Source organism: Aegilops tauschii, chromosome 7 (assembly GCF_002575655.3).
Source record: "Aegilops tauschii subsp. strangulata cultivar AL8/78 chromosome 7, Aet v6.0, whole genome shotgun sequence".
NCBI lineage: Eukaryota > Viridiplantae > Streptophyta > Magnoliopsida > Poales > Poaceae > Aegilops > Aegilops tauschii.
The window spans coordinates 318,820,602-318,892,690 of record NC_053041.3 but is presented as its reverse complement, the minus strand read 5'-3'; the positions used below and the strand labels follow the sequence as shown (position 1 = coordinate 318,892,690).

Sequence of the window (72,089 nt, the reverse complement as noted above, 5' to 3'; positions counted from 1 at the left end):
AAGTCTCTAACATAGTAACTCGTCATCCTAATAGATAGATGAGAAGGCCTAGTTCTTAATCCCCGTAGAAAAGAAGAGGTTGACTCCGAACAGAAGGTCATAAAGTAAAGGAGTAAAAAGAGCCTTACGTTCCCTTCCACAGTCAATTCCCTTATATAACTAAAGCATTTCTAGACACAACTTCGACCAGTTTGGCTTGGTAATCCTACAGGCAGTCATGCTCTGATACCAAAGCTGTCAGGACCCTAATCCTATGCCACATTGATCTAGCATGTAACACATCATATCACTTTGCGGCCTCACGCACGGTATTCCCAGGGGTGTCGCCGTACCTAGCCCGGGACCGTTTGCGCCTTTTGGCTCACGTATATGATAGTGTCGCTAGCATCCATATGACAGAGAACCTGGGCCGACATGACTAGTCGTGAACCCAAAGTGGCACTAACTTACGGGGACAGGCATACATGAATCAACATCGAGCATGTCGGTCAGCAGCGTGCGAATCCGGGCTGTAGCACTGGGCTAAAAGGACTCCGATGAACCGGGCTATAGCAGGCTAGGTAGGACTCTGGATTTCACCGCGTGACATTTCCCTGAAGAGACAGACACAGGAACAAAGTGAATCACATGCCGGCCAGTCAAGTGTTCCGGAGTAGTAGTGCTGGGCTAGCAGGACTCCGGTGAACCTGGCTGTAGCGGACTACTATGGCTCATGGAAGCACAAGACTACATTTCCCCATAAGAGAGGCTACCAAGGATAAACAACTAGGTTGTCGGATCCCACACATACCAAGCATTTCAATCATACACACAATATGCTCGATATGTGTAAATACAACATGGCATCACAACAAAACTCTACGACTCAAAGTATTTATTCAATAGGCTCCGAGGACCGAGATATTAGAAACATGGGTCTCATGTCCCAACATTCGGAGCATACAAGTCAAAGCACATGCGGAAGCTTAACATTTCTGAGTATAGACATCTACAAATGAAAAAGGCTGAGAAGCCTGCCTATCTACCAGATCCTGCCGAGGGGACAAGATCGTAGCTGAGGTATCAAGCTAAACGTCGAAGTCCACACGGAACTACTAGCGAGACTAATGTCTCTCTGCAAAACATAAAATAGGCAAACGTGAGTAAAAATGTACCCAACAAGACTTACATCAGAACTAGCTACATATGCATCAGTATCAACAAACGGGGCGGTGGATTTTGACTGCAGCAAGCCAGCTTTGACTCAGTGGCTAGCCTAAACTATGACTGCAAGTAACTCTTTTGAGGTGGCGCACATGAGTCCACATATTCACCATATCAATACACCACTATGGATCCGCTCCCGTCTCCCTACGAGAACGCCATCCATAGCACTCACGCTTATCTTGCGCATTTTAGAGTATCCACTTTCACTTGTCTATGAACTGTACAGGCAACCCATAAGTCCTTTACCGCGGACACGACTATTCGAATAGATCATTTATAACCCTGCAGGGGTGTACTTCTTCACACCCGCTCTCGCCACTTACCACCATGTACACGTCGTGTATCTTGGCAACCTTCAACCGGAAGCCTGGCAAGGGAGTCGGCCATGACCTGACTAACCACACAAGTCTCTAGTCCAGGTTTATCGCCTATTCGGGTTCCATCCGCGAGGAGATCCGGCCGGGGTTTCGGTCACAGCCCCAAACGATGTGTGCAGGGTTCCCGAGACGCCAAACGGGCGCCCGGTACACCATGCCACGGTGTATCTACCGCATCATAGCCCACCCCTAGGGTCAGCGCTACGCACGGCCTCCAACACATATCCTACAAACGCAAGAAACTAGTTGCAACTCCTGGACAGAGATCAAGGCAGTTAATAAGTCGAGAGGGTCCATTGGTTTGGGGCCCAACGCGTGGTAGTAGCTGTTCATGGATCACAAACACAGAACTCAGTTCCTAAGGACGGTTTCATTGAGACAACCCACCATGTACTCCTACATGGCCTCTCACCGCTACCTTTACCAAATCGTGGTCACACACTTAGCTCACACACAGTAGGACATGTTCATCACCATTCCAATTCATTCCCGATGAATCAGACCAGACTCAACTCTAAGCAGTAGCAGGCATGACAAACAAGCATGAATGAGTAGGCACATCAGGGCTCAAATAACTCCTACTCATGCTAGTGGGTTTCATCTATTTACTGTGGCAATGACAGGTCATGCAGAGGAAAAGGGGTTCAGCTACAGCAGCATGTAACAATTGAATCGATGTTGTCCTAATGCAGTAAAAGAGAGTAGGAGCGAGAGAGTGGGATTGTATCGGAATGAACAAGGGGGTTTTTCTTGCCTGACAGAGTGGTAGAGGGGTACTGCCCTTCAGCTGGATACTCGTGAATATCCTCGGAGGCAGAACCTACCACGAAGATCACACCGGTAACACAATCATTACGTGGCAATATGGAACAATATGATGCATGCAATGACATGTAAAAATGAGGGCTAATGCAGCTTTGAATAGGATGGTTTGAGTTCATTTGGATCAAGGATTCAAATGCAAACCCAAAATATGAACTCATATAAGTGCATTATCTTGTTTCATCTAAACAACAAGGTTAGGTTGTTCTAACATGCATGAAACCAGTACAAATGGATAGATTGGATTTTTCTGATCAATTTTCATGTATAAATCTTTGTATTTGGAGTTACAGATTAATTTCTATGATTTTTAGAAGTTTTGTGCATTTTCTAGAATTTATAAATCATTTATGATTTATCTGAAATCCCAGAAACATTTACTGCGTAAGCATGATGTCGGTGTGACGTCGGCAAGTCAACAGAGGAGGCCCAGGTCAAACCTGACCAGTGGGAACCGCACGTTAGTGTAACAGGGCAGGGACAGATGCTGACAAGTGGGTCCGGGTCAACGTTGACATGGCATGGTCAAAATGACATGTGGGGCCGGCTATATTAACCTAAACTAAACAGGGAATAAATCCCAGGGTTAATTAAGGCATGGGGCCCATAGTCAGCTGGTTAGTTAGTTGGGTCATTAGTAGCTAATGACAGTGCCACGTCGGCTTCGCCGGAGTTCCGTCGGCCGCGACCAAAACGCGGCGGAGGCACACCGGAGCGGCTCGGGTTTCTCCTACAGGCTGTGGTTTGGCACGCTGAGGGCACCAGGGCATAGCCCTTTCTCGCCCGCATCGTGCGATGGTCAAGCTGGACGCGAGGGTCGCCGGAATCGACGCCGACGATGACGTTTGCGGTGGCGTGGTTCGCGCGTGGTCGGGAACGGCGATGTGGTGCGCCGTAGATCGAGCAGGTGGGGGTTTTCGGCTCCTGGGAGGGTGTGGAGTACGGTGCCTCACTCGGTTTTGAGCCCCGGTGGCTATAGCGACGGCGGTGACATCGCCGGCGGCGTGGAGTTTGCGGGTACGGTGGGGTCGGAGCTAGAGCAAGTGCGTGAGTGTGGAGATAGGGGAAGGAGCAAGAGGGTCTCACGGCGGTTTGTATGAAGGAGACGGCGAGCTCGGGGAGGGGTTGGTGACGATGGAAGGCTGCCAGCGATCTCGGGCGGCCGAGGTTGAAGACGGCGATGCCGACGGCGATGCAGGTCATACGGGGATGCTTTGCTTGGCGGAGAGCTTCAGCGCGAGGAGGCGGAGCCCGGGGACTCGTCAGTTAGGAGTCTAGTGGCCGGTGGCCGCAGCTATGGCGTGCGGCGGCGACGGACCCATTCAGGTGGGTGAGAGGTAGAGGTCCAGGGGAGGGGAGAGGCCACGGGTGAGGGAGAGAGAGGTCGGGGGGTGCGTGGCGTCGTCCAGACGCGTCGGGGCAGCGGCGGGAAGCAGGAGGTGGCCGGGGCGCGTGGGCGAGCATGGCGGCCACACGCCTCTCGTCCTACTGGCGAGAGGTGGGAGATGACTGGCAGCGGCGCCGGGCTGGGCCTACCAGGGGGGCTGCCTACTGGGCCGTCCAGGTAAGCCAGGTAAGTCTCTTTCTCTCTTTTATTTCCTGTTTTCTATTTTTCTACAACTTTGTGGCTTTTCTAAAAATACTTAGGCATTTCCAAAAATCACCAAACTGCACATGCCCACTGTTTAGAACATATCCAACATGGAACATTTCAGTTTGGGATTATTTGGACATTTAAAATATATAGTAGCATTTAAATGTCCAAATGCAAATGGCATATGATTTAATCTAGTGACCATAAGATGACCTAGAAAATTGTGAACCAATTTTGCCAGAGGTTCTAACCCAGGACAAAAATGATGGACATTTTAGAAGGGCATTTCAGGTTCACTGAAAAAGATTTTAGTAAACCCTAGTTGTTTTCAGGGGGGGTGCTGGGGGTTCTGTCATCCCCATTTCAACTTTTTGTGAAAAATAAATATGATGCAACACCAGATGCTAGCACTAGGCATAACTAGAACTAGGGATGTGACAGATTTACTAATAAAATACGAATGCATGTCGCCAAAGATTATATAGTTGGATTCATAATTGATCATAGTTTCCAATTATATAATTTTTTTAACATGCATTAACATTTTGTTGGTTAAATTTAAGGGCAAAGTATGGCACAGAATATAAAGGGGACTATAGTCCAAGACGGAGGTAGTAGCAGCGACGCAACTGTCGGCCGGCTTGTAGGCGACCATTTCCTGCGTGCTCAACTGCTCTATGCGTGTGGTTGCTTGCGGTTGAGGCGGTCGCGGTGCGCTCTGCTCGTGTCCCGCCGCGCGCGCTCTGCTCTCGCGTCCCTCCGGGTGCTCTGCCCTCGTCCCAACACGCGCGCTGCCAGTGTTTGGGGCCGGCGCACGATCACGCATGTGTGTGTGCATGCGTTTGCATCGGGTGCGGTGCGACGATGCAGTTACCCGCTGCAAAAACATCCATGCAGACGCGCCGAGAATCCTGGCCGCCCAGCCCCCTTTTATTTCTGCAGCAATTTACCTTCATCACTCGCGTCACATGACACAATAAGCACACGCACGACGACACATATAGAGAGGACATCTAGCGGTTCCAATGGCGCTCCCCGTGGCTCCAATGGCGCTCCCAGCGGCCGACTACGACAACGGTGGGCAGTTCACCACTTATCACGTCGTGGAGACCAATGTGAGGGGGAAGGCCCTCTCAGTAGTGTACACGAATGATCTGGTCTCAGTGGAGAGCTCCATCCAAACAATGGAGCAGTTCCTTGCCGAGGACAAGTACCAAGTGGTCGGCTTCGACCTCGAGTACACCATCGGTCGTGCTGGGCACGATCAGAAGGTTGTCGTCACCCAGTTGTGCGTGTGACATGACATCCTCGTCTACCACTACCACCTGGCCTCAAGGCCTTGCGAGCGTTTCTCCAGGTTTATCAACAGCCCCAACTACAGTTTCGCTATGGTGGACACCACCAACGATCTAAAAGTGCTCAAGGTTTCAGGCTTGAAATGCCCGAATCTTGTCAACATCCAGCACCACTACAAGGTCTGGGGCAGCGACAACAACGAACTGAACTCCCTGGTTGACCTCGCCTCAGCCATCATCGACCCTACTACATGAAGATGAATGATGAGAGCAAGAAGGACAAGAACACCTGACACAATGTGTGGCATGAGAGACTAGATGTACAACACGTCAAGTACGCGGCCAAGGACGTGTACACAAGCTATGAGATGTACAGGCGGATCGTTGACATGAGGAAGTGTCTTCTTCCTGCCCCAGACGAGGGATCGAGCCATAGAGCAGTGGCGGGAGTGTCACAAGAAGTAGATGACTAGACGACTGTTTCTCCTACTTTAGGATGCATGCAATTGTTTATTGAGGTGTGTGCGAATGATCTGTATATCCACTTATGTAATTGGATGTTTATTTCAGTTATATATATACATGTTATTCTTCTGTAGGTAGAGCAAATCACATGGGTTATTAGCAGCAATCGTCTATGTTATTATTGGTCTTCGCACACATTTCTGATTACGGACTTGTTTGCCGCGTATCACACACATCTTGTTCAGTTGAACCGTTTCCATTGTGTTGCCTAATCACACACAGTTCGTCCTAGTGAACTGTATGCTGTATATCGCACACACCCTCATCTGGCTGCCTACTTCTGTTGTTCTGCATCATCACAAACAGTTCTTCTGGATTAACCGTTTGCCACTCATCGCACACACAAATCTAAAATGAACCGTGTTTAATGTCACCGCCATCGCAAAAATTTTGCACCTTTTTATATGGTCTTTTACACCCCCGTTTGCGATTATTGCATCGCACACAGTTTCGTTGAAGGGTCTCTGATTCGACTGTCGCGTTTGGACCATCCTGCAGTAGTGACATACCCTGCAAAAACAAGTTAGACGTCCTCTACTTTGTTGTTGCAAGTTTTACGTGGCTGCTACGGGCTTCTAGCAAGAACCGTTCTTACCTACGCATAAAACCACAACGGTGTTTTGTCAAGTTTGCTGTTTTAACCATCTTCAAGGGCCGGCTGCAGTCAAATTCGATTCAACTAAAGTAGGAGAAATAGACACCCGCCAGCCACCTTTATGCAAAACTAGTTGCATGTCTGTCGGTGGAACCAGTCTCATGTGCGTGGACATGTAAGGTTGGTCTGGGCCGCATCATCCCACAATAGCGTCGAATCAAAATAAGACATTTGTGGTAAGCAGTATGACTATCACCGCCCACCTCTCTTGGTAAGAATTGCATGGAATACAAAAAAAATTCTATGCACATGCAATGATCTATCCATGGAGATGCATAGCAACGAGGGGGATAGTGTGTCTACGTACCCTCGTAGACCGTAAGCGGAAGTGTTTCACTACGCGGTTGATGTAGTCGAACTTCTTCGCGCTTCAACCAATCAAGTACCGAACGCACGGCACCTCCGTGTTCTGCGCACGTTCAACTCGGGGACGTCCCTCGCCTTCTTGATGCAGCAAGATGTCAAGGTAGTAGATGAGTTCTGTCAGCACGATGGCTGGTGACGGTGATGGTGAAGTGATCTCCGCAGGGCTTCGCCTAAGCACTATGAAAATATGACCGAGGGAGTAAACGGTGGACGGGGGCGCCGCACACGGCTGAGACAATGTCGTGTGTGCTTGTGTGGCGCCCCCTACCCATGTATATATAGGTGGGAGGGGAGTAGGCAGCCCCTAGGGCACCCCAAGAGACTTGGCGGCAGCCCTAGGGCTGCTGCCTTGCCCCGCGCCCCCCCCCCTTTCCTTATAAGAAGAAGGGGAAGGAAAGAGGGGGGGAGGGAAGGAAGGGGGAGTCCTACTCAAAACATTCCTTTCCCTCCCCTCTTTCCTTCTCTTCATAGCTCCGGCCACTATAGGGGCGCACCAGCCCCTTGAGGGCTGGTGTGTTCCCTCTCCTGGCCCATAAGGCCCATATCTTTGCCGGGGGTGCCCGAAACTCCTTTCCGGTGACCCGATAAGTACCCGGTACCCTCGGAAACACTTTCGGTGTTCGAATACCATCGTCCTATATATAAATCATTACCTCTCGACCATTTTGAGACTCCTCGTCATGTCTGTGATCTCATCCGGGACTCCGAACAACATTCGTTCACCAAATCACATAACTCATCTTTACCTAATATTAAAGCGAAGAGGATTTCATAGTTCTCCATACCTTTATAAGTTGTTTTCCTTGTGTTTTTAGTTTTCTGTGTGTATAATTGATGTGCGTTTAAGATTGGGCCAAATTGGGCTGGGCCTTCCTTCCCAAAAAAAACACCATGTGTTGTCGCACGAGACCCAGTCTCCTTCCTCTTCTTCCCTCGATCTCCTTCTTTTCTTCCTCTCTACCAGAGCACGTCCCCCACAAACAGCTCGATGTGCTACCACAGCTGACCGGGTCTCCTTCCACTTCTTTGATCCAACCCAATCTCCTTCCTCTTCTTTAATCCAATCTGTCCTGCGCTCGAAACTGTCTCCGACACAAAATACACATCTAACTTGTGTGCCCATGCAGTGTCCATCAAGGACTTCTTTGGCCGTTTTAGAGGCTGATGTACGCACATATAAATACACGTCTACTCCCTTGATCGAAGCCCCAACCAAATTATGTCGTTTCGTCCGACCTCAACTTTGGTGCCTTGCTGTTCTGCCAAAGTCATCGGAATCTTGCCGTTCTACCAACCTCGCCGGAGTTTCTTCGCTGATCCTGATCCTGATCCGTCTCCCCTCCACCGATGTAAATATCTGGTGTTCAAAAAAGAAAATGTAAAGAACTGGCAAGACAACCGGCCCGCACATGATTGGCACTCTATCTCGCGGCTCGAGGTTTAGTAGGTGATTGGCGGTGGTCGTTAATAGGACATGGGTCTGTATTCAAAACTGTCAGCTATTATGTTCACACACGGATTTGCTGCGGGAATTGTGTGTAATTCAAACTACAGTACTCGTAAATTCCGACGACTAGCGTGTGTACTGTCCCCATCGATCTAGATTCCAGCCGCCAATAAATACTACCTTGCTCACGTCGTCCCGCCTGCGTTCTCATCTACATCCTCCCCTCGCTCACCCTCTCTCTCTCTCTCAAATCTCTGCCACGGCGCCGCCGGTCTGCCCACGCGCTGACGCGGAGTTGCCGCCCCCAAGGACGCTCACTCGATTAGCAGCGACGAGGACCCCAACGCGTCTCCTGACGAGGTTGCGCCAGACCCCCCAACTTTGGATTGGTTTGGTGGCTAGTACAATCTTTGTCTATGGAAGTTACTGCCGCCGGCTGAGAAAGCCCGGCAAGTGGCGTTAAAGAAGGAGATGGTGGAGGAGGAAGCCAGGTACCAGGCAGCCTGTGAAGCCCGTGATGCCGCCTGGAAAAAGGAGGCGGCGGAGCTTTGGGGGCAGGCATGTCATCATGCCGAGGAGGTGTATGAAGACTGGTACTTCGCGAGGAAGGCCATAGGCGCTGGGCGCCTCGTTGTTGCGTGGAGGTGGGCCGATAAGCTCCAGCGTGCCACCAACGAGGAGCTCCGGTGGGTGCCCAACGAACTGGCAAGATCGGCCGCGCGCGTCTGCCAGCAAGAGGCAGATTGGTATGTCAAGCGCTGTGAGGCGGAGGAGTCGGAGTACTGCCTCCGCACTGGGAAGACACCGCGCACCAGGGCGCTGCTGGCGAGGGGCTGCCGGAATACTGGCCCCAGGAGGGATTATTAGTTTTAGTATTGTTCGTTTTCAATTTTATGCATTGTACCTAGTATTTAAGTATCATCACGTATATGTGATGATATTATATATATATATATTCTGTGATGATCTAATGAACAATTAATATATATATATATATTATGAATTCCATTTTCTATCTGTTTTTGTATACTAATTTGAATCTAGCTGTTATCATCCACATATACAGAATGGAAAGCGTATATACACACATTGAAACAGAACATATAAGAATGGAAAACAGAGTACACACATTGAAACAGAGTAATAAACAGAGCAATACTATGATTGTTGTGAATACAAAGCTATCCACGTCGAAACAACTTTACAAAATAAAACGCGTCCATGAGACCATGACCAGCAGCCCTTGCCTAGGGTAGCTCTTGGCTCTACCTGAACTCGTGCAGGCGTTCGTCCAAGCGGTCGACACGCTCGCGGTACATCTGGAGCGCGATCTCGAGCTCCAAGTTGGCTATTTCATTGGAGATCACCAGCTCGAGGATGCGACGGCCATGTTCCTCTACTACGCCCAGGTGGACACTTGGGCCAAGGAGGCGGTCGAGCCTACGGACCAGCGCGTTGGCATCCAGCAGGCCGCGGACAAGGCGAACGGCGGCACCCATGCGAACGGTGCGGCGGGCATCCGGTGCAAGTTCGGCGTGGCCTTCATCTGGTGCAAGTACGGCGCTGAGGGCCTCTGCCCACTCCTGGCGAGGAATGGGGGTACTGACGGGACACGTACCCAGCTGCGATGCCATGTCGACAACAGGCAAGTGCCAATGGATCCGCTCTTGCTGTGCGGCGCGCCGCGCCTCTCGCTCTGCGGCGCTCCAACGGCCTCGCTGTGCGGCGAGCCGTAGCCTACCGGCGCAGATGTGCCTAGCTTGCTCTGAGGCACGCCATCGATCATGTTGTGCAGCGAGCTGCAGCCTGTCGGCGCTGACATGCCTGTCTTGATCCGTGGCACTCAAGCGCCATGCACCAATGGTCTGCTCAACCCTGGCGATGACGCGCATCACAACGTCATCCATCACATTGCGCCTGCTCATTTTCCTCGTCAACGAGGTTGATGGCAGAGGCGGCGCTTTGGTGGGTTGGCAAGGTTGGAAAAGGTGGATGCGCTACAGGATGCGCTTGTCGCCCCCGTGTGTCACGCGCCCCCTATGCGCAATATAGCAGGGTGGCGAGAAACAGGTGAGGAAATGGCAGGAAACGGTGGCGTCTTCATAAAACGCCATCAATTAATGGAAACTTAGCATCGAGCTAGCACAAGAAGTAGATGATAATCAGATGAACACGGACCACACTAGGGATCCCGTCGGTGATGAATTCATCAATCCCAAACGGTTGAATACTAGCAAGCGTTTGTCCACAACACACATGGCCTATTCCATCACAAATAGGTCGGATGGATCAACAATATGCCAGGTATCGCACATTGTCAAAAAGTAATGCGGTAGACCTTCTTTAACATGTGTTAAAAAAACAAGGACCTCAAGGTTAAATTAGCTGAGGGAATGGGGCATTTCGGTCATTTGACCGGAATGACCCATCCTGTCACCTAATTTAACATCGACACAACATCCCATCCAGTAACCCATCCGATGGCTGCTCCAGCCTGAGCACACTTAACTTGATAGTTTTCTTACATAAGCTACTGGTGGAACAGCTAGTCCTTGCTGATAGGAATGCCTCTTCTCATCCTTATGGCGTATCCGGATGACCGCCCGTCCCACAATGGCCAATAGATGTTGTGTAGACAGAGCATATCACATACGTCTTATTAGAAGCAATCGTCTGTGTTATTATCGGTCTTCGCACACATTTCTGATTACAGACCTGTTTGCCGTGTATCACACACATCTTGTTATATTGAACCCTTTATGTTCTCTTGCCTAATCACAAACAGTTCATCCGAGTGAACCGTATGCTATAGATCGCACACACCTTTGATCTGGCTGACCGTTTCTTTTGTGTTGCCTAATCACAAACAGTTCATCAGAGTGAACCGTATGCTGTGTATCGCACACGCCTCCATCTGGCTGCCCATTTCTTTTGTTCTTCCTCATCGCAAACAATTCATTGAACTGAACCATATGCGCTTCATCGCACACGCAACTAAAACCTGAACCGTGTTTGATGCATCCGTCATCGCAAACGTTTTACACATTCCGACGAGTTTCATACAACACTGTCGCGTTAGCAGCATCCTGCAGTAGTGCAAACAAATCTCCGCTAATACTGTTATGATGCAACCTTCGTGCAACAAAAGCTCCCAAGTTATATTGTTTATCTCCTAATACAGCACTCTTGAGAACACTAAGATCGGGAACGCCCATGTGACATGCCTCGTGCTTACCGTTAATGCATCCACCTATAAAGGGAGCAAAATAATGTATGGCAGGAAAATGAATGCTCCGTATGGTAGCTTGCGTGATTTCCCTAGATTCCCCCACAGTTATACTAGCAAGAAAGTCTTTATATTCAGATTTGCGAGGTTCACTAGCATTACCCCACTGCGGGAGTTTACAAGAAGTATTAAAATCCTCTAAATCCATGGTATAAGATTTATCATAAAGATCAAACAGGACCATGTGAGAATTGCGTGATGATGTAAATTTAAACCTTCTTACAAAGGAGTCAGTTATGTAGTAATGTTGGGGGCACTTATCTGACACGAAGCCCTCGAGTTCAGCATTATCCACGTACGCGTCAAATTCCTCCTTAATGCCTGCTCGGACCATAAAATCTTCTGACGGCCATTCACAAGGCCGCACTTGAGCTTCTCTTGGTAGTTCATAGTCCGGCTCACGTATCGCGAGCCTTGGTGCTTGCTTCCTTGAAGAACCACCTTGGTACATTTTCCTAAACATATTTCTTCCTCTGAAACATTTCTAAATTTTTTAATAACTAAAATAAAAGTGAACCAAACTCAACAAAATTGATAGCAACTACTCCCACAAGTGCCTGGAGACTATATCATGCATTAGAACTACTTGGGACCATATAAATTTGACATGCAAGCTCAGGAACAGGGTCACCTAAGTAGAATTTTTTTTCAATGAATAAAGCACTAGAACAAAAACTAATTGGACCATTGGAGGATTCACATACCGAAGAACAATCCCCCAAAGCAGTTTTGTGAGTGGAGCTTTGAGCAAAGAGATCAAAAATCACAGCAAAACAAAGTGTGTGGTGATTTTTTCTGGAGGAAGACGAAGTGTGTGGGTGCTGGAATAAATGGAGGGGGCCACGTGGGGCCCACGAGGCGGGGGGCGCGCCGAGGGGGTGGGCGCACCCTGGACCCTCGTGGCCAGGTGGTTGCCCCCTCTGGTGTTTTCAGTGCCAAATATTCTTAAATATTCTACAAAAAATCATATTCAATTTCAGGGAATTTGGAGAACTTTTATTTTCGGGGTATTTTTTATTGCGCGGATAATTCAGAAAACAGACAGAAAATACTATTTTTGCTTTACTTAATCTAAATAACAGAAAGTAAAAGGAGGGTACAGAGAGTTGTGCTTTCTAACTTCATCCATCTCATGCTCATCAAAAGGAATCCACTAACAAGGTTCAACAAGTCTTGTTAACAAACTCATTTTGAATCGCATGAAACCAGAGAATTTTCGAATAGCACTAGGTTACCTAACCGGGGATATGCACGTCCCCAATAATAAGAATATCATATTTCTTCTTGACAGTAGGAAGAGGAAATTCAAAACCTCCAATAGTAATTGTTGAAATTTTTCCAATAGAATTGATACTGTGGACTTGAGGTTGTTTCCTCGGAAAGTGTACCGTATGCTCATTACCATTAATATGAAAAGTGACATTGCCTTTTTGCAATCAATAACAGCCCCTGCAGTATTCAAAAAGGGTCTACCAAGAATAATAGACATACTATCGTCCTCGGGAATATCAAGAATAACAAAGTCTGTTAAAATAGTAACGTTTGCAACCACAACAGGCACATCCTCACAAATACCGACAGGTATAGCAGTTCATATATCGGCCATTTGCAAAGATATTTCAGTAGGTGTCAGCTTATTCAAATCAAGTCTACGATATAAAGAGAGAGGCATAACACTAACACCGGCTCCAAGATCACATAAAGCAGTTTTAACATAGTTTCTTTTAATGGAGCATGGTATAGTTGGTACTCCTGGATCTCCAAGTTTCTTAGGTATTCCACCTTTAAAAGTATAATTAGCAAGCATGGTGGAAATTTCAGCTTCTGGTGTCTTTCTTTTATTAGTAACAATATCCTTCATGTACTTAGCATAAGGATTCATTTTAAGCATATCAGCCAAACGAATACGAAAAAAAGATAGGTCTAATCATTTCAGCAAAGCGCTCAAAATCCTCTACATCCTTTTTCTTGGATGGTTTGGGAGGAAAAGGCATGGGCTTCTGAACCCATGGTTCTCTTTCTTTACTGTGCTTCCTAGCAACGAACTCTCTCTCATCATAACGTTGATACTTTGATTGTGGGTTATCAAGATCAGCAGCAGGTTCAATCTCTACATCATTGTTATTGCTAGGCTGAGCATCAACCTGAACATCATCATTAATATTATCACTAGGTTCGTGTTCATCACTAGATTGGGTTTCAGCATCAGAAATAGAAATATCATTGGGATTCTCAGGTGTGTCAACAACAGGTTCACTAGAAGCATGCAAAGTCCTATCATTTTTCTTTTTCTTCTTTTTAGAAGGACTAGGTGCATCAACATTAGTTCTCTGAGAATCTTGCTCAACTCTCTTAGGGTGGCCCTCAGGATACAAAGGTTCCTGAGTCATTTTACCCCCTCTAGTCATAACTCTAACATCATTATCATTTTTCTTATTATTTAATTCATTAAGCAAATCATTTTGAGCTTTAAGCACTTGTTCTAGTTGAGTGGTAACAATAGAAGCATGTTTACTAATAAGTTTGAGTTCACCTTTAAATCTAGACATATAATCACTCAAGTGTTCAATCATATAAGCATTGCGCTTCAATTGTCTACCAACATAAGCATTGAAGTTTTCTTGTTTAACCATAAAGTCATCAAACTCATCCAAGCATTGGCTAGCAAACTTAGTAGACGGGATTTCAGCTTTATCATATCTATAAAGAGAAATTACCCTTACTACCTGTGTCGGGTTATCAAGACCATGTATTTCTTCAATAGGTGGTAAATTCTTAACATCTTCAGCTTTAATACCCTTTTATTTCATAGATTTCTTTGCCTCTTGCATATCTTCAGGACTGAGAAATAGAATACCCCATTTCTTTGGAGTTGGCTTAGGTGTTGGTTCAGGAAGTGTCCAATTATTTTCATTAGTCAACATATTATTCATTAGCAATTCAGCTTGATCCACAGTTCTTTCCCAAAAAACACAACTAGCACAACTATCCAGGTGGTCTCTGGAAGCATCGGTTAATCCATTATAAAAGATATCAAGTATTTCATTTTTCTTGAGAGGATGATCACGCAAAGCATTAAGTAATTGGAGAAGCCTTCCCCAAGCTTGTGGGAGACTCTCTTCTTCAATTTGCACAAAATTATATATTTCCCTTAAAGTAGCTTGTTTCTTATGAGCGGGGAAATATTTAGCAGAGAAGTCATAAACCATATCCTGGGGACTACGCACACAACCAGGATCAAGAGAATTAAACCATGTTTTAGCATCACCCTTTAATGAGAACGGAAAATAACCTAAGGATATAGTAGTAACGAATTTTTTTCCTCATGAGTGAATAGGGTGGCTATATCATTTAATTTAGTAAGATGTGCCACAACAGTTTCAGATTCATAGCCATAGAAAGGATCAGATTCAACCAAAGTAATTATGTCAGGATCGACAGAGAAATCATAATCCTTATCGGAAATACAGATAGGTGAAGTAGCAAAAGCAGGGTCATATTTCATTCTAGCATTCAAAGATTTTTCTTTCAGCTTAGCTAACAGTTTCTTAAGATCATATCTATTATTGCAAGCAAGAAAATCTCTAGAAGTTTCTTCATCCATAACATAACCCTCAGGTACATCAGGCAATTCATATCTAGGAGGAGAATCTTCATCATCACTTTCATCAATATTATCAGTTTCAATAATTTCATTCTCTCTAGCCCTAGCAAGTTGTTCATCCAGAAATTCACCTAGTGGCACAGTATTATCAAGCATAGAAGTAGTTTCATCATAAGCATCATGCATAGCAGAAGTGGCATCATCAATAACATGCGATATTAGAATTAATAGTAGAAGCAGGTTTAGGTGTCGCAAGTTTACTCAAAACAGAAGGAGAATCAAGTGCAGAGCTAGATGGCATTTCCTTACCTCCCCTCGTAGTTGAGGGATAAATCTTGGTTTTCTCGTCTTTCAAGTTCCTCATAGTGCTCAACAGATATAAATCCCAAGTGACTCAAAGAATAGAGCTATGCTCCCCGGCAACAGCGCTAGCAAATAGTCTTGATAACCCACAAGTATAGGGGATCACAACAGTTTTCGAGGGTAGAGTATTCAACCCAAATTTATTGATTCGACACAAGGGGAGCCAAAGAATATTCTCAAGTATTAGCAGTTGAGTTGTCAATTCAACCACACCTGGAAAACTTAATATCTGCAGCAAAGTATTTAGTAGCAAAGTAGTATGGAAGTAACGGTAACGGTGGCAAAGGTAACAGTAGGAGTTTTGTAGTAATTGTAACAGTGGCAACGGTAAAGTAACTAAGCAAAGATCAATATGTGAAAAGCTCGTAGGCATTGGATCAGTGATGGATAATTATGTCGGATGCGATTCCTCATGCAACAGTTATAACCTAGGGTGACACAGAACTAGCTCCAATTCATCAATGTAATGTAGGCATGTATTCCGAATATAGTCATACGTGCTTATGGAAAAGAACTTGCATGGCATCTTTTGTCCTACCCTCCCATGGCAGCGGGGTCCTACTGGAAACTAAGGGATATTAAGGCCTCCTTTTAATAGAGTACTGGACCAAAGCATTAACACTTAGTGAATACATGAACTCCTCAAACTACGGTCATCACCGAGAGTGGTCCCGATTATTGTCACTTCGGGGTTGCCAGATCATAACACATAGTAGGTGACTATTGACTTGCAAGATAGGATCAAGAACTCACATATATTCATGAAAACATAATAGGTTCAGATCTAAATTCATGGCACTCGGGCCCTAGTGACAAGCATTAAGCATAGCAAAGTCATAGCAACATCAATCTCAGAACATAATGGATACTAGGGATCAAACCCTAACAAAACTAACTTGATTACATGATAAATATCATCCAACTCATCACCGTCCAGCAAGCCTACGATGGAATTACTCACGCACGGCGGTGAGAATCATGAAATTGGTGATGGAGGAAGGTTGATGATGACGACGGCGACAGATTCCCCTCACCGGAGCCCTAAACGGACTCCAGATCAGCCCTCCCAAGAGAGTTTAGGGCTTGGCGGCAGCTCCGTATCGTAAAACACGATGAATCCTTCTCTTTAATTTTTTTCTCCCCGAACGTGAATATATGGAGTTGGAGTTGAGGTCGGTGGAGCCTCAGGGGGCCCACGAGACAGGGGGCACGCCCCCACCCTCATGGACAGGGTGTGGGCCCCCCGGTCTTGATTTTTCGCCAGTATTTTTTATAAATTCCAAAAATATTCTCCGTGAATTTCAGGTCATTCCGAGAACTTTTATTTCTGCACAAAAATAACACCATGGCAGTTCTGCTGAAAACAGCGTCAGTCCGGGTTAGTTCCATTCAAATCATGCAAGTTAGAGTCCAAAACAAGGGCAAAAGTGTTTGGAAAAGTAGATACGATGGAGACGTATCAGAGTCACTGCCATGAACTTGGCCAGGGCTGGGTACCCGAGGATGGCGTTGTACGGAAGCTGAATGTGGGCGGCGTCAAAGTCAATGAGCTCAGTGCGGTAGTTGTCGCGCTTGCCGAAGGTGACAGGAGGCGTATCTGCCCTATCGGGGTGGTGGAGCCGTCAGTCACTCCTAAGAAGGGCTTGGTCGGCTTCACCTCATCATATGGCACTTGGAGGCGGTCGAACATATCGATGGAGAGAACGTTGAGCCCTGCACCGCCATCGATGAGGGTCTTGGTGACAAGGACATTGCTGATGATGGGCAAGCAGAGCATTGGGAGGGCACCGGCAGTTGCCGCGCACTTGAGCTGGTCTGACGAGCTGAAGGTGATGGTGCACTTGGACCACTGGAGCGGGCGCGTAGCCTGATGGGAGAGCCGCTTTTACCTTACGCGTGAACTGCTTGAAGATGCGCTGGGAGGCCGGGGCCTGATGGCCACCAAAGATGCAGGTGATGGCGCGCGGCTCCTGGAAGCCCCCAGCCCCCTCGTCCCTGATGATGATCGTCGATCCTCAGCGGTGGTGATAGCGGAGGGAGGCCAGCCTTGCCCTGAGGATGGTCCTCCCGACGCTGATCCCTCCAGTCGCCCTTGCGAGGCTGGTCCTGCCAGCGGTCCTCACGAGGATGGTGCACCACTCCTACCGGGGGCCGCAGTCGTCCCAGCGTCCTCCATGTTGTCCTCCTCCCCAGCCATAGCCCCGGTCTTTGCGCTCGGGGCGTCGACCGAAGCACCCATCACGGATGGCCCTGAGCTCCTGACAGTCGTTGGTGTTGTGGCTGTGCACATTGTGGAAGGCATAGAATGGACAGCTGCCCTTGGACGACTCCGGGTGGTCGTGGCCGCGCTTCATCTCTGGCTCAGCCGTGAGCACGGCCGCTCCCTTGCGCTTCACATCCTTGGCCTTGGCCTTCTTGTCCTCTGGGTCGACACCTGGAAGCTCGAGGAAGGAGAGGCGTCCTTCCTTAGCTCTCGCGCACTTGCTCGCCATGTTGAACATCTCTAGAGCCGTGCATAGGTCCTTATGGATGGCGAGATCCTCCTTCATCTTGACGTCATGGACGCCATCTGAGAACGTAGAGATGATGGCCTCATCTGTGACCTTGGGGATCTTGAGGCGGACACTGTTGAAGCACTGGATGTACTTTTGCAGAGTTTCCCTTGACTGCTGTTTGATGCGCCGCAGGTCACCCGCGGCCGGCAGGTGGTCGCGAGTGCCCTGGAAATTGGCGACTAAACGCTCGTGTATCTCGCCCCAAGAGGAGATTGATCCCACAGCAAGTTCAGGAGCCACGAGCGCGTGCCATCTTTGAGGGCCACGGGAAACCAGTTCGCCATGACTTTCTCGTCGCCGTTGGCCGCCTCGATGCTCGGCTCGTAGAGTTGCAGGAACTCAGTAGGGTCAGGGGTGCCATCATAGCATGGAGGCAGGTCGGGCTTGAACTTCCCAGGCCAGACGATGCTGCATTGCTCAGGGGTGAAGGCACAACAGCCTGCTGTAGCCACTGGAGCCCGCTATGGTGGCAGAGCCTAGTCTTGGTACCCACGCGCCACCACCGCGGGCGGCGCACGATCATGACGTGGCGGTGCTGGGAGTGCAGGAGCATCTTCTTGCGGCTGAGGGACCTCCTGGAAGCTTCCTTCTTCACGTGCGGGCGCCCTGCACGGCGGGTCACGCCACGGGACCACGCGTCTTGGTGCGAGGGCGATGTCTTGACACGGAGGTGGTGGAGGCGCTCCATGGGCCACGTCGCCCACAGCGGGAGGCGGACGAGGCAACGAGAGGGATGATGCAGGAGAGCCACAAGTGGCGCTGACGAGCTCGGCGATGCGGTCCAGCCAGTCCTCGGAGAGGTCCTTGACTGGGCGGTAGCACAGGAGCTCGCGCGCCATGAGCAGCGTAGCCTGCGCGTCCATCGGCCCGCGGCGAGCGTGAGATGATGAACCGGCCGGAGTTAGCGACGGGGTGGCGGTGCGTCCGTCCCGCCGTACGGAGGGGTGCAGCAACGAAGCCTGTTGCTCGTTCCCTACCGGGCCGGTGGCGGCGTTGGCAGCAGGTGACGGAGAGCAACGGGGAGGCCCGCCGACGGGTGCCGTCTGGGCGACGCGAGTGTTGAGAGTGGCCCGGCACTCAGTGCAGGTTCGACGAGCATCAGCCATGGAACTGGTGGAGCGGTGGAGCATGGATTGAAGGAGGAAAAGCTTCGGCGCACCCCTACCTGGCGCGGCAAATGTCGGATTCTGGGTTCCATAGACCCTTGAGAGTTTCGAACTCTGGGGTGCGCACGAAGGACTGTTTCTCCGCAGCCTGCCTACCCAATGATTCCACGGCCTAGCTCGATGAATCCAAAGAACACGAGACATGGAGGTTTCTACTGGTTTGGGCCAGCGCGTGGTGTAATACCCTACTCCAGTGTGGTGGTCGATTGCCTCGAGGGCTGAGGATGAACTAGTATAGTGGGTAAACAGCCTCTGGAGGAGAGGTGTTCTTGAGCTTGATGAGCTAGTGGGTGTGAGGATGGAATGGATCCGACCCAAGATCAGTTGCCTCCTGTGGTTGTGGCTAGTCCTATTTATAAAGGCCATGGTCCTCTTCCCAAATGTAGGCGGGAAGGGATCCCACAACGGCCAATTTTGGAGGGAGACAACTAGTACAAGCTATCCTGACAAAAGGTGGTCTTCGCCTACCAAAGGCTCTGGTGGTGACGCTACTGTGGGCTCCGCGATGACCTCCGTCCTGCCGTCTTGCTAGTCTTGGTCTTGTTGCACCGATAAGGAAACCTTTGCCTGACGCCTCGGGACTCCTCGCTTGCGATTGCCTCTTTAGCACGAAAGAGGAAACTGGTGCATTGCGCCCGCTGGCGCCCGCCTGGCCTTGGTCATCACGGATCACGTCACATGAACCTCTTGAGGTGCCCCCTGCATAGATATCTCAGCTCCTCGGGAGCCAGCCTAGCGAGGCCGCCCCCAGGGAGGTCTTGGCGTTGTCCGCCTCGCGAGGGTCTTGTGTTGTCGCCGCCGAAGCTGGGCCGTACCGGGCCGTTGGTGGAGCCACGCCATGGGCCGCAGGCAGGCAAGTCTGGGCACCCCCGTTCCCAGGATGCCGACAGTATTACCGAGGGGGCCCAAAGATACCTCTCCGGTACTCGGAGTGACAAATCCTAATCTTAACCTAGGCCAACTCAACAAACACCTTCGGAGATACCTGTAGAGCATCTTTATAATCACCCAGTTACGCTGTGATGTTTGATAGCATACAAGGCATTCCTCAGGTATCCGGGAGTTGCATAATCTCATAGTCGAAGGAATATGTATTTGACATGAAGAAAGAAATAGCAATAAAACTGAACGATCACTATGCTAAGCTAACAGATGGGTCTCCATCACATCATTCTCCTAATGATGTGATCCCGTTATCAAATGACAACTCATGTCAATGGTTAGGAAACCATAACCATCTTTGATCAACGAGCTAGTCTAGTAGAGGCTCACTAGGGACACATTATTTTTTTACGTATCCACACATGTATTAAGGTTTCCGATCAATACAATTCTGTCATGAATAGTAAACCATTATCATGAATAAGGAAATATAAAAGAAAAACTTTATTATTTTCCTCTAGGGCATATTTCCTTCATTTCTATCGGTATGTTTAAAACTGGATTGATGAAATGTACTGCACAATAAATAGTTGCACATATAGAGCATCACATTGTGAACAACTGAAATAAATAAGGCATACTACAAACAACCAAATATAGCAATTAATACTGGATATATTCTCACTACTCTACAAAAGGGACCCGACAAAACAAATCATGGGTTCGCCCCCCCCCCCCCCCCATGTGAAGAGTCACGGCAAAACAAATCATGGGTTTTCCTCACTTGTCACAGATGGGCTCATTCCCGTGGGAAGAGCATTGACCCTGGATGCTCTCCATGTTGTCGCAGATGGGATTCTTCCCCTTGGATGAGCACGGCTGCAGGGTGCCCTCCCTGATGTCACAGACAGGCCCTTTCCGCTTGGAAGATCAGATGGGCTCTTTCCCCTTGGAAGAGCCGGAGAGGGTGCCCTCCTCGTGGTCACCATCGATGAGGTATGACATGGAAGCTGTGGATCCCAAGCCAGCGTCGTGGAAGGTGTCCTTCAGAAATGACAAAAGGGGCTCGATGGCGATGTAGGATGGATAATTCTTGACAGCGAGCCAGAGGAGATCAGCAGCGAGACCATCGATGAGATCGACGGCGGTTGAACCCGGGGGGTTGGGGGTAGGCCACTTAACCTGTGACATAGCCCATATCAGGCCGTCGCTGTCGACGACCTCGATGTCGTAGCTGGCGTCTGCGACATACCCGCATACTCTAGCCCGCTGATTGAGTGCCTGCGGCCAGTAATGGTCATCAGCTTCCTCGGCGACTTCGGGCGAAGAGACCGCGATACACCTCTTTTGGGCCAGTCGCTCCTCGAGCTCCACGAGAAGCGTAGCCAGGCATAGGCTGTGACACTCTGGACTGGGGGATGGAGATGGGGATCTGTGGGAAAGGGGGCGTTTGGCAAGCGTCATTTAAGAAACTCACGGCGGCCTGGGTATGGAGATCGATGGGTAAGCTGCACGGGCAAACCGACAGATGTTGACAATGGAGGCCTTGCGTCGGCGACCTTTCTAGGGTTTTGAGAGAGGGAGGGGTGCGTGTGTGTGCGCGCATGCATGCCCAAGGAGGTTTTGGTGTGTGTGTGTGTGGAGGGGGTCGAGGGTGTGTTTGAGGAAATGACGTGGCTACTGAAAATTTTATTACGCGGGATTGAAATGCCGGGGCTATTGAAAATTTGGATGATGGTGCATCGCCCATGGTCCGGAAATAACAACCGTGTGTTATGAAACAGAAAAACCTTTGAGGCGGGCAGATATCTTCGAGGGATGCAAGCGGGAGCGGGAACAAGAAACATAAAATATGGTCGAAACATAATAACCCTGTGTTATCAGACTGAAAAAACCTGCAGGCGGATAGATGTTTTTGAGAGGGGAAGTGTCACGACCGGTTTTCCAATAAAAATTTTATTGAGAAACCGATCTCTTTTACGGACCAGTAGAGAAGAAATCCTCCTCACTGGTAGACAAATTCTTGATCACAGAAGAAAACCAGGAGTACTAAATATAATACAGGGTTGAGCGGAGACTGCTCAACAATTTATTACAAGCACGCCAATAACACATAAAGGCGGATAGGGTGGCATAACTACTGACTCGCAATAAAAGCGGTGGTGGGTATATCACAGTGACGTGGGTGACATGACTCCTGAATCTAACATCTCTTCGAGCGTCGGAGTGAGGCTCGAGGATTCTTATTGTGGGTGGCGGAAGCGAATATAATACAAGTGACCAATATCCAGGATCGCACGGGACTGACTGGGACTCCTCTAGGCGTCGGACTAACTATCAAACTCTTCATCCATGAGATCGCCTTCTTCAACATCTGGCCAAATCAACAAGCCAGGTGAGTACTATGATAGTACTCGCAAGATAGCTCGGACATAAGATATAACAAATGTAAACATGATGCATATGAACAGATTTAATAAAGCACACTCAGGCAATGAGATAGCCATGCATGGAAGTATAAAAGGGAAGTCGGGAGGTAGTCCTCCCGAAATCCCAAAGTAATACTGAAGGCCAATCGAGTGTCTGAATGACTCCTCGGAAGGGTACAGAATGAAATAACAATGCCGCAGTCGGGCGTCAAGGCGACACCACATAAAGGGCTTATAGTGGAAAATAAATGACGGTGCGTGCCACAGTCGGACGTCTAAGCGACATCACATAAAGGGCTTATATCAAAAGTAAATAACGAGCATGCCACAGTCGGGCGTCTGAGCGACATCACATAAAGGGCTTATATCAAAAAAGATAAATAACGAGCATGCCACGGTCGGACGTCTGAGCGACATCACATAAAGGGCTTATATCAAAAGTAAAAGACAAGAGTGCCAAAGTCGGACGTCTGAGCGACATCACATAAAGGGCTTATATCAATAGTAAATGACAAGAATGCCACAGTCGGACATCTGAGCGACATCACATAAAGGGCTTATATTACATAACTAGATATTTCAAAAGCTCATGAATTTAAATCATTTCAAGAGAACATTCGGGTATGAGGTAAATAAAAGATTAGTCCGTCCACAGGAAAAATAATTCAACCAGGTTTTCCACTCAAACTTGTCACCGGGAATTTTCCATGGAGACTGACATAGGGACTGACATAGATATGGATAAGTTAGCCACGGTCCTTGACCATGGACACGATGACTCGGAAGGGTTTGACTCTGCAGAGTTTGTACTATTAACCATAGCCAACGGATTTCAGTAGTCACAAGGGACTAGTTTCGTTTACGGTGTTTTAGGAGAAACACATCTAACCAGTACACACCCATTCAACATTCCGATGCCAGGAATCACTCTCGGCAACATTCAAGAAAAACCTTGTGACGGGGAGGCTACAACCTCGCGTAGCATGGGATCAAATTTATACCGCGCGCTCTAAGGGGTGCCCCCCTCTCGGTCCCAACCGGAAACACCCATGCCCCCTGACCGGATGAATGGCTTTAATCCAGGGCCATGGAACCCTCATCCCGGCCCCTCTATTTGGTGTGTACAAGGAAAGAGGTTAACAACTTACTAAACCGTATCCTTTGCAGAAAACATGTGGTAGCACGAAAGGGAAGGAACGGTAACGTGGCTCAGTCCACGTTATCGTCGGAGTTTATCGAATGACGTATCTTCGAAACACACGGATAGTTGCCTTACATGCAACGCAGTACTCACCGATGCTCATATGCCACGCACAACCATTCATGCAAACATGCAAAACACCTATCATATCAAAGGTTCAAACATGCTTGCCTGGTTTGGAGAAGTCGGAGTCTAGCTCGGCGAAGTTCGCGGCTCCGTCACCTCCTCCGGAACCTATGGTATAGCGAAACCGTACACTAACGTAAAAATCATCGCGTGCATAAAAATTGTTCCAAATTTTTTCCAAATAAATACTATAAAAAATTAGACAAAAATATAAGCCTGACAGAAAAAGAATCAATCAAAAATCCTCTTTTATTAAAAAGATATAAGGGACTTGTTTGAGAAAACAGAAAACGGTTCGGAAAGAAATGCGCCAGCCCATAGAGAAAACGCATTCTGCCCGAAGGCGCCATCAGAAAACGGTTCGAGGGAAATAGAAGAGAGGCTGACGGAGGGGTCCACCCGTCAGGTTTAAAAACTCCAACGGAGCTCACCGGCACCCGAAGGCGGCGGTGGTCGCCGGCGTTGAACCACGGCGAGGCAGGGAGATCGGAGGGTACCAAGAGGTTCAGTGTGTTCTTCCGCGTCGGTGGGTGGTGGACTTGGCCGACGGAGAGCACCACGTCGACGGCGACACTTTCTCCGGCGGACGGTGGTTCGGGCGATGGTGGAGTACTCCGGTGGGTGCTGCAAACTCCAAATTGAAGGGCGGGTCAGGAGAGTGGATGAACTAGGAAGCTACTGGCAAGAGCTGAGGGGTAGAGGTGCACGCGCGGGAGCGAATCAAGCTGGGTCCCGTGGCGGGTCGAGGCGGCCGGAGTTGGGGAAGAAGGCTCCCTCGGGGCTCTTCCAGTGGCTTGGCGTGGTATTGGTGGTGTGTAGAGGTGGTGTGGGTTCGAGTTCGAGCTCGTGGCCTCCTTTTAAAGGCGATCCGAGGGGGTGGCCGTGAACGGGATCCCTCCGGCGAGCAATTACGGCGAGGCAGAGGTTGGGCAGGGGGTTTAGGGGGCTAGGCACCCTCAGGGAGGATCGCTGGTGCCGTTCCACCGCTAAACCTCGGTCGGGCTAGGCGTAATGCGCCGATCCTCGACGGGGCGGCCGTACGAGCACGGCGGCGGCAGGGAGCGCGCTCCGCGCGTAGCAGTTCACGACGACGGATGGCAGCGTGCACGGGTGAGTGGATGGCCACGCGGTGGCCTCTGGTGGCTTGGGCGGCGCTGGGCGGCTCCGTCCAACGCTGCGCCTCTCTGGCAGCCGCAAAGGCCGCTGCTGCCGTCGCTCACGGGGTGGCGCACCTCCTCCTGCTCGTCGCCGACGCCCGCAAGCTTCCAGGCGATCGTGCGGCGCAGGGATAAGAAGGAGGGGACAGGGAGCAAGGCGCCACCATGGTACTGGCGAGATCGAGAACGGGTTCTGAAGAAAACGACAGTGCTCACTGAAACTGTATCTCTGAATCTCTGAACATGACAGCAACAGTGCCCTTCACGTGTTCGACGAAATGATTGGGCATGAAGAAAAAAAATTCTGGAGCTGGGACTTGGTGAGGTGACCTCTCAATGCACCCAGAGGCTGCCTGAATTTTCTCAGATTTTTAGGAAGAGAAAACACTTGAATTTCATCAAATTTGGCAAATATGGTCCAAACTTGCAGCAAGCACAATTTGAAATATTTGAACTGGAGACCAGTGGATCTTCATGGATCTTGGTTGAGGTCTCTAAGGACTAGCCAGGGAAAAAGGTTTGGAGGCAAAGCTCAAAGGAGAAAATGTAGTTCCTTTGTAAATCTCCAAGAGCCAAAGTAGAAGGCAGAAATTATTTTAGATGAGAAATAAATGGAAACAAATACATGGAGAGGCTCAACTTGCTGGATTTGTAGAATAACTTGACACAAAGATGGGGAATGGCTTTTGGGGGGGGGGGATTTCTACTTAGGTCATGGCAAGAGGAGATATTGAAAAGGGGAAAAGATCACTCCAAATGCCATATGATTATTTCAAAAGATTTTTCAAAAGAATTTTCCCAAGTGAAAAGCATTTGGTTTTGAGTCCTCATAAGAAGGAAAAACCTCCAAGACCAAAAATCAAGTCTTGGGTGAATCCAAACAAAACACTTGTCATAAAAGAAAGTTTTTGAGAGGGAGAGTCCTTTAGAAGAAAATTTTAAATAACACCCCTCAAATCAAATAAAAGTTTGAAAAAGCCAAATAAATTTTTTGGGTGTCACAACACCTACCCCCTTAGGAAAAATCTCGTCCCCGAGATTTCTGTTGATCCTCAAATAGATATGGGTACTCTGCCTGAAGAAAATCTTCTCTTTCCCATGTAGCTTCTTCCTCGGGGTGATTGCTCCACTGGACCTTGAAAAATTTAGTTGTTTTCTGACGGGTCCTCCTTTCAGACTCTTCCAATATCTTTACTGGCCGCTCTCTGTAGGTGAGGTCTAGTTAGCCTATCTGTGATGACCCATATGGCGTCATTTCCGCGTTGTGAACGAGGTAGTCCGACAATGAAGTCCATCCCAATTTCATCCCATTTCCATTCAGGTATCCGGTTTGGCTGTAGCAGCCCTGCTGGCTTTTGATGCTCGGCTTTAATGCGCTGACATGAATCGCAACAAGCAATGAATGCGGCTATATCCCTTTTCATACCGTGCCACCAAAATCTTTCCTGAATGTCTTTGTACATTTTGGTTCCTCCAGGGTGGATCAAGTATGGAGCGGTGTGGCTTTCGGTTAGGATTTGATGCTTGAGTTCCTCAATGTTTGGTACGCAAAGTCTGTCCCCGTACCATAATACTCCCTCATCATCTGTGACGAACTCTGAAGCCTTGCCTAGGCTCATTTTTCTCTTTATACCTTCGATGCTGGGATGTCCCTGCTGAGCCTTCTTAATTTGTTCCATTAGGGTGGGATGTATCTCCAGATTTGATACGGTGCCCTCAGGGACTAACACCATGTTGAGTCTAGCGAACTCCTGCTGAAACTCAGGCCTCAAGTTCTGTGGACTGTCGTTGCCGGGCTGGGGTTCCGACTAAGAGCATCTGCCACTACATTGGCCTTCCCTGGATGATAGTGAATGCCGACATCATAGTCATTGACCAATCCCAACCAGCGTCGTTGTCGTAAATTTAGCTCTGGTTGTGTGAAAATATATATAAGGCTCTTATGGTCCGTAAATATCTCACAACGATTTCCCAGTAGAAAGTGTCTCCATTCTTTGAGTGCATGCATGACGGCTGCTTGCTCCAAGTCATGAGTAGGGTAATTCTCCTCATGCTTCCGTAGTTGCCTGGAAGCATACGCGACAACTTTGCCATCCTGCATCAGTATGCATCCGAGGCCCTTCCGGGATGCGTCACAATACACTTCAAAACTCTTGTGTATGTCTGGCATGGTCAGAACCGGTGCTGTTGTTAGTTTCTTCTTGAGTTCTTAGAAGATTTTCTCGCATGCTTCCGTCCATACAAATTTCTTGTCTTTCTTGAGCAACTGGGTCATTGGTTTTGCCATAGTGGAGAATCCTTCAATAAACCTCCAGTAATATCCAGCCATTCCTAGGAAACTCCGCACATCGGTCACGTTGGCTGGTGGTTTCCATTCAAGTATGGCTTTGACTTTTTCTGGGTCTACGGCCACGCCTTCTTGGGTTAATATATGGCCCAGAAAACCAACTTGTCTTAGCCAAAATTCACACTTGCTAAATTTGGCGTACAATTTATGTTTCCTTAATTCGCCCAATACAATTCTGAGATGCTCAGCATGTTCTTCTGGTGTCCTTGAGTATACCAGAATATCGTCAATGAATACCACAACAAATTTGTCCATAAATTTCATAAACACTTTGTTCATGAGGTGGACGAAATATGCGGGGGCGTTCATTAGTCCAAAAGGCATCACTGTGAACTCATATAATCCGTATCTGGAGGTGAATGCTGTCTTAGGGATATCTTCTGTCCGCACTTTTAATTGATGATATCTGGATCTTAAATCAATCTTTGAGAACACCTTGGCTTGTGCGAGCTGGTCAAACAAATCATTTATCCGTGGCATCGGATATTTGTTTTTGATGGTGACCATATTGAGAGCTCGATAGTCTATACACAATCTCAGTGTACCATCCTTCTTCTTGGCGAATAATACTGGCGAACCCCATGGTGAGGAGCTGGCTCGAATAAATCCCTTATCCAGTAATTCCTTTATTTGCTTCTTCAATTCTACCAACTCTGAGGGTGCCATTCTATAAGGTTTCTTGTAGATGGGAGTGGTGCCAGGTGCCAGTTCAATGCTGAACTCTATCTCTCGGTCTGGTGGCATGCTTGGTAGTTCTTCAGGGAATACGTCGGGGAATTCGCACACCACTGGAACTTTTCTCAGTTCTGAAATATCCACTTTGTTCAACTTTGGTTGCCGTGACCGTGGTCTCTGTTGAGCTGTAACCTTTATTGTCTTGCCGTGATGATGTGTGAGAATCATAGTCCGATTGAAACAACCAATAAATCCCTTGTTGGTGGTCAACCAGTCCATCCCTAGGATAACATCCAGTCCTTTATTTTCCAACACGATGAGATTAGCCTGAAACTTTAGTCCTTCGAATTCAATAATCACTCCTTGGCAGTAACTCTGAGTGATCTGCTTATTCCCGGGGGACTTGATAACCATAGATTTTTCCAAAGGAAGAATCGGAAAACCATGTTGCAAAACGAAACTCTTCGAAATGAACGAGTGAGAAGCTCCAGAATCAAACAAAACCGTGGCGGGTACTGTGTTGATAGGGAACGTACCGAGTACGATGTCTGGGGCATTCTGGGCTTCTTCCCTGGTCACATGGTTCAGGTGACCCTTCCTGTGATTGTTGTTGGGATTGAAATTGTTGCGCTTGGGGGCTGGATTGTTCCCACCATTGTTCGGCTTGGGGGCCGAGTTCCTTAGTATTGGACACTGTTTGGCATAGTGCCCTTCTTCACCACAAGCATAGCAAGTGACCCCTGGACGATACGTGAAGTCCTTGTCCCTTGAATGAAACTGTCTGGTTGGCCTTATAGCAGTCATCGTGGATTTTCTCGCTTCATTCCTCTGAACCTCAGTCTTTCTTCGATTGTTGTGAGCAAGAGTCGTCTTGTCCCTTTTCCGCTTACGGATATCCTCCAGACTGCGGCGCTCATTCTCCAAGGTAATGGCCTTGTCAACCAGAGTTTTGAAATCTGGGAAAGTATGTACAACCAGCTGGCATCTTAGTGCTGGCGCCAGGCCGTCCAAAAACTTTTCCATCCTTTTGTTCTCAGTCATATGCTCATCGTAGGCATAACGAGATAGCTGGGTAAACTGACCGTTGTATTCCGTCATGGACATGCCTCTCTGCTTGAGGTCATCAAATTCTCTTTTCCTGATTTTTATGATGCTCCTGGGGATGTGTACCCCACGAAGCCTTCCTTAAACTCTTCCCAGGTGATGTTATGTTCACTGGGATGCATGTGTAGGAAGTTCTCCCACCATGCTGCAGCTGCTCCAGTGAGGTAGTGAGGTGCATAAAGCACCTTCTCATGATCTGAACACTGAGCAATAATCAGCTTTCTTTCGATGTCTCGAAGCCAATCATCGGCTTCAAGTGGCCTATCAGTGTGAGCAAATGTTGGAGGGCGAGTCTTCTGTAGTTCAGACAACTTGGAGTGTGGTTGATATGGCTCACGGTGGCTTCCCATATTGATGACGTGATTCATCATCTCTTGGTGCTGTTGCTGGCTTTGTTCGAAGAGGCGGCATACTTGAGATAAGGCTGCCTCGCTGTCCTATTGACTAGACTGTCCCTGAGTGAAGTTGTTGCTGGTCCGTGTTCCATAAACTTCTTCGGTTGGATTTGGCATGGAACGGGTCCAAGGACGAGACATTTTCCACTCTGGGGTATTATTTTGCAAAATCATGAGAAGAACTGTGTGGCACAAGGAAAATCTTGCAAAGACAAAAAATTTAAAAGACCTCAAGATTTTCCAAGAAAAATATCTGACTGCGCACGGAGAAAGACTGCTTAGCACACATCTTACACGCGATACGCAAACATACGATACATCACTCAGGATGTGCGTACACACTCCTGACATGTTATTAGGCTAGCACACTCCTCCGGAATGCAGCGCACACAACTACTACAAACTTCAGTACACATAAAACATAACATACATGCAGACACATTGCGCGGCTACTAGGCGCACTCAGTCGGAGATGGTGAAGATATCCTTCCCCTTGCCGAGGGTAAGACCCAGCGGTGCGGGAGACTCAACCTCCACCTCCTCCCTAACAGGCTCCAGGCGCGTAGCACTGCGCTGAGGTGATGGCGCGGGTGCCACAGGCGGTAGTGTGGGTGCGGCAGGCGGTGCAGCTCTGACCGGAGTAGGAGCAATGACCCGGTCGAACTCCTCAGTGGTAGGCAGACGGCGAGCGGTGGCCAAAATGGCAGGTGAATAAGATGCCGAGGATGAGACGAATGTCAGTGGTGGTGCCATCTGGAGAAGCTCCCTCCTGTTGGTAGAATATCCCCGAACTAAGTCCATACGGGCAGCCACAAGACCGTCCACGAGGTCGTCGAAAGCTGCCTCCAGAGCTTTGAGATACTCCACAATCATCTCGATGGCTTCATCCCGCTCTCCCCTATGGCAGGCGAATGCATAGTGACAAGTATATGGCACATGGCATGGGAGGTAGCGGTAGCGACGAGTCTTCATCGAAGGAGGAATATCCCGAAGGCGAGCTATCGCCTCACGGGCGGCCATCTGCATGGCATGCCTCTCCGTAGGCATGGCCCTTCCCACAAAACGGAAGTGGCGAGACACAGAACGTCCTCCCTTGAATTGCACCACGGCCTGGTGCATAGACACGTCATCGCTGAGCTTGTGCTGGTAAAGCGTGAACTCCGGACGCGCCGCTGGCCCGATCGCGAGCTTGGTGATGGAGACGAGGAGTTTGACAAACCCCTCAGGCACATTAGTGAACACCCGAGTCTCGCAGTTGCTGCCAGCCATCTACAAAAGTCGGCAAAAATTCTGAGTAGTCATATCATAAATTTATGATGACCAACAGAAAATAGCTACATTTGCAAAATGCTAAAAAAGCACTAAAAACGCTAATAACCGATTAGCGATCGCACCTAGTGGCTTCCTACAGTCAGCCTGGCTCTGATACCAAGCTTGTCACGACCGGTTTTCCAATAAAAATATTTATTGAGAAACCGATCCCTTTTACGGACCAGTAAAGAAGAAATCCTCCTCACTGGTAGACAAATTCTTGATCACAAAAGAATACCAGGAGTACTAAATATAATACAGGGTTGAGCGGAGACTGCTCAAAAATTTATTACAAGCACGCCAATAACACATAAAGGCGGATAGGGTGGCATAACTACTGACTCGCAATAAAAGCGGTGGTGGGTATATCACAGTGACGTGGGTGACATGACTCCTGAATCTAACAGCTCTTCGAGCGTCGGAGTGAGGCTCGAGGATACTTATTGTGGGTGGCGGAAGCGAATATAATACAAGTGACCAATATCAAGGATCGCACGGGACTGACTGGGACTCCTCTAGGCGTCGGACTCACTATCAAACTCATCATCCATGAGATCGCCTTCGTCAACATCTGGCCAAATCAACAAGCCAGGTGAGTACTATGAAAGTACTCTCAAGATAGTTCGGACATAAGATATAGCAAATGTAAACATGATGCATATGAACAGATTTAATAAAGCGCACTCAGGCAATGAGATAGCCATGCATGGAAGTATAAAAGGGAAGTCGGGCGGTAGTCCTCCCGAAATCCCAAAGTAATACTGAAGGCCAATCGAGTGTCTGAATGACTCCTCGGAAGGGTACAGAATGAAATAACAATGCCGCAGTCGGGCGTCAAGGCGACACCACATAAAGGGCTTATAGTGGAAAATAAATGACGGTGCGTGCCACAGTCGGACGTCTAAGCGACATCACATAAAGGGCTTATATCAAAAGTAAATAACGAGCATGCCACAGTCGGACGTCTGAGCGAAATCACATAAAGGGCTTATATCAAAAAATGTAAATAACGAGCATGCCACTGTCGGACGTCTGAGCGACATCACATAAAGGGCTTATATCAAAAGTAAAAGACAAGAGTGCCACAGTCGGACGTCTGAGCGACATCACTTAAAGGGCTTATATCAATAGTAAATGACAAGAATGCCACAGTCGAACGTCTGAGCGACATCACATAAAGGGCTTATATTGCATAACTAGATATTTCTGCAGCTCATGAATTTAAATCATTTCAAGAGAACATTCGGGTATGAGGTAAATAAAAGATTAGTCCGTCCACAGGAAAAATAATTCAACCGGGTTTTCCACTCAAACTTGTCACCGGGGATTTACCATGGAGACAGACATAGGGACTGACATAGATATGGATAAGTTGGCCACGGTCCTTGACATTGGACACGATGACTCGGAAGGGTTTGACTCTGCAGAGTTTGTACTATTAACCACAGCCAACGGATTTCAGTAGTCACATGGGACTAGTTCCGTTTACGGTGTTTTAGGAGAAACACATCTAACCAGTACACACCCATTCAACATTCCGATGCCAGGAATCACCCTCGGCAACGTTCAAGAAAAACCTTGAGACGGGGAGGCTACAACCTCGCGTAGCATGGGATCAAATTTATACCGCGCGCTCTAAGGGGTGCCCCCCTCTCGGTCCCAACCGGAAACACCCATGCCCCTGACCGGATGACTAGCTTTAATCCAGGGCCATGGAACCCTCATCCCGGCCCCTCTATTTGGTGTGTACAAGGAAAGAGGTTAACAACTTACTAAACCGTATCCTTTGCGGAAAACATGTGGTAGCACGAAAGGGAAGGAACGGTAACGTGGCTCAGTCCACGTTATCGGCGGAGTTTATCGGATGACGTAAGACTGGCATGCTACAACAATACCATCTTACTACCTCTCATGTCACCACATGATCAGGTCATCTCACATCAGAGATCACAGTATCTTTGAAACACACGGATAGTTGCCTTACATGCAACGCAATACTCACCGATGCTCATATGCCACGCACAACCATTCATGCAAACATGTAAAACACCTATCATATCAAAGGTTCAAACATGCTTGCCTGGTTCGGAGAAGTCGGAGTCTAGCTCGGCGAAGTTCGCGGCTCCGTCACCTCCTCCGGAACCTACGGTATAGCGAAACCGTACACTAACGTAAAAATCATCGCGTGCATAAAAATTGTTCCAAATTTTTCCAAATAAATACTATAAAAAACTAGACAAAAATATAAGCCTGACAGAAAAAGAATCAATCAAAAATCCTCTTTTATTAAAAAGATATAAGGGTTTTAGTCTAGGGACTGATCTATTATGAAACAGAAAAGAAACAGGGACTTGTTTGAGAAAACAGAAAACGGTTCGGAAAGAAATGCGCCAGCCCAAAGAGAAAACGCATTCTGCCCGAAGGCGCCATCCGAAAACGGTTCGAGGGAAATAGAAGAGAGGCTGACGGGGGGGGGGGGGGGGGTCCACCCGTCAGGTTTAAAAACTCCAACGGAGCTCACCGGCGCCCGAAGGCGGCGGTGGTCGCCGGCGTTGAACCACGGCGAGGCAGGGAGATCGGAGGGTACCAAGAGGTTCAGTGTGTTCTTCCGCGTCGGTGGGTGGTGGACTTGGCCGACGGAGAGCACCACGTCGACGGCGACAGTTTCTCCGGCGGACGGTGGTTCGGGCGATGGTGGAGTACTCCGGTGGGTGCTGCAAACTCCAAATTGAAGCACGGGTCAGGAGAGTGGATGAACTAGGAAGCTACTGGCAAGAGCTGAGGGGTAGAGGTGCATGCACGACAGCGAATCGAGCTGGGTCCCGTGGCGGGTCGAGGCGGCCGGAGTTGGGGAAGAAGGCTCCCTCGGGGCTCTTCCAGTGGCTTGGCGTGGTATTGGTGGTTTGTAGAGGTGGTGTGGGTTCGAGTTCGAGCTCGGGGCCTCCTTTTATAGGCGATCCGAGGGGGTGGCCGTGAACGGGATCGCTCCGGCAAGCAATTACGGCGACAGAGGTTGGGCAGGGGGTTTAGGGGGCTAGGCACCCTCAGGGAGGATCGCTGGTGCCATTCCACCGCTAAACCTCGGTCGGGCTAGGCGTAATGTGCCGATCCTCGACGGGGCTGCCGTACGGGCACGACGGCGACAGGGAGCGCGCTCCGCGCCTAGCAGTTCACGACGACGGATGGCAGCGTGCACGGGTGAGTGGATGGCCACGCGGTGGCCTCTGGTGGCTTGGGCGGCGCCGTCCACCGCTGCGCCTCTCTGGCAGCCGCAAAGGCCGCTGCTGCCGTCGCTCACGGGGTGGCGCACCTCCTCCTGCTCGTCGCCGACGCCCGCAAGCTTCCAGGCGATCGTGCGGCGCACGGATAAGAAGGAGGGGACAGGGAGCAAGGCGCCACCGTGGTACTGGCGAGATCGAGAACGGGTTCTGATGAAAACGACAGTGCTCACTGAAACTGTATCTCTGAATCTCTGAACATGACAGCAACAGTGCCCTTCAGGTGGTCGACGAAATGATTGGGCATGAAGAAAAAAATTTCTGGAGCTGGGACTTGGTGAGGTGACCTCTCAATGCACCCAGAGACTGCCTGAATTTTCTCAGATTTTTAGGAAGAGAAAACACTTGAATTTCATCAAATTTGGCAAATATGGTCCAAACTTGTAGCTAGCACAATTTGAAATATTTGAACTGGAGACCAGTGGATCTTCATGGATCTTGGTTGAGGGCTCTAAGGACTAGCCAGGGAAAAAGGTTTGGAGGCAAAGCTCAAAGGAGAAAAGGTAGTTCCTTTGTAAATCTCCAAGAGCCAAAGTAGAAGGCAGAAATTATTTTAGATGAGAAATAAATGGAAACAAATACATGGAGAGGCTCAACTTGCTGGATTTGAAGAATAACTTGACACAAAGATGGGGAATGGCTTTTGGGGGGGATTTCCACTTAGGTCATGGCAAGAGGAGATTTTGAAAAGGGGAAAAGATCACTCCAAATGCCATATGATTATTTCAAAAGATTTTTCCAAAGCATTTGGTTTTGAGTCCTCATAAGAAGGAAAAACCTCCAAGACCAAAAATCAAGTCTTGGGTGAATCCAAACAAAACACTTGTCATAAAAGAAAGTTTTTGAGAGGGAGAGTCCTTTAGAAGAAAATTTGAAATAACACCCCTCAAATCAAATAAAAGTTTGAAAAAGCCAAATAAAATTTTTGGGTGTCACAACACCTACCCCCTTAGGAAAAATCTCGTCCCCGAGATTTCTGCTGATCCTCAAATAGATATGGGTACTCTGCCTGAAGAAAATCTTCTCTTTCCCATGTAGCTTCTTCCTCGGTGTGATTGCTCCACTGGACCTTGAAAAATTTAGTTGTTTTCTGACGGGTCCTCCTTTCAGACTCTTCCAATATCTTTACTGGCCACTCTCTGTAGGTGAGGTCTGGTTGCACATCAATGCTCTCATGAGATACATGCTTCTCCGGGTTGCTCACACATTTCCTCAATTGTGAGACGTGGAACACGTCGTGGACGTCTGACAGTTCTTTGGGTAGGTCTAGCTGGTAGGCTACTATGCCTCTCCGTGCAACTATACAGAATGGTCCAATAATTCTTGGGGCTAGTTTCCCCTTAATTTTGAACCGTTGCAGGCCCCTCATAGGAGACACTCGTAGGTATACGGAATCACCGGGTTCAAAACTGACCTCACGATGTTTTTGATCGTAATAGCTCTTTTGTCGGCTTTGCGCTGTCTTGAGTTTGTCCCTGATCTGCTTACTTTCTCCTCGGCCTCTTTAAGCATGTATGGGCCGAAGATACGGCTGTCACCTGTTTCTGACCAATTCAGTGGGGTACGACACCTCCGTCCGTACAATGCTTCAAAAGGTGCCATCTGTAAGCTGGCTTGGTAACTGTTGTTGTAGGCAAACTCGGCATATGGCAAACTCTCTTCCCAACTGGATCCATAGGTGAGCACACAGGCCCTCAGCATGTCCTCTAGGATTTGGTTCACGCGTTCCGTTTCTCCATCAGTCTGAGGGTGGTACGCTGTACTGAATGCTAGTTGAGTGCCCAGAGCTTGTTGTAAGTGATCCCAGAATTTAGAGACAAATTGAGTGCCTCGGTCGGATATTATAGTCTTTGGGACTCCATGCAGACAAACTATACGGGAGAGATAAAGTTCGGCAAGTCTTTGAGTGGAGTAGGTCGTCTTCACGGGAATGAAATGTGCTACCTTGGTTAGCCTATCTGTGATGACCCATATGGCGTCATTTCCGCGTTGTGAACGAGGTAGTCCGACAATGAAGTCCATCCCAATTTCATCCCATTTCCATTCAGGTATCCGGTTTGGCTGTAGCAGCCCCGCTGGCTTTAGATGCTCGGCTTTAATGCGATGACATGAATCGCAACAAGCAATGAATGCGGCTATATCCCTTTTCATACCGTGCCACCAAAATCTTTCCTGAATGTCTTTGTACATTTTGGTTCCTCCAGGGTGGATCGAGTATGGAGCGGTGTGGCTTTCGGTTAGGATTTGATGCTTGAGTTCCTCAATGTTTGGTACGCAAAGTCTGTCCCCGTACCATAATACTCCCTCATCGTTTGTGACGAACTCTGAAGCCTTGCCTAGGCTCATTTTTCTCTTTATACCTTCGATGCTGGGATGTCCCTGCTGAGCCTTCTTAATTTGTTCCATTAGGGTGGGATGTATCTCCAAATTTGATACGGTGCCCTCAGAGACTAACACCATGTTGAGTCTAGCGAACTCCTGCTGAAACTCAGGCCTCAAGTTCTGTGGACTGTCGTTGCCCGGGCTGGGGTTCCGACTAAGAGCATCTGCCACTACATTGGCCTTCCCTGGATGATTGTGAATGCCGACATCATAGTCCTTGACCAATTCCAACTAGCGTCGTTGTCGTAAATTTAGCTCTGGTTGTGTGAAAATATATTTAAGGCTCTTATGGTCCGTATATATCTCACAACGATTTCCCAGTAGAAAGTGTCTCCATTCTTTGAGTGCATGGATGACGGCTGCTAGCTCCAAGTCATGAGTAGGGTAATTCTCCTCATGCTTCCGTAGTTGCCTGGAAGCATACGCGACAACTTTGCCATCCTGCATCAGTACGCATCCGAGGCCCTTCCGGGATGCGTCACAATACACTTCAAAACTCTTGTGTATGTCTAGCACGGTCAAAACCGGTGCTGTTGTTAGTTTCTTCGTGAGTTCTTGGAAGATTTTCTCGCATGCTTCCGTCCATACAAATTTCTTGTCTTTCTTGAGCAACTGGGTCATTGGTTTTGCCATAGTGGAGAATCCTTCAATAAACCTCCGGTAATATCCAGCCATTCCTAGGAAACTCCGCACATCGGTCACGTTGGCTGGTGGTTTCCATTCAAGTATGGCTTTGACTTTTTCTGGGTCTACGGCCACGCCTTCTTGGGTTAATATATGGCCCAGAAAACCAACTTGTCTTAGCCAAAATTCACACTTGCTAAATTTGGCGTACAATTTATGTTTCCTTAATTCGCCCAATACAATTCTGAGATGCTCGGCATGTTTTTCTGGTGTCCTTGAGTATACCAGAATATCGTCAATGAATACCACAACAAATTTGTCCATAAATTTCATAAACACTTTTTTCATGAGGTGGACGAAATATGCGGGGGCGTTCGTTAGTCCAAAAGGCATCACTGTGAACTCATATAATTCGTATCTGGTGGTGAATGCTGTCTTAGGGATATCTTCTGTCCGCACTTTTAATTGATGATATCCGGATCTTAAATCAATCTTTGAGAACACCTTGGCTTGTGCGAGCTGGTCAAACAAATCATTTATCCGTGGCATCGGATATTTGTTTTTGATGGTGACCATATTGAGAGCTCGATAGTCTATACACAATCTCAGTGTACCATCCTTCTTCTTGGCGAATAATACTGGCGAACCCCATGGTGAGGAGCTGGCTCGAATAAATCCCTTATCCAGTAATTCCTTTATTTGCTTCTTCAATTCTACCAACTCTGAGGGTGCCATTCTATAAGGTTTCTTGTAGATGGGAGTGGTGCCAGGTGCTAGTTCAATGCTGAACTCTATCTCTCGGTCTGGTGGCATGCCTGGTAGTTCTTCAGGGAATACGTCGGGGAATTCGCACACCACTGGAACTTTTCTCAGTTCTGAAATATCCACTTTGTTCAACTTTGGCTGCCGTGACCGTGGTCTCTCTTGAGCTGTAACCTTTATTGTCTTGCCGTGATGATGAGTGAGAATCATAGTCCGATTGAAACAATCAATAAATCCCTTGTTGGTGGTCAACCAGTCCATCCCTAGGATAACATCCAGTCCTTTATTTTCCAACACGATGAGATTAGCCTGAAACTTTAGTCCTTCGAATTCAATAATCACTCCTTGGCAGTAACTCTGAGTGATCTGCTTATTCCTGGGGGACTTGATATCCATAGATTTTTCCAAAGGAAGAATCGGAAAACCATGTTGCAAAACGAAACTCTTCAAAATGAACGAGTGAGAAGCTCCAGAATCAAACAAAACCGTGGCGGGTACTATGTTGATAGGGAACGTACCGAGTACGATGTCTGGGGCATTCTGGGCTTCTTCCCTGGTCACATGGTTCAGGTGACCCTTCCTGTGATTGTTGTTGGGATTGAAATTGTTGCGCTTGGGGGCTGGATTGTTCCCACCATTGTTCGGCTTGGGGGCCGAGTTCCTTTGTTTTGGGCACTGTTTGGCATAGTGGCCTTCTTCACCACAAGCATAGCAAGTGACCCCTGGACGGTACGTGAAGTCCTTGTCCCTTGAATGAAACTGTCTGGTTGGCCTTATAGCAGTCGTCGTGGATTTTCTCGCTTCATTCCTCTGAACCTCAGTCTTGCTTCGATTGTTGTGAGCAAGAGTCGTCTTGTCCCTTTTCCGCTTACGGATATCCTCCAGACTGCGGCGCTCATTCTCCAAGGTAATGGCCTTGTCAACCAGAGTTTTGAAATCTGGGAAAGTATGTACAACCAGTTGGCATCTTAGTGCTGGCGCCAGGCCGTCCAAAAACTTTTCCATCCTTTTGTTCTCGGTCATATGCTCATCGTAGGCATAACGAGATAGCTGGGTAAACTGACCGTTGTATTCCGTCACGGACATGCCTCTCTGCTTGAGGTCATCAAATTCTCTTTTCTTGATTTTTATGATGCTCCTAGGGATGTGTGCCCCACGAAATCCTTCCTTAAACTCTTCCAAGGTGATGTTGTGTTCACTGGGATGCATGTGTAGGAAGTTCTCCCACCATGCTGCAGCGGCTCCAGTGAGGTAGTGAGGTGCATAAAGCACCTTCTCATGATCTGAACACTGAGCAATAATCAGCTTTCTTTCGATGTCTCGAAGCCAATCATCGGCTTCAAGTGGCCTATCAGTGTGAGCAAACGTTGGAGGGCGAGTCTTCTGTAGTTCAGACAACTTGGAGTGTGGTTGATATGGCTCACGGTGGCTTCCCATATTGATGACGTGATTCATCATCTCTTGGTGTTGTTGCTGGCTTTGTTCGAAGAGGCGGCATACTTGAGATAAGGCTGCCTCGCTGTCCTGTTGACTAGACTGTCCCTGAGTGAAGTTGTTGCTGGTCTGTGTTCCATAAACTTCTTCGGTTGGATTTGGCATGGAACGGGTCCAAGGACGAGACATTTTCCACTCTGGGGTATTATTTTGCAAAATCATGAGAAGAACTGTGTGGCACAAGGAAAATCTTGCAAAGACAAAAAATTTAAAAGACCTCAAGATTTTCCAAGAAAAATATCTGACTGCGCATGGAGAAGGACTGCTTAGCACACATCTTACACGCGATACGCAAACATACGATACATCACTCAGGATGTGCGTACACACTCCTGACATGTTATTAGGCTAGCACACTCCTCCGGAATGCAGCGCACACAACTACTACCAACTTAAGTACACATAAAACATAACATACATGCAGACACATTGCGCGGCTACTAGGCGCACTCAGTCGGAGATGGTGAAGATATCCTTCCCCTTGCCGAGGGTAAGACCCAGCGGTGCGGGAGACTCAACCTCCACCTCCTCCCTAACAGGCTCCAGGCGCGTAGCACTGCGCTGAGGTGATGGCGCGGGTGGCACAAGCGGTAGTGTGGGTGCGGCAGGCGGTGCAGCTCTGACTGGAGTAGGAGCAATGACCCGGTCGAACTCCTCAGTGGTAGGCAGACGGCGAGCGGTGGCCAAAATGGCAGGTGAATAAGATGCCGAGGATGAGACGAATGTCAGTGGTGGTGCCATCTGGAGAAGCTCCCTCCTGTTGGTAGAATATCCCCGAACTAAGTCCATACGGGCAGCCACAAGACCGTCCACGAGGTCGTCGAAAGCTGCCTCCAGAGCTTTGAGATACTCCACAATCATCTCGATGGCTTCATCCCGCTCTCCCCTATGGCAGGCGAATGCATAGTGACAAGTATATGGCACATGGCATGGGAGGTAGCGGTAGCGACGAGTCTTCATCGAAGGAGGAATATCCCGAAGGCGAGCTATCGCCTCACGGGCGGCCATCTGCATGGCATGCCTCTCCGTAGGCATGGCCCTTCCCACAAAACGGAAGTGGCGAGACGCAGAACGTCCTCCCTTGAATTGCACCACGGCCTGGTGCATAGACACGTCATCGCTGAGCTTGTGCTGGTAAAGCGTGAACTCCGGACGCGCCGCTGGCCCGATCGCGAGCTTGGTGATGGAGACGAGGAGTTTGACAAACCCTTCAGGCACATTAGTGAACACCCGAGTCTCGCAGTTGCTGCCAGCCATCTACAAAAGTCGGCAAAAATTCTGAGTAGTCATATCATAAATTTATGATGACCAACAGAAAATAGCTACATTTACAAAATGCTGAAAAAGCACTAAAAACGCTAATAACCGATTAGCGATCGCACCTAGTGGCTTCCTACAGTCAGCCTGGCTCTGATACCAAGCTTGTCACGACCGGTTTTCCAATAAAAATATTTATTGAGAAACCGATCCCTTTTACGGACCAGTAGAGAAGAAATCCTCCTCACTGGTAGACAAATTCTTGATCACGAAAGAATACCAAGAGTACTAAATATAATACAGGGTTGAGCGGAGACTGCTCAACAATTTATTACAAGCACGCCAATAACACATAAAGGCGGATAGGGTGGCATAACTACTGCCTCACAATAAAAGCGGTGGTGGGTATATCACAGTGACGTGGGTGACATGACTCATGAATCTAACAGCTCTTCGGCGTCGGAGTGAGGCTCGAGGATTCTTATTGTGGGTGGCGGAAGCGAATATAATACAAGTGACCAATATCAAGGATCGCACGGGACTGACTGGGACTCCTCTAGGCGTCAGACTCACTATCAAACTCTTCATCCATGAGATCGCCTTCGTCAACATCTGGCCAAATCAACAAGCCAGGTGAGTACTATGAAAGTACTCGCAAGACAGTTCGGACATAAGATATAGCAAATGTAAACATGATGCATATGAACAGATTTAATAAAGCGCACTCAGGCAATGAGATAGCCATGCATGGAAGTATAAAAGGGAAGTCGGGCGGTAGTCCTCCCGAAATCCCAAAGTAATACTGAAGGCCAATCGAGTGTCTGAATGACTCCTCGGAAGGGTACAGAATGAAATAACAATGCCGCAGTCGGGCGTCAAGGCGACACCACATAAAGGGCTTATAGTGGAAAATAAATGACGGTGCGTGCCACAGTCGGACGTCTAAGCGACATCACATAAAGGGCTTATATCAAAAGTAAATAACGAGCATGCCACAGTCGGACGTCTGAGCGACATCACATAAAGGGCTTATATCAAAAAAAGTAAATAACGAGCATGCCACAGTCGGACGTCTGAGCGACATCACATAAAGGGCTTATATCAAAAGTAAAAGACAAGAGTGCCACAGTCGGACGTCTGAGCGACATCACATAAAGGGCTTATATCAATAGTAAATGACAAGAATGCCACAGCCGGACGTCTGAGCGACATCACATAAAGGGCTTATATTACATAACTAGATATTTCAGCAGCTCATGAATTTAAATCATTTCAAGAGAACATTCGGGTATGAGGTAAATAAAAGATTAGTCCGTCCACAGGAAAAATAATTCAACCGGGTTTTCCACTCAAACTTGTCACCGGGGATTTACCATGGAGACTGACATAGGGACTGACATAGATATGGATAAGTTGGCCACGGTCCTTGACCATGGACACGATGACTCGGAAGGGTTTGACTCTGCAGAGTTTGTACTATTAACCACAGCCAACGGATTTCAGTAGTCACAAGGGACTAGTTCTGTTTACGGTGTTTTAGGAGAAACACATCTAACCAGTACACACCCATTCAACATTCCGATGCCAGGAATCACCCTCGGCAACGTTCAAGAAAAACCTTGAGACGGGGAGGCTACAACCTCGTGTAGCATGGGATCAAATTTATACCGCGCGCTCTAAGGGGTGCCCCCCTCTCGGTCCCAACCGGAAACACCCATGCCCCCTGACCGGATGACTGGCTTTAATCCAGGGCCATGGAACCCTCATCCCGGCCCCTCTATTTGGTGTGTACAAGAAAGAGGTTAACAACTTACTAAACCGTATCCTTTGCAGAAAACATGTGGTAGCACGAAAGGGAAGGAACGGTAACGTGGCTCAGTCCACGTTATCGTCGGAGTTTATCGGATGACGTAAGACTGGCATGCTACAACAATACCATCTTACTACCTCTCATGTCACCACATGATCAGGTCATCTCTCATCAAAGATCACAGTATCTTTGAAACACATGGATAGTTGCCTTACATGCAACGCAATACTCACCGATGCTCATATGCCACGCACAACCATTCATGCAAACATGCAAAACACCTATCATATCAAAGGTTCAAACATGCTTGCCTGGTTCGGAGAAGTCGGAGTCTAGCTCGGCGAAGTTCGCGGCTCCGTCACCTCCTCCGGAACCTACGGTATAGCGAAACCGTACACTAACGTAAAAATCATCGCGTGCATAAAGATTGTTCCAAAATTTTTCCAAATAAATACTATAAAAAACTAGACAAAAATATAAGCCTGACAGAAAAAGAATCAATCAAAAATCCTCTTTATTAAAAAGATATAAGGGTTTTAGTCCAGGGACTGATTTGTGATGAAACAGAAAAGAAACAGGGACTTGTTTGAGAAAACAGAAAACGGTTCGGAAAGAAATGCGCCAGCCCAAAGAGAAAACGCATTCTGCCCGAAGGCGCCATCAGAAAACGGTTCGAGGGAAATAGAAGAGAGGCTGACGGGGGGGTCCACCCGTCAGGTTTAAAAACTCCAACGGAGCTCACCGGCGCCCGAAGGCGGCGGTGGTCGCCGGCGTTGAACCACGGCGAGGCAGGGAGATCGGAGGGTACCAAGATGTTCAGTGTGTTCTTCCACGTCGGTGGGTGGTGGACTTGGCCGACGGAGAGCACCACGTCGACGGCGCCAGTTTCTCCGGCGGACGGTGGTTCGGGCGATGGTGGAGTACTCCGGTGGGTGCTGCAAACTCCAAATTGAAGCGCGGATCAGGAGAGTGGATGAACTAGGAAGCTACTGGCAAGAGCTGAGGGGTAGAGGTGCACGCACGGCAGCGAATCGAGCTGGGTCCCGTGGCGGGTCGAGGCGGCCGGAGTTGGGGAAGAAGGCTCCCTCGGGGCTCTTCAAGTGGCTTGGCGTGGTATTGGTGGTGTGTAGAGGTGGTGTGGGTTCGAGTTCGAGCTCGGGGCCTCCTTTTATAGGCGATCTGAGGGGGTGGCTGTGAACGGGATCGCTCCGGCGAGCAATTACGGTGAGGCAGAGGTTGGGCAGGGGGTTTAGGGGGCTAGGCACCCTCAGGGAGGATCGCTGGTGCCGTTCCACCGCTAAACCTCGGTCAGGCTAGGCGTAATGCGCCGATCCTCGACGGGGCGGCCGTATGGGCACGGCGGCGGCAGGGAGCGTGCTCCGCGCCTAGCAGTTCACAACGACGGATGGCAGCGTGCACGGGTGAGTGGATGGCCACGCGGTGGCCTCTCGTGGCTTGGGCGGCGCTGTCCAACGCTGCGCCTCTCTGGCAGCCGCAAAGGCCGCTGCTGCCGTCGCTCACGGGGTGGCGCACCTCCTCCTGCTCGTCGCCGACGCCCGCAAGCTTCCAGGCGATAGTGCGGCGCAGGGATAAGAAGGAGGGGACTGGGAGCAAGGCGCCACCGTGGTACTGGCGAGATCGAGAACGGGTTCTGAAGCAAACGACAGTGCTCACTGAAACTGTATCTCTGAATCTCTGAACATGACAGCAACAGTGCCCTTCAGGTGTTCGACGAAATGATTGGGCATGAAGAAAAAAAATTCTGGAGCTGGGACTTGGTGAGGTGACCTCTCAATGCACCCAGAGGCTGCCTGAATTTTCTCAGATTTTTAGGAAGAGAAAACACTTGAATTTCATCAAATTTGGCAAATATGGTCCAAACTTGCAGCAAGCACAATTTGAAATATTTGAACTGGAGACCAGTGGATCTTCATGGATCTTGGTTGAGGGCTCTAAGGACTAGCCAGGGAAAAAGGTTTGGAGGCAAAGCTCAAAGGAGAAAAGGTAGTTCCTTTGTAAATCTCCAAGAGCCAAAGTAGAAGGCAGAAATTATTTTAGATGAGAAATAAATGGAAACAAATACATGGAGAGGCTCAACTTGCTGGATTTGAAGAATAACTTGACACAAAGATGGGGAATGGCTTTTGGGGGGGATTTCCACTTAGGTCATGGCAAGAGGAGATTTTGAAAAGGGGAAAAGATCACTCCAAATGCCATATGATTATTTCAAAAGATTTTTCAAAAGAAATTTCCCAAGTGAAAAGCATTTGGTTTTGAGTCCTCATAAGAAGGAAAAACCTCCAAGACCAAAAATCAAGTCTTGGGTGAATCCAAACAAAACACTTGTCAAAAAAGAAAGTTTTTGAGAGGGAGAGTCCTTTAGAAGAAAATTTTAAATAACACCCCTCAAATCAAATAAAAGTTTGAAAAAGCCAAATAAATTTTTTGGGTGTCACAGGAAGCCTCGTGGAGCTCAATGTACTGTGTGGATGTGCGTGACACGGGCACCGGCATGGCACACGCTTAGTGTGAGTGATTCGTGTCTGTTGCATCATCCGACTTGTCTAATGTTCATAAATTTGGCGAAAAATGACACGGGAGAGGGTCAGAACACGAACACACTTGCATGTGGACCAAATATATGTATGAAAAGGGTGGTTTGATGTTCAAATAGCAAATGCAACTTCGATGTGGCACCTATCTCGCAAAGTGCACGGTATTGCTTGCCCCCCCCTTGTGTCGGCAGGAATGGAATCCTAAGCTATGAATGCATGCCCCCCATGGAGGTTCACCTAGCAAAGTGTGAAGTAGCAGCCCCCCCCACACACACACTTTCAATCAGCGGGCCAGAGAGGGCATCTCACCAAGATGGATTGTAAAATGGACCAAGAATAATCCACCTTAGTCATACAACCTCTCTCTTGTTGTAGGTCAAAGTGATGGCCGTCCATGCAACCCCGGAGATGGGCTAGCTCGCCAATAATCACGCAAGTAGCTAGTCCCTGATGACAACCACTGCGTGCGTGTGTCCCAAACATATGTATGGAGAGGTGTGTTTGAATACACAATGGAACAACTTTGATGTGGCACTGTGTGCTTTCGAACCAGAAATCCCCACACTGAGCGAGGGTTAGTTTACGATGCATATGTATGTCACACCACACTTCAAGCCGATGACAGGGATTCATGCATGCATGCGTGCATAGTATGCGCTAAAACTTAATTAGGTCTGAGTCTCACCATGACCTATACTACGATAACACGAACCAAAGGAAGAATCCTCCATGGTAACCTATCTTGTTGTCGGTCAAGGTGATCATGGATGTCCACACGGGCCCATGAATATATAGGCTTGTCGCTGATAACCACACGCGGGATTGTACCGTTTGAAGACAATCACTACATGCATCTGTATGGAGGTGATGCATGCATGCATGTTTGAATACCATTTCACAACATTGATGTGGCACGTGCCTCGAAAATCATACAGTCCCCACACAAAGCGAGATCGGTTCATGATGTGTCGTGGTACTAGCCACTTCGACTTGATGGGAGGGATTCATGCGTACACATGCATGTGTGTGCTCAAACTGTATCATGTCATCCCAGAGCATGACCTATATATATGCATTATTACAAACAAAAATAATAATCACCTCCTAAAGTCAAATTGACCTCTCTCATTGTCAGGCAAAGTAGTGATGGACCAAGCGGGCCCACAAATGGAAAGCATCGATATCATTGATATCCTCTTAAGTGGGTGCGAGAGGACAACCACCATCGCTTTGCATGTGGGCCAAACATATGTTGAATACCCAAAATTTACAACTTTGATGTGGCACATGCCTCGTAAACCGTAAAGTCCCCACACAGAGCGAGGATCATGAAGCGTACTACATATGATGGTCCCCTTCCCCCATCTTCAATGCATACTATATGCTCCTACCATAGTACAATCCAAAAAGAATCCTCCTTGATGGTTAAATTAATTAACCTCTCCCGATGTAGGTCAAAGTGATGCATGCATCGACGATGGCCTCGCAGGCCCACAGATGGAAGCATCACACATGAGTTTCCTAGGAAGACCACGACATGCATGCATGTGGCCCAAAGAAGTGTTGTGTGATGTTTGAATAGCCAATTTCACAACTTTGATGTGGCACGTGCCTCGGAAACTGAAAAGTCCCGACACTGAGTGAGGTGAACTTGTTCATGGACACGTACGTATGGTATATATGCTAGTCCCCTCCCACCTCTTCGACGTGTACTATATACTCCCACTATAACACAAACAAAAAATATTCTATCTTGCTGGTCAAATTAACCTCTTTGCTGGCAGTTCGTCAAAGTGATGGACGACAACCTCGTGGGCCCAAAGAAAGCGTCACACGCAAGTATCAAGTGTCGTGTAGGACAACCATCGACTGCATGTAGCCAAAACATGTACTTATGAAAGGGTTGTGTAATGTTTTAAATAATGAATTAACGACTCTGATGAGGCATCTGCCTCACAAAATGGCCAACCCACAGGGTGGCTCACGACTTGTAGTGTACTGCCAGCAACCCCCAGCCCCAAACGCACGCGCGCGCGCGCACACACACACACACACCGTGAATCAACCGCAACTACGATGCATGTTAAATTATCCCGCGGTGAACATATGTTACCAAAGGAGGGACGTTTTAATTTTGAAAAAAACAGAGATCATGAAGACGTTATAGTACATTGATTGATTTTCTAGGGGTATAATGTGAAAAAAAATCAAATTTGAGCTACATGCACATGTGACAGTGCACCTAAATGGATTGCAAAAACACATGTGTCTCACTGGGTGCATGTTTACTCCCCATGCAAGAAATTTCAAACATTGAGAATCTTGATTTTTAAATTCTAGTACATCCAAAACTTATTTGAAATTCATGAAACTTATCATGTTGTCATATGGATACCAATACAAAGTGGAATTTTAGTTTTTTGGTCAAATTTGGGACCAGTTTTGATGTAATATTTATCTTCCTACAAAAAGGAGATTATTAATAATTGGGAACCAATATCGCAAAAGGATTATTTATTCGAAGCGTGAGCGTTAGACCAACAATGGATACGTGCCATGCTTCGGTTAAGCAATAAATCGGCAGCATTAATCATCCAAATAGAAAAACAATATACGGGCCGCATTCAAGCAGTCCGCCGTGCAGGCAGACCGGGAGGCGTGCGTGCAGGTGTGTGAATTGATGGGAGGCGTGCTCGCTGTGCAGTGTCATCGGGAGGCGTGCGAGTAGCTATGTGAAATGACGGTAGGCATGCCAGCAGTCCGATGCGCAGGCTCACCGGGAGGTGAGCCAGCGGTTTGACTGCCGCCCGCCTCTCTCCCACTACTCCAAATTAATGGCGCGCCCGAGCGGCCGCACACCCCATCCTTGCCACACACATAATCCTTTCTCTACGCTTGCATCCTCGATGCCGCTCTCAGTCCTCAAAGCCGTCAGTGTATGAGGGTGTCACCGAAGCGCCCCATCGGAGGGAGTAGCAATGTCGAGGCTACTGAAGCACCGGAGCACGGCGTGGAGATGGAGCAAGAGGTTGCCATCACCGCCGACGAAGTATTGCTGCACCCTGACATCATCGACGGCGTCGTGCTTCCATAGCCGGAGGCGGAGGTCCACACCAACTTCGGTGACGACTTGGGCGACGACCACGACGATGACTCCGACGACCACTCCGGCGACGACTCCGACGACGACGGACAACCGGTTAGTCATCTATACCCATTTATGTCTCAAATAGATCTTAGGGTTTCTCTGGTTACTCCTGCCTCCCCCTTTTTGGAATAGAAATCCTATGGTTATGTCCTCCCAATCCATGAAATCTGAGTAAGTTTCGTTAGATCCGTGTAGTATATTGATTGTTTGAATGGTACGAGTGATAAGTGGTTAGTTGTTTCATCTGTGCAAATGATTTCTGCTAGTAATCCGACTAGGGTTAGTGTTCATGCTAATAATTCCTAGCCAGGACTTGACAATTGATTTTGAATGACCTACATATATGTTTGTGCCAATATTTTCTTCAAGATTGGTCTGTACATAGACGAATGTTCTTAAAAATCAAACCATAATCTCTGGATATGTATAAAAAAGAACCATAAATTCCTAATCCTACTTCACGACATGTAAACATTAATTTGATGATAAATTTTGGCAACTACCAAATGTTCGCTAGAGATTAGTTTGTAAACATTAATTTGACGCCCCATTTTTTAACTATTTGTATAGGTGCTGTCTGACGATTGAGACAGCGCGGATGAAGATGGCCAGAGGAGGTACAAGAGGCAAATCCCGAGGGTGCTTTTATGCAGGAATGCATAACAGGCGTATTAGGACCTGGGACGGCGCCTATCGATGCCCATTTTGCAACCAAAAGCTTCATGACACGTATGAAAGTGTTCTGGTGCATGCTAGAGGACGAGCCGTTCGCCCGTTCAAGCAGAAGTATTCTCGCAGGGTGGCGAACGCTGCCTACGCCGAGTACCTGGATAAGCTTCGGGATCATGCCGGCAGATGAGATGAGATGTGGGATCGAACTATGTGCGCTTGAGTATGCTTAATGACAGTTGAACTATGCACTTATGGTTGAAGTATGCTTGTGTACGGTTATTATCTATGTCTGGGTGTGTTTAGTCCATGTTTACTTATGTCTAAATGTGGGATATGGATGCAATCAGTTCGGTTGATGGAATCTACCTCCGTCCTGGTTTATTGGTCCCCTTTGTAATTTGTGTTAAATTTTGACCAAAGATTTAACTGACAAAATGTTAGTGCAGGTCAGAAAAATTATATCGTTCGATGCGTATTTAAACATAGTGTTCAATGATATAATTTTTGGTGACATGCATAAACATTTTTTAGTTAAATATTTGTTCAAAATTTGGTACGAATTACAAAGGGGACCAATAAACCAGGATGGAGGTAGTACGTCAATGACACACGGTTCCCAAAATTGGAACTGTGTGCAATGACTTTAATTTTCCCTGTTACGTCAATCACACACGGTTGTCTCTAGCAAACCATTGCCTCCAAAACTCTTTGTGGGACAGAAAACCCTCACTACCCAATTCAAAAGAGAAAAAGAAAACCCTCACCATCTCCACGTCACAAAAACCCTCACCCTCACCCCGCCCGCCACCCCCTCCGGTCCCCATTCACAACTGCACAAGCTCCTCCCGGTCTATGCATGGCACCGCCTATCACGGCGGCAATCACTTAGCTCGACGCCTGCCGCTGCCGCCAGGCTGTCGGCAAACCCCACCGCATTTCGCCACTTCCGCTTGCCACCGCCTATCGCCATCGACTTTCTCAACACTGGTCACGATCGACCCAACTCCGCCCGGTTGGGGAATCCGCCGTATTGAGGGGTTTTTCTCATGGACAAGGTAACTATTTTAATGAGATATTATTGCATCTCTTATCCCAGTTCTTCTGCCTCCTTTAATCACCCAGCCGAAATCACCGTGAATTCATTTTTATTCGACATGATTTGAGGGTTTTCTGTCATTCATAGAGTGTACAGTGCGCGGACACATCAGGGCTTTGCGGCCTCCTCCAGACATCCATGGAGTTCCATCTCACCGTACCAGATGACTTGAGTATGCGCGCAGTATGTTCAATCTCACCCAAAATCGGTTGGCATGGCCTACTTTCCTAAACATATACTAAATATTGCTATGTTTGGATAAAAGGTGCCACATGCACCATATATGTCAAAGGGGATTTTTTGTCCTCTTCTTTCTATATTAGGCAAATTAATGATGTATTGTTCTTTCAATTATTGTCATATTTCCATGACATCATGTTTACCCTATCTATTTAATTATAGAATTTTGTCCTTCGATTTCAACTATTGTACAGTTCTTTAAATTTGGGCCCATATTTGCATGTTACCATATTTTTTTTAACAATCCTACCAATTTCTGCAGCGCGTTTCTTGCGATGCAACAGAATCTGCAGTACAAAATCTTTCCCTTTACATAAATCAAGATTGCAGGGATGTCATACTGAACACAAACCATGGATACAATCGTTGCTACTATAAGACTTGATGAACGTGGTGACTCCTATTTGGGCACTGGCCTTTGGAAAGAAATTTCAAATTTTTATGTACTCAAAGCTGGCACTAAAGTTACACTGGACATAAAAGAGCCTGGTCCTGAGATATATGCTCTTCCCCTACGATATCATCCGTCCAAACTTTGTTCGAAGTAAGTGTTCTTTTCAAGTATCTGCATGTTGACTTACCCCGCAATATCAAATGAATTGTGTAGTATTTAAGCAACCAATTTTTATTCCATTTTCTTACTCTATTCCTACCTACTAACTTCTAATTACCAATACACTTTTCTATTGCCCTGTTTTAAATAAATAATCCCTATACTCCCACTTCTATCAAAAAGTGCCGCTGACAAGGAGACGCTGGAGGTGCAGAACGGGGCTGCCAACAAGCGAAGGCAGGTCGAGCATGAACCACAAGCGACTCCAGCATGCCTAGACTTCATCAGCAGCCTCCCCGATGATATGTTGACAGTCATCATCTCCCTCCTCCCAATCAAATATGGGGCGCGGACAACCGTCCTTTCCGACAGTGGCCCCCCTATGGAACACCATCCCTCTCGACTTCATCGAGACCCACGAGCTTTGCCATGGCTATCGCAAAAGCTTGGATGCATTCTCCAAGATCCTCGGCATTCTCCAAGGACTAAGCCAAGCTTGATGACTGGTTCTGATCCCCCGCCTTAGATCATCTCGAGGAGCTCACGTTTGATGATGGGCATATGCGCTCGCTGCCAACGTCCGCGCTCCGCCTAGCGCCCACACTGCGTGTCGCGAAGTTCAGAAACTGCCATTCCGCCCCTAATGATGTGCCCGCTCTTATTCTACCACGATTGAAGCACCTCAAGCTCGTCACCATCTGCCTCCCAAATGGTGACATGAAGCGCCTGCTCTGTGGCTGTACTGCACTCGAGTACCTTCGTCTTCAGGCGATCAATGGGTTGAGTAGCTTCCACATCACCTCCATGATTCTCCAGACTATTATGTGTGTTGCTGGTGCGGCAAGAAGACATCACAAGATGTGTACCACGGTATGGTCATTGAGGACACACCTTCACTTGAGATATTACTTGTAGTTGATCAAGAAGGTCCAACAAGAATCAACGTCATTTCTGCGCCGAAATTGGCAGTGGTGGGCTACTCGTCTGACAAATACTCTGAACTTGTTATTGGATCCACACCCGTTCAGGTACAACAGCCGCTTTCTGCCTCTCCTTCTAGAAATTAAAATTATTTCTATTTTTGAAGATGTATGTTTGTCTGTCATCCAGAAAATGATTCAGACAAGCTTGACCCCGAAACTATGCACAATGAAGGTCTTGGCACTAGAATCTATCGGCTCCAACCTGGAAGAAAGTTGTCAGTTTCCTGAGATGATTTCCATGCCTGGAGAAGCTATATATCGAGGTGATGTTCCTTTCTTGTTAAATGTTAACCATAAGGGAGTCCAATTTGTGACACCTTTATCCAAGTTTACAATGACAATTTACTATGATTTCTGAAGGATTTTTTGGAGGATTTCAGTAAATACATGTTTTCCCCCCATATTGGTTGCATGATTCATATGGTTACAATCCATCAGCATTTCTCCTTTGGATTCATATGTACTAGTTTTCTTAGGGAACTTTTCATCCACTCCAACCTCTTGTGAAGAAGGCTACATTTTTCTACATTGTAATCAAATGCCCATGTTAATCATGTCGGATCAAAGATGGCATGTTAGTGCATTTTACAAATCCTGCAAAGCAAATAGGCATGTAGTAGTGTTCAAAACTGCATGTAGGCACTAACACGTTTTCTTCTTTTGCAGATAATGTGATACAATATAACAATCACATCGAATGCCTAGATCTGCATCTCTCAGAAATTACTTTGAACTCGTACTGAGGGACCTTACCAGTGATTACATTCGCCAGGTTTTCCCTACATTTATTTCGGAAAAATGAATGGTTTGTTGATCAGCATCGTCGGCTGCGGCAGAATGGAATAGGCTCCAAAAATGCTGAATTTGATTTTGGATCTTCAGATAACAGAGTAATCGAAATTCATTGTGCCAACCCCATACATGACTTCTCAGTGGATGACCCCTTCGCAAAAATTATGAGGTTTCGAAACAAGACTGACAAGTGGTAATATTAGTTTGAACCTCTCTGACATCCATGTTCAGCGGATCAGTGCGAGCGCTTGTAGCTGATGAGCTAAATTTCATTTCTAATATCAGCTTCAACCTTGTAATCTTCAAATTTGAGCCATATAACTCGGGAATTTGAACCTTGTAATATATCGAGCTTTTGTGGTACAATGTTTAAATGGCATCGTATGAGACTCATATATTGGTAGCACTATTTTGACCTTAATATGCAATGGACTTAGATTTTATTAACCATTCTCGAATCTGTTTACCTTGTCGATCTCATAGCACACGATCTGTATAGCTAACTCGACTTCGATCTTCGACATTATTGCAAACAGTTGGTTTCTTCCACCATGTGCCCTGTGAGCGCAGAATTAATTATCACACTCGAGTGTCCATCATCACCCTTCTGTGTAACCTTGACCTCATCACCCACGGGTAAACTTATGACCAAAGTAATTCCACACGCTTCGTTATAAAGCCTTTTTCCAATAAACGCCCACGATTTGTCCCCCTTCTAGCCGACGCATGGCCAAACAAGTCGGGCAGGAAGCTTGCATGGTAAACTGCGCAGTAGCGCGGGAACAGGCTCACCGACGATACATTCCAGTGTTGTCAAGCGTGCACTGGAATCCTCCGCTATGAACACGGTGACAAGACGTGATGATTACAGGCTGGCCGACCCCCATTTATTACAACCGCCATTTAACCCTTGTGTCTCTTCAACCTTTCGATCTCGCCCCACCATTGCAAGAAGCACACCCACCATGACAAATTCTTAGAGGGTATCCTGTGCGGCTCCAATGGCGCTCTGAGCGGCCGCCGAGGACGAGCAGCAGTTCACCATGCATCCCATGGTGGACACCCGCAGAAGGTTCACGGAGCTCTCGGCGTTGTACACCAACAACTTGGTCTGGGTGAAGCACTCCATCCACATCCTTGAGTTGTTGCTTGCTGAGGAGAAGTACAAGGTGGTCGAGTTCAACCTCGAGTACACCCGTGCTCATGCGGGTCTCGTCCCAAGGTCACTGTCGCGCAGATATGTGTGCGCGATCACGTCCTCATCTACCACTACTGCCTGGCCACAAGGCCTTGCGAGCGTTTCGCCAGGTTTGTCAACAGCCCCCACTACATGTTCGCTACGGTGGACATCACTAATGATATAAAGGTGCTCAAGAATTCGGGCATCGCCTACCAGAATCTTATCGACATCTAGGGCCAATACAAGATCTACGGCAGCAACGCTCATGAGAAGGACTCACTGGTTCACCTTGTCGAGGCCATCATCCATTCCTACTATAGAGACATGAAGGATTCCAGCAACAAGGACAAGCGTGCCTGGCACTCGGCCTGGATGGAGAAACTCGACAAAGCTCACATCCTGTACGTGGCCAAGGAGGCGTACATGAGCTACGAGATGTACATGTAGATCGCTGACATGAGGAAGTGCCTCCTTCCCCAAAACTGCAAGGGATCCAGCCAGAAGTAGAGCAATGGCAAGCGTCATCACAACAAGAAGTAGATTATTAGATGCTCGTTTCTCCTAGTTTAGTATGCATGTAATTGCTTACTTTGGTGTGTGGAAATGTCATGTGTGTACTCACTTGTGTAATTGCATGCTTAATTTGGTTTTTGCAGTGCTCTCTTTTTTAAGTATACTAGCAAAATATGCCCGTGCGTTGCACCGGGAGAAAAAAAAGTACCCTTGCACTTTTCTGTTTTAGTCCTTAAAAACTGCACCATCATCAACTGCCCTGATGAATATAGCATGTATTGCAATGGAAGCCACACCCACCTAAAAATCACATCACACAAGACATGAGAATCATAGTCGACGAAGCGCCGACATTGATTCCTGTCATCTGCTTGGAGCGGTGAGGTCGGGGTTTCTTGTCATGTTGCGAGATTTGATGTCAAGTACTTCAGATCTATGCAAGGGTTCAACGGTGACGACTGGGACTCTAGGACACTGGTCTTTTAGGGGCACGTGCATGGACTTCCTGGCTGTCATGGACAAGGTCAAGCCGACTCCGGTAGGGAGCGGCGGCAACAACTCATTCTAGCGGCAGTACTGGTTATTCGGTGATATCAGAATCTCATTGTAATTTTAATTTTTTAGATGCCTTGTACTTTCGGCAAAATCTAGTCTTTTCACAAGACAGATCATTAGTAAAATGCAACCGTAAGAAATTTTAAATGAAAACGATATACACAAATTATTAAATGTTTATTCCACAGTACAAATTTTAGGAAACTTAATTAAGTGATGTATGTACTATGTTAACTCTTTAACTTAACCGATCTTGTATTAAGGCATGGTTTTAACATTTGACGGATGACCATTTTTTAATACAACATCCATTAATTATGTTTGTGCTTACAAATACCAAAGTGGAGCAATTAGCAGTTAGGTAACATGCAACCAGAGTATAGATTGGCTGATATTGTCTCCACTATCTAGGGCTTATTAACTTGACATACTGCAAATTTCTAAAAGAAAGTAAGGCTAAAAACCAAGGACAGTTTCAAAATTCTATAGAGGAGGCCTGATTGTGGAGGTAGACTGCGCTATAGTTGGCAAGGAACTACAGAATCGCAAGATAAGCAAGTCCGCCTATTTCGGAGTACTGGAGGATGTAAAGAGAGCTATGAACGCTTTTGACAGCACTGAAATCATGATTGTGAGGCGCTCAGGCAACAAGCTAGCTCATGAGATTGCTGCAACCACGAGAAGCTCCGGGAATCACCTAATGATTGCTAGCGTGCATGAAAATGCTAGGCACATCATGGTTGATGAATCTACTCCTACCATTGCATGATTAGTATGCATGGTTCTCAAGAAAACCATATATAAAAAGAAACCGAGGACAGTTTGCCACATAGTACAGTTTGGTAATGCAAAAAGTAATTTTGTACTGCTGTCGCGGGAGAGATATTTTGTAATGTGCCGCCTCTCCTCAGTTGTTCTTTCTTCCTCCCAGCGCCGCTCCTCCATCTTCCTCGTCCTGCTGCTTCACACCCAGCGGCATCTTCTTCCTCATCGGTTGGGTCTTCTTACTCCATCCATTCTCCTCCTCAGCACCTCACCTTCTTCCTCCTCGGTTGGGTGATATTTTTGTTCCCATAGGGATTAACGGACCCACTCCTCACCCTTGCGATTGATCCCAAGCTGCTTATTGATTTCAACTCGCAGCCTTATTTAAATTAGGTGACAATTTCTACGTAAAGGAGTGTCAAAAGAGATACTTATTGTAGATAATAGGAGCAGCCAATAACTGTTTTTATCTAACTGAAAAAATCAGGTAGAGAATCTTGTGTGAATAAAATCAATCCTTCATAATTCAGAAACGGACGATGAACTACTCATAGATTAAAGCATCACTAATTCGAATTTTAAACCGAGCCTAGAATACCAGTGTGGCACTTGATGTTGGTTGTGTTGCCAAAGTTACAGCAGAATTGCTGCTAAATTGGTAGTCCATGTTAGGAATAGGCAACTTGTATTCCCATGAGGCCATAGGCCGATATATATACATGTACAGGTGTGTAACATATGCAGGAAACCCCTTATACAACGGGATTAATACAAAGGAGTACATGACCTATATTATAACTCTAACACCCCCCCTCAAACTCATGGTGGAGGAACAACACTGAGTTTGGAGAGATAAAAGCCATGTTGCGCTCTAGTCTGGGCCTTCGTCAGGAAATCCGCCAACTGTAACTCGGAAGGCACATACTGAAGAGCAATAACCTGATCCTGCACAGCAGCGCGCACATAGAAAGCATCAACACCAATATGCTTGGTGAGCTCATGCTTCACAGGATCGCGCGCAATACTAATAGCACCTGTACTGTCAGATAAAAGCATAGTCGGTGTAGTGACAGAAACACCAAAATCCTGAAGTAACCACCGTAACCAAGTCACCTCTGCCGTCAAAAGAGCCATAGCTCGCAACTCAGCCTCAGCACTCGAACGGGAAACTGCAATCTGTTTCTTCGTCTTCCAGGCAATGAGAGAACCGCCAAGAAAAACACAGTAAGCAGAAAGTGAACGGTGATCAGAAGGATCACTAGCCCACGTAGCATCCGCATAGGCCTGAAGCTGTAAAGAACTGGAGCTAGGAAAGAAGACGGTGAGAGATCGTGCCCCGAAGATATCGGAGAACACGAAGGAGATGACTATAATGAACCGATGTGGGAGCAGAGACAAACTGACTCAGAATATGAACCGGATAAGAGATGTCCGGACGAGTGACAGCTAGATAGACAAGACTGCCAACGAGATGACGATAACGCGTCGGGTCAGGGAGAGGATCACCATCAGTAGCACGGAGGTGAACATTGAGCTCCATAGGAGTCTCAACAGTGCGCTCGTCAGAAAGAGCAGCACGAGCAAGAAGATCCTGGATATACTTTTCCTGGGATATAAAAAAGCCATCAGAGGTAGAAGAGACTTCAATCCCAAGAAAGTAGCGAAGAGGTCCAAGATCAGACATAAGAAACTGCCCACTAAGACGGGCCTTGACAAAGGCAATATACTCAGGGTCATCCCCAGTGATGACCATATCATCAACATAGAGAAGAAGAAGAGTCCGACCACGAGGAGAAAGGTGAATAAACAATGCGGGATCATGAGCACTTGCGGAAAAACCAGCAGTAGTGACCACAGAATCAAAACGCTCAAACCAGGCGCGAGGGGCTTGCTTAAGGCCATAGAGAGAGCGACGAAGACGACACACCATGCCATCAGGAACAGAATACCCAGGTAATGGCTGCATGTACACTTCCTCACGCAGCTCACCATTAAGAAAGGCATTCTTAACATCAAGCTGAGATATAGTCCAGTGGCGTGCAGAGGCAACATCAAGAAGTGTACGAATAGTGGTCATATGGGCCACAGGAGCAAAAGTCTCGTCATAATCACGACCATGCTCCTGCTGAAAACCACGAGCCACGAGACGAGCTTTGTGACGCTCAAGAGAACCATCGGAGCGAGTCTTAACCTTGTAGACCCACTTACAAGTGATGGGACGGACTCCGGGAGGAAGAGAAACAAGATCCCAGGTACCAGTGCGTTCAAGAGCAGCAATCTCCTCTGCCATCGCAAACTGCCATTAAGGATGAACAACAGCCTGACGGTAAGAAGTCGGCTCAAGAACAGCAGCACCAGCGGAGGGAAATCCAAAGCGATCAATAGGCGAACGAGGACGAGAACGCAAGCCATAAGTAGGCTGAGAGGAAGAGGACGACTCATCCAAGGAAACATCCACAGGTCGTGAACGACGAGTGTAATGCTGAGGAAAAGATGGAACAAGAGAAGGAGGAATCGCCAAGGTAGAATCGGGGGGTGGCGACGAAGAAGTCACCGGAGATGAAGGTGTAGAATCCGGTGACATGCTCGGTGAGGAGACCGGGGAAGATGGTGGCGGCGAATCGACGAGGGGTGGAGAAGCAAAGGGAGTGGAACGAATAGGCACAGGCACGACGGGAGTGATAGGGGAGTCAGGAAAAGTGAGGAAAGAGATATCCTCCACTGAAAAAAACGAGGAAGATGGGCGTGGATAAAAAGGACGAGACTCATCAAAAGTCACATCTCGAGAGATACGCATCAGACGACCGACAGGATCCCAACAACGATAGCCCTTATGCTCATCACTGTAGCCTAAGAAGACACACTCAACAGATTGAGCGGTCAGTTTGGTGCGTTCGCGAGGGGCAAGAAGAACATAGCAAACACAACCAAACAAGCGAAGCATCGAATAATCGGGAGAACGATCAAACAGACGCTCAAAAGGAACACCACCCTGCAAAGCAGCAGATGGCTGAAGGTTGATGAGATAGACGGAAGTGGAGATAGCCTCGGCCCAAAAATGAGGCGGAAGAGAGGCGGCGATCATCATAGCACGAGCCGTCTCAAGAAGGTGACGATGCTTGCGCTCAGACACGCCATTCTGAGCATGAGCACCAGGACAAGAGAACTGGGCAAGAGTACCCTGCTCAGCAAGGACACCACGCAACATCTTAGAGATATACTCACCAGTGGAGTCGGCACGAAAAACACGAATGGGTGAAGAGAACTGAGTATGAACCATGGCAGCAAAACGCTTATAAATAGACAACACCTCACTACGGGAAGTCATGAAATAAAGCCATGTGTAACGAGAAAAATCATCAATGAAAATAATATAGTATTTATGACCACCTTTCGAAGCGAAAGGAGCCGGACCCCATACATCAGAATGGACTAAATTGAAAGGACGCTGAGACACTGACTCACTATGGGAATATGGTAACTGAATCTGCTTGCCAAGACGACAACCCTGACACTCTAAAGAGACATCTCCTGAGACAGACCCCAGAAGACCTCGACGAACTAAAGATGATAATCGAGAACCACACAGATGACCAAGTCGATGATGCCACTGCTTGAAGGAACCAGTAACAGAAGCGACAGCAGCGGAGGAACTAGCAATGGTGGTGGCAGCGGAAGGAACATGAAGCCAGTCCAACTCCCAAAGACCCTGAGAATCACGGCGGCAAGGGCCAGCCCCAACCAGAGTGTGCGTGCGACGATCCTGGACAGAACAAGAATCAACATCAAGGATGACACGACAACCAGAATCAGTAAGTTGACCGGCAGAAAACAGATTCATGGTAAGTCGAGGAACATGAGCAACATCAGGAACAGAATAAGAAGGAGTGGAAAGATGGCCTCTACTAGCAACAGAAAGTGGAGTACCATCAGCAGTGAAGACAGGAACAGGAGAATCCAGCGAGCGAAGAGAAGACAAAGCGGAAGAATGAGAAGACATATGAAAAGAAGCTCCAGAATCCAGAACCCATGGGGATGTACCTGACTGTGTAGAGGGCGGGTGCTCAGTGCGGGAAGCATCAGTCACAGAACCAGCAGTACCCGTCGAGGAAGAACCTGAAGCCGCGAGCAGACACTTAAGTCTGAGAATATCCTGCTCAGTCAAAGCAATGGCTGAAGCTGGCGAGGGAGATGACGAAGTCCCTGAGGAGGATGATCGCGCCTTGCGCAGGTGTTTCCGCTTTGTGTAGCACTGGGACTCAATATGACCATCATTGTTGAAGTAGTCACAATGTGAACGGGGCCGACCTGAGCCTCCAGAAGGAGTGGGCAAGAGCGGCGGAGCACTCGAGCGAGAATGGGGCGGTGCAGCAGGTGGAGTGGAAGAAACCCGAGTAGCGAGCACATAGGGAACCTCCAGCAAACCAGCACCACGTAGGCGAGTCTCCTCAGCACGAATCTCTGAAAGCACCTCCATGAGAGAAATACGGCCACGAGCAAACAACTAAGCACGCCGGGGCTCAAACTCCTTACGGAGCCGAGACAGGAACTCGTAGACGCGATGAAACTCCAAATCATCCTGGACAGCCTGGCAGCAGGGGCAAGTACGACAACCAGCACATCGGAGAGAATCAAGCTGGCGCCAGATAGCAGAATTCTGTGCATAAAAGTCATCAACAGTAGAGTCACCCTGCTGAAGAGCATGCTCCTGACGAACCACAGAAAGATATAAGGCATCACCAGAGGGCTCATAGCGCTGACGAAGGCAGGTCCAAATCTGGAAGACAGTAGGAAGACCCAGAAACTCAGAAGCAAACTGAGGCAGAACACTAGCAGTGAGAACAGCTGCAGCACGAGCATCATCATCAAGCCACTGAGTGTAAACAGACAAAGCACCATGATACGTTTGAAGAGCCTCCTCATAAGCCAAAGCCCTCTCATCATAGGCACGATCAGCAGCCTCATCAGCAATCTTAGCCGCATCCTTGGCGGCCTGATTAGCATCCGTAGGAAGAACCAGTGGAGTCGGCGGAGTAGGGGCCACCGGAGGAACCGGACGTGGCGGACAGCAGACCTCGCCAGAAAGAACACCCCAGAGACGGATGCCACGCATGTGAATGCGCATGAAGACAGCGAACTCGGTGTAGTTAGTACCATCGAAGATCACCGGACAGCGAGGGACAGAAACATAGCCCGATGCAGCAGACATTTTTTTAGGAGAGACCGATAATCAGTGGAACACCGGACGGCAGGCGGAAGACCACGGGAAACCACGCGCGAACGGCGGCGCCTGGCGTGAGGGGCTCCTGGCAGATCTGGGCAGAGAGAGCGCGGTGCGGGGGCGCGCGAGGGAGAGCACGAAGTCCCGCGGGTCGCGGTGGCCGAGCACGGGGAGAGCTTCGGCGGCGGCCGACTACGAGCGGGAGGGAGCTTCGGCGGGAGGGAGCTTCGGCGGCGGCCGACTTCGAGCGGGAGGGAGCTTCGGCGGGAGGGAGCTTCAGCGGCGTCAGCAGCTGCGGGAGCGGGAGGGCGGCGGCTGACTTCGAGCGGGAGCAGCCACGGCGACGTCGGCTTCGAGCGGGAGCAGCCACGGCGACGGCGGCTTCGAGCGGGAGGAAGACGAGCCGGACTCGATCGGGACGGATCAATAGCACGAGTTGCAGCGTGCAAAAAATTGACCTAGCTCTAATACCATGTTAGGAATAAGCAACTTGTATTCCCATGAGGCCATAGGCCGATATATATACATGTACAGGTGTGTAACATATGCAGGAAACCCCTTATACAACGGGATTAATACGAAGAAGTACATGACCTATATTATAACTCTAACAGTCCACACCAACAATGTCCATCATTGATGCTAAATTGGTAATCCACAGAAACAAAGTCAATCAACCTTGTACCAAATTCAGCTCTTGATTGTAACAGAACCTACTACCAAACCATAAGCGATCAGCCATCTAATCCATACAACTTAGTCTAAGATGATAAGAGTAATGGTAAGTAGCTACTGCTGGGAGCTGTGATTTATTGTTGCATACTAACATTGGACATGAACATTTTACAAATACTTAATATATGAACATGAACTTTATATATATCTAGTCATCTACATGGGAGCATTTCAGCAAAAACATGGCGAGCATGAGTATCGCACAAACCTACATCTTCCTAGATTTCGATGTCTCACAGATGGTGGTGGGCAGCAGCAGCATGTCACTCCGTAGCTTGGGGGCCCTGGTCATGGGCGACCCTGCTGGTGGTGGGGGTAATAGGGCAGCGGCCAGCAACACGTATGTAAGCCTGTACCTTTGCATCAAGGCGTCACCCATGTCAACCACAGCTGCAAATTTTGCATAGTTGGGAGCGGGTAGTGGAGGCTTACTCACATTAAACAGAAAAAGGAGAGAGGACGCTGAATCTGGATGATGGGTGGCTGGGACCGAGGACGCCCCTGGAGACCCGAGGACACGCAACAGCACAATAGCTCCATCGTGATGACGTAGGCCACTTGGTCCCTCACGGCCTCACGCCATGGAAAGAAGGCAGGGAGGAGAGGGAGCTCCCGAAGGGCGACGGCGATCCGAGATCCTCGCGCCCGCTGGGGAGCAGGAGGTTGCATATTGAGGAGGCTGGGGGTGGCGGATGGGCCCGGTTGGAGAGGATCTCAGGGAGAGATGAGACCCCGAGGCGGGGAGAGCCGGCGACGGTAGGCACTCCGGTAGCGCGTGGCGACGGGGCGCGGGGGTCCGACGGCGTGCACCCACGGGGGCGGGCCGGCGGCGCGTGGTGAGGCAGGGTCGTGCGCGGCGTCGATTGTAACTGACGGTGGAAGGCTATGGGTGTGGGGGCACGTGGGGTAGGGGTAGGCGCGCCGGCTGGATGGGCGGCGGTGGCGCGCGGTGGCCGGCGGCGCACGGTGATGCCGGGTGTCGCGTTGCAGGAGGTGGCGGCGCTAGGGAGGTGGAGATGGGATCGAGGGAGGCAGGATCGTGCTCGTGTTTTTCTCGGTCACACGTACCGGTTCAGGTTTACTTAACATGATGATTGCGGGTTGAATAATGAAAAACCATAGGGACTTTTTAGCAAAAGCGCGACGACGGTGAGCGGGCGGGCAGAAGCGATAATCGCTTTATTATTAGGGAAAGATATGTTGATGTTGTGTACACAGAGCGTAGATGTTGTGCCGATAGAGCAAATCACATCGCACATGGACTAAACAATGGAACCCGTCGGTGATGATTTCATCAATCACTGACAATTGTATACCAGCAATCGTTTGCTCACAACACACACAACTTGTTAACAGGAATCATTTGTGTTGTTACCGGTCTTCCCACACATTTCCGATTACAGACCTGTTTACCCCGTATCACACACATCTTATTAAGTTGAACCGTTTCTGTTCTCTTCCCTAATCGAAAACAGTTCATTTGAGTGAACAGCATGCCGTATATCACACACACCTTGATCTGGCTAACCGTTTACGTTGCTTTCCCTAATAGAAAACAGTTCATCAAAGCGAATTGTATGCCATATATCGCACACACATTGATGGCTACCCATTTCTGTTGTTCTATCTAATCGCAAACAGTTCGTATGGATCAACCGTATGCCCAGCATCGCACACGCAACTAAAATCTAAACCGTGTTCGATATATCTGCCATCGCAAATGTTTTGCATCTTTTTTGACGGGTTTTTTACATCACCTTTTGCGATTAATGCATCACACACAGTTTCATCAAAGGGTCTCTGCAGTAGTGGATGGTCGTTGTATGATCGAGCCCGTGTGGGCCCCACCGCAAAAATTTCAGACGAAATCTCTTTCATATGTTTGCTCCGGCTTATTCTGTGAGCCAAATCCTTTGTTTTGTTTTCATTGTGGTATTCGAGTTGCTTCGAGGTCAACTGTTGATTCCATACCTTTTTCCTAAGTGGTGTTCTCATACTTCTATCGGAGTGCTAATTCTTCTAGTTCATCAAGAATGTCATATTAATTCTTTTCCAACCGTCGTGATTTTCTCCAAGTTAATTCAATCCTCTTCAATATTCGCAAGGTCAAATCTAAGTTTGCTCAATGGCGTCCGTTTCAACCGTCCCAAGTTGTTTTCGTTATCCCACCCGCCCACCCTTTTTCTTCAAGGAGTCTGAAACCTCGAATCAAGTATCCATTTTATTGGTGTGGAGTCTCTTCATTCTTTTCCTTCAATATTCCTATCTGGTGATTCTCATGAAGATGCTAAGGAAGTTTCAAGTTCATTGTTCTTTCGTTCTCAAATTCTTTCGGTGGATTCAGTTCAAGCTTCGATGTTGATCATATCTATTCCTTTTGTTTCACATATTTTCCCATGTTGTAGTTTCTTATCCAAGGCTCTCTTATTCATTCACCTCTCTCTGCTCATATACGGAGTGTAGAAGAGATCTCATAAGATTCGTGTTTCTACTCTTAATCCGTTCAAGATATTTCAAGGTTGTTATCTCAGTCAAGCCATTTAATTCAACTGGCGCAATCTCTCTTCAAAAATCGGTCAATGGTGTTTTCTTTTGAGTGGGCCCATAACCCACATGTCTTGTCTCAGGACCTTACCTGACTCTAACAATTTTTCTGGAGCTATTCTCAAAATCTTTTTAAAGTTTGACGTAAGAATGAATTTTCATTAGTCAGATGCCTCCTCGAAGGATGCTTTCAGATTCTTTTCATCTTTGGTTCAACCTTTCTATTCTTCATTATTCCGAAGTGTCCCAACAATTTTTGTGGTGTTTCTCATTGTCATTCCTAGCTTCGAAGACCGAAGAAGAATTTCTCCTAAATCTTGGTCCGTTCTCTTCAAGATTCATGGTTTTGGCTTCATGCCATCCTCAAAATTGTGTTCGATTGTGAGAATTATTTTCATACCCATCTGAAGCATTTCAGGACTGTTTTCGTTTTGATACTCCAGAGGCCATCATTTTAGAAATCTTCATTCTCAACTTTCCACTCTAGTGCTCATATTCTTACTGGTGCATCGTTCAAGCATTCTCTAGTTACCTTGTTATCTCTTCATTCTCTTGCATCTAAATTCCCTCAAGTATCTTCGTTCATTTTCTAATTATTCTCGGTGATTCGTTCTCTTTTCTTCATTAGTTTTCAATTCTTACGGTGGTTTGTTCTAGTTTCCTCTTGCTTTGTGTCGTGGGAAACCATGGACACCAATGGGACAAGAGCCCCTTTTGGTTCGGCGGGGGGATGGGCACGTTGCACAAAGAGCAGAGGAGTGTAACACAGCACGATAGAGATCACACCAGCAGTTTTACCCAGGTTCGGTCCGCCGCGAGGCGTAAAACCCTACCCCTGAATTGGTGGATTGATGGTGGAAAGTGGTGGAGAAGCGCAGCGCTCTTGCCCAGCAAAGTTGCCTCGGGGTGACAGGAGCTACGCGCGTACGAGTGTGAGAGGGTCTGGATCCTTTCTACGGTTGCCATGGGCCTCCTTTTATAGATCAAGGGGTCACCATAGTGGCCAATCAGTCTTTACATACTGATTAGATAGCAAACAGTGCTATCATACCTAACTCTGCAGGCTGACAGAGCACATTAAATGTGCCGCTCAATGTCACATTACAGCTTGCCCGGCAGGCCCTGCCGGGCTATTTTGCCAGCTTCGCGCCTTCTTGCTTGACACGTCTCAAGACAGGTGTCGCTTGGAGGTATTCTCTGTAGGAAGTGACTGCCATGTGGCAAATAGCAGCCACTTAGTCACTTTGCGGCTTGACACCGCACTGATCGATGGCCCGCGTCGCTTGTGAGGTGGAGCGGTGGAGTGGTTTGCCTCCGCGAGCCCCGGTAGGCCTGCCAAGACGATCTGGAGACTTGCTTACGGGGGTAACCCCATCCTCGCCAGGTTCGCCCAGCAAGGGAGGTTCTTCTCGTAGTTGTGCCTTGTCCCTCTGGCTAGTCTAGGTCTTCTTGATCTGCACTTTGATCCTTCAAGGAACTGGTCCCTTGTGCTTTGATCTGTTCTGTTGTTGTAATATTGTTCCTGCGCCTGTGCATAGTCTGGGCAACGGGCCCAGGATTTGTTGCACCGACAGGAGCCCCCGAGCCTGGGCCGAACATGCTGTCGCGCTTCGTCGGGGTAGGCCCTGACCAGTGCACAGGTTGGGGCATAGAGGTGGCTGGCCCCTTGAGATATTCTTTGCTTCTTCATTAACTTGAGCCCGGGCTGGTTTCCGAATCCTCCATGCGTCGCGTAACGCCAATGATGGTGGGGCCACGCTTGTAATGGCTTGTGAATGACTTTAACGCACGGGCGAGTAACTGCCAATTCACTCTTTCCACCACGCTCTTATCCATAGCCACGTATGCTGCATGAATCAAGTGTGGTAGGTAACGGAGACGCGTGGTGCGGGAGAGCATCAAGGCGGGGGCCCGGTCTTCTTGGATTGGCGGAGTAGGACGGTGGTTACCCACCGGAGAATCAGCCCCCCATCCCCAACTCGCCTATAAAAGGAGGAGCGGGGGAGGAACTGAGGCATTCATCCATATTCCCGTCTCCCTCATTCTCTGCTTTCTCCTGGTTATGCTGAGAGGGAGAGCCCGGGGCCACGCCCCGGGCCCTAGCTTGGAGTTGACAATGCCAAATGCTCATGCTGATGCTTGGGGAGTGAGTCTGGTCCAGGACCTGGGTCGGTGCGGTGGGCGAGCCATCCGTCGTGTAGGAGATATCAAGCTTTCCCATCATGGTGAAATGCTTGCCTCTTCTGCATCGGTTGGGCGCCTGGTGGGAAGCGCGGTACCTTGCCTTGAGCTACTGCAGCTCGTTGGCCTGGCAACCAGGTTCTTGGAGCCTTCAACGCCCACCCGGGGTGCAGGGCTCAGGGGCGTTGGTAATCCCAGCACTGCTCCTCCTATCGGAACCGAGGCCGATGTCGAAGAAGAGGGAGCCTTCCTGCCCGCCAAGGTGGGGAGTGGCGCACCTCGAGCACCCTAGCAATCTTGGCCGTCCGCCATTTCTTCGGGGCAGGAGCCAGACCGTGAGGTCGGCGTTTCCCTGTAGTGATGGTGATGGAGAGAAAATGAGGGAAGACGGAGAAGGCGGGTGGCAAGGCGTCAGGTCGGAGTATGATGGCACCGACGCCTTCGTCCCCTTCTGGTGACCTGCCGCCTCGTCTTTCTACTCTTCCGCTCCCTCTCCGACACCATCATCACAAGTCTCTTCGGGAGATAGCCGGGGAGGGATGTTCCCTTGGTGCCTTCGTCCCCCTCCAGCAGTCTTCCAGCTGAGCTCTGGTGGATGACTCCACCGGCGCTCGAGCTGGGGCTTCTTGTTGGTCCTGGAGGTGGTGACCAGGGCACCTCCGAGCTGCTCCTTGTGCCCCTCCTTCGCAGCCTCGCCACTCCCGATCTTGTCAGCTGCGCCCGGCAGGCCATGACGGGGCCGGGGTGGGCTCCTGCTTGGGTGCAGCTTTAGTCGTCCTCTCTTCCCACGGAATACCTGGCGCAGGGAAAACGAAAAGAGGAGATTATGGGGCACCTATCTTTTTTCAATCTTAAATCTGTAGGCATTGCCAAATTTTAGTTCAAATTATGTAATCTCTTGAATCCATGTTTGTGTCCTGTATGGTCTTTACTTGTTTGATCAGCATATTAATGAAAAAGATGAACCTTGTCGGGGAGTCGTGCATGTATATGTCCATGCAGAGGTGGGATGCCTCTATACTTTTAAGTAAACGAATTTCCCCCAGCAGGCTATCCTGTCGGTACCCTCTATTTTGTTGCTGGGGAGTTAGGCCTACCGGGCACAAATCATGAAGAGGGACTAGCCCCCCGCCAACCCTCTTTTATGAACGGCCACTGCAACCATCCTGACCGAAGCAACGTTCGAGTCAAGGGATGGGAGCACCTAAGTTTCAAAAGGCGGCGACCTTTTCTTATGCACAAGTCTTTACTTACAGAACATGTATGGATAAGAGAAAGAACTTATCTGTTTGTCTTGCCGGAGTTAGCAGTGTAGGCTCATCTTTCCATCTCCTCTTAGAGGCCAAGTCCTTGGCGGGAGCCTGCAGTTTATGCAGATGAAAATCATGCCAGATGCGATCTTATCTACATGAACATGCGATGCTCATGAAATGCTTATGCATGCTTGCAACTTGTCGCGCCCCCCAAGCGCTTCATTTATTTCTCTATTTCTCAGGTTCTATGCCTGGCTTTGTACAAGGGGTTACATGCAACTGAGGCAGGGCCTGTACAAAAAGGTGGCTGCCGGGCAGGGCCCGACAGCCGCGCCTTTTTTTTGACTATACACAGTAGGGCAAAACCCTACTGCAATTTTTATTAATCTAAAAAAGTAAAGTCCCAGAAAGGAACCAAAGTACAAAAGGCTTGAGATAAGCCAAGGAGGAAGCCAAAAAAAAGGAGAAAAGAAAAAACTAACAACTAAGAACTAGGATTACAGAACAAGATTATCCAGCCAAAAACAGTATGCTCCAGCTTAGCTTTTTTTAACTCTGAATCTGAGAAGAGAGAGCTCCTCCATGAAGATGGCTTTCCACCTTTGAATGCTAGGTTGAATTGCTTGGAAAATCATGTTGTTCCTGGAGATCCAAATAGCCCAACAGGCAAGGATAACTATCTCCATGAAGAAAGGTACATGAAGTTTCTGCTTGAGATCAGGAAAAGCTTCCATGATTGAAACATTTGCCTATCTTGAAGGGCAGATCAGGTCCCAACACTGTGCAGCAAAAGGGCAAGTCCAGAAAAGGTGCTGAAGAGTCTCTTCCTATGGACAATTGTTGACAGCACAATTATAGTTGCCCAGCTGAAAAGATTTCCTTCTCAGAAGATTTCTAGTATTGAGCCTGTCATGAAGTAGTCTCCAAAAGAACACCTTATATTTTGGCTGACAAGAACTGCTCCAGATCCAATTGAACTGCTATGGTATAACTTTAACTCCCATCAGTACTTTATATGCCTTAGCCACAGAGAATTGCTCAGTTCCCCATATGTAGCTCCAGGTGTCAGTGCAATCCAAAGTATCAGAGGCCCTTAAAGCAATGCATATGTCCTCCATAGCCTCAAATTCCTGGAAAGCTTGCACAGTCAGTGGTAGATGAAATAGGTCCTCTAAGTACTCAGTTTGGAGAATGATGTGAACAGTAGCATCCTTGTTTTTCACAAACAAGAATAAGTGGGGGAACATGTCTTGCAAGCAATGTGAGTGCCAAAGATCAGTCAAAAAATAAGCACTCTTTCCATCACCTATGTTGCATCTGGCCAAGGACTTATAGTTATGAATCAGCTTAAGGTTTGCCTTCCACCAAAAAGATCCCATCTAGCTATTACCAGGTAGAGAATCATTGCTGTAGTAGGATTCCCAAATCAAATTGACCCAGGGAATATTGTGTCTGTTGTAGAACTTATGTAGGTTCTTGAGAAGCAATGCTTTATTCTGAACAAAAATATCAATCACTCCTAAGCCACCTTGATTTTTAGGTCTACACACAGTACTCCATGCCACCATGGCAGGTCTATGGTCTTCCAAATCAGGGCCTCTCCAAAGACAATGTCTCAAGTATTTTATGGCTTGGGTTTTGATGGTGACAGGCACATCAAGGCATCCCATGAGATAGATCAACAATGAGTTGAGGACAGATTTCACTAGCAACAATCTCCCAGCCAAAGTCATAAAGGTGGACAATCCCACAATCTTCTTCTGCAGTCTTGTGACAAGAGGAAAACATTGCTCAACAGTAGGCTTATGAAGGCCTAGGGGTGCTCCCAAATACTTGATTGGAAAAGATTCCTTCTTGCAATGAAAAGTATTTATCAAAATCTCCATCTTCTCTTCTGGCACATTTATTGGAATCATACTTGATTTATTGTAGTTAACTTTAAGGCCTGTGGCATCAGCAAAAGTATTGAGAAGGGCTTTGAGGCAATGTAATTGCTTTGCATCTGCTTGCAGAATAACCAAGGTGTCATCAGCATACTGGACAATTGGAAAATCAGGGCATGACTCCACTTGCAAGGGAGAAGTTACCAAACCCAGGTGCATTGCCTTGTTGAGAATTGTCTGAAGTAGATCAGCAGCAAGCACAAAGAGAATAGGGGACAGAGGGTCCCCCTACCTTACACCTCTAAGGCAATAATTTTTTTTCCAGGAACACCATTTAGTAATATAGCAGAGGATGCAGAAGTAAACAGTAATTTGACCCATGTAAGCCATCTGTCCCCAAAGCCCTTTGCTTTTAAAATATCCAACATAGCCTGATGTTCAATGGTGTCAAAAGCCTTTTCAAAATCCAATTTCAGAACAATGATTTCCTCCTTTGACTTATGACATTGGTGTAAAGATTCATAAGCCCACCCCAAACAGTCATGAATAGATCTTTCTTTAAGGAAACCATATTGGTTGATGTGGACCAATTTCAGAATCAGCTTTTGCAATCTATTTGCCAGCAGCTTAGTAACAATTTTCAGACAGCTATTCAGTAAAGAGATAGGCCTAAAATCATTTGCTGTCAAAGGAGTACTCCCCTTTGGAATGAGTGTTATGAATGAAGTGTTCAAACTCTCAAGGGAGATGTGCCCTGCATGAAAATCATAAATGAATTTGAGCACATCTTCTTTAATAATATCCCAACATGACTTGAGGAATTCATTGTTAAAACCATCAGGGCCAGGAGACTTGTCATTTGGGAGATCATTAACAACAGCTTCAATTTCTTCTTCAGTAAAAGGCAGTTCCAGATTAGCAAAAATATCTGAATGTTGTCTCTGCCCATACAAAGAAACCAGATCAAAGTGCATTGTGGTTTTTTGGGATGTGCCCATTCTTTTTTTGTAAGCATCCAAGAGAATTGCAGCTTTGCCAGCATGATCTGAGATCTCCACTTGGTCCTCATTGTGAAGAATAGCAATATGATTATGCCTGTAATTGATGGAAGCTTTTGTGTGAAAGAATTTTGTGTTTTCATCTCCAAACTTCACCCCCTTGATTTTTCCTCTCTGCTTCCAATATATCTTTTGATTCCTCCGCAATATAAGCAGTTGTTCTTTAAGCATAGCCCTGCAGTTCCATTCATGAATATCCAGCTCTCTAAATTCCTCAAAGAAATCCCACATGAAGATGAGCTCATTTAACTTTGCAATTGCAGTTTTCAGACAGGACAGAGATTTAGCCCACAGCTTCAAAGCTCTTCTAAAAATCTTGAACTTAGCATTCAAAGACTTAACAGAATCAAGGTTTCCCACTGGGATACTCCAAGCAGAAGTAACAACCTGTTTGAAATCAGAATGATGCAGCCAATAGTTCTCAAACCTGAATACTCTTGCCTTTGGGATAGAAGTACCAACTTTTATTACACAGGGCAAGTGATCAGATATAGGTTTTGCAAGTGGTAGCACAATTGTGTTAGGGAAAGAAGTCATCCAGGAAGCAGAAGTGAAAAACCAGTCAAGTTTGACCAACAAAGGATCATGCTGCATGTTACTCCAGCTGAACTTTCTACCATGCAAAGGTAATTCAACCAAACCTTGGTTACTAATTGCCTTGTTGAACATAAGCATATCATTAACATCTCCCCCAGGTCTGTTCCTATCTGATGGTGCCCTCATAAGGTTGAAATCTCCCATTAAGATCCAATCAACATCATCAGGCATGTGAATATTTAAAAACCAGTTAATAAACTCCATTTTGTGTTGTGGGTCACATGGACCATAGATATTTGAAAGAATCCAAGACTGATTGGAAATCAAACTGGTGAACTGCATGGAAAGTGAAAACCTGTTTTGTGCAATGATTTCTCCTGAGAAGTGAGAGCCATTCTAGGCCACCAGGAGCCCCCAGAAGCTCCAATAGAGGGGAGGAAGGCAAAATTATTAATTCTAGAGGGGCAGAATTTTTTTAAGTAAGCTGTGTCAAAGGTCTCTCTTTTGGTTTCTTGAAGGCACACAATAATACAATCACTCTCATCAATCTTCTGTCTTAAGGCCAGGCATTTGTCCTCAGAATTCATACCTCTAATGTTCCAATTTAGAATATTCCAGTTTGTGTTTGTGTTATTCATGGAAACAAATTGAGATTTTGTACCAGAGAGCAAGCACCATCACTTGATCATCATCCAAATAGGATAGAAACCGGCATAATGGCCTGATCCACAACATATCATAATTCCAGCAGAGCATCCAAATATAACACATGAAAGGACTAGTAGGAGAGTACAGCCACAGACATACAAGGTTTAGAAAGCACCAAGATCCAAGTCTTACAATCGTCAAAAGTAGCATCAAACTAGGTGGCGTGGAACTACAAACACAATCCCACCACACAACACTCCAAGTAAGAGCCCTAAACATTAAGAAGAGGTGGTAGCATGTCCTTCTCCTTTGGCCAAGGGCACCTTGTCCAAAACCTCCTCTTGCATTCTCTTGGGCTTCTTGGCCAGCATGTCCTCCAGTTCCCCCTCAGTAACCTTACAGAAAGAGGCAGTGAGGTTTTTAACAACTGATTTTTTGATGGTGGGAGGGACAACATTGCAAGGTAAACAATTATTATTAGG

The 72,089-nt window shown here is 47.7% G+C and overlaps 1 long non-coding RNA gene across 1 annotated transcript; it reads right to left on the bottom strand.

Moving 5' to 3' along the window:
• Positions 1–55,557: 55,557 nt before the first annotated feature.
• LOC120969605 (uncharacterized) lies at positions 55,558–62,555 on the bottom strand. Its single transcript, XR_006667132.1, has 2 exons — positions 61,716–62,555; positions 55,558–55,950 (listed from the first exon to the last, which is right to left on the bottom strand). It is a non-coding gene; the product is annotated as an uncharacterized lncRNA (long non-coding RNA).
• Positions 62,556–72,089: the final 9,534 nt, after the last annotated feature.